General features: G+C 39.2%; 1 protein-coding gene and 1 pseudogene across 1 annotated transcript; one reads left to right on the top strand and one right to left on the bottom strand.

Annotated features, from left to right (window-relative positions):
* The first annotated feature begins 21,725 nt into the window (after positions 1 to 21,725).
* Positions 21,726 to 40,272, top strand: LOC149168040 (alcohol dehydrogenase-like; annotated as a pseudogene).
* A 172-nt stretch (positions 40,273 to 40,444) lies between these two features.
* On the bottom strand, positions 40,445 to 61,229 carry LOC149168039 (protein EXECUTER 2, chloroplastic-like). The gene is made up of 2 exons (XM_089430674.1): positions 61,218 to 61,229; positions 40,445 to 40,915 (listed from the first exon to the last, which is right to left on the bottom strand). The coding sequence occupies exons 1-2, from the start codon at positions 61,227 to 61,229 to the stop codon at positions 40,445 to 40,447; spliced, it is 483 nt and encodes a 160-aa protein (XP_089286800.1).
* Positions 61,230 to 72,089: the final 10,860 nt, after the last annotated feature.

Raw genomic sequence — 72,089 nt, 5'->3', positions numbered from 1 at the left:
TCGATCTTTTACAATCCACCTAGGAGCAGTGCTTGGTATCTTTCATTGACCAATTTTTTGGAAAACCCGGGACTAAGTTTTTCACCGCCTCGCATTCCTTTTCACCCAACACCTAGGGGTTACTATCCTTCGTTAAATATGTCAAGACAATCATCCATGTTTTCTCAATCTCCAGAAACCTTTTTATATGGCGGTCTCTCTGTTCTCTCTGGGTATCAGTCACTTACTGGTACTTTTTTGGGAGCATCTCCTCAACCTATTGAACAAGGGTTATTAACTGGAAATAATGGAACTAAGCCGTTGAGTGTAGAAGACATTCTCATGATGTCAGGTACTATTCCTAATCCTCAACCTCAAGGTGGCCAGTTACCACCTGGGGGGCAGCCTCAAAGTCCTCAATTATCGCTTGGGGGGCAACCTCAAGGTACCCAATTTGTGCGTGGGGGGCAACCTCAAGGACAGTACATACCTACGGGACAGTACGTTCCTCAAGGTCAACCCCAGACTCAATATGTACCTCAAGGTCAACCCCAGTATCAATATGTACCTCAAGGTCAACCCCAGTATCAATACGTGCCTCAAGGTTATCAACCTCAAGGTCAGTACCCAACCCAAGGTTACCAACCACCTTCTAGTCAATCATATGTCCAAGGAGCTGGAAATGTACCTTTGAATTATCAACCCTACCCTCAACCCAGTTATGGTCCTCAATATTCTCAACCTGTTATGGGTCCGTACCCTGGAATGAACTTAGTGTGGGATCCATCTCAAACTCAACAGGTCCTACAACCGAATGTACAGTTTTCATCTCAAACTGGACAACCCTTGGTTTCTGGTTCACCCCAGCAACCTGTCCAGTCTACTATTCAAACTTCTGCACCTTCTGTAGTTTCTCAGCCTGGGCCTAGTACGCCTCGTACTCTGCCTCAAACGACTGCTGCAACTGCTGCAACATCTGTTCAATCTACCCCACCTAATTCTGGAGTATCGACAGCTCCAGTTTCTATTGTTCCTGTATCAACTCCTCAAACATCTTTACCTCAGTTTGGATCCACAATACAAACTTCGTTTCAAATGCCTGTAGGACAACCTGGTCCAAGTACAGTTGTCACAAGTCAACCTCAATTTACTTATCAACCGTACCAGGGACAGTACCAATTTGGTCTTGTTGTGCAGCAACCAGTCTATCAGTATCAACCGTACCCTGGGTATACATATCAACAACCTCAACAACCCCAATACAGTTCAGTTAATCCTGGTTTTCTGGGAGGATATAATATCCCAAATGCAATTCCAATTCCTAGTTATCCTGGATATCCTCCTCCTGGGGCTGGTCTCATGACCCAGAGTTTTAGAGACCCTAATCGTCAGTTACCATTTATTGCAACTTTGGACTTGCTTGACTTGTCGCGCCTTATGAACGATCCAATTAACTATCTTCTGTTTTGGCCACCAATGCCGAATAAGTTGCCTAGTGATATTCCTAAGTTTGAAGGAAAATCAGGAGAGGACCCGTCGAACCAAGTGATGACTTAGCACCTCTGGTGTGCATCTAATTCCATTTCAGATGATTCAATCCATTTAAGGCTTTTCCAGCGCACTCTAATTGGTCTTGCGGCCAAGTGGTACATTGAGTTACTGTGAGCCACTTTTTATAATTTTAGTCAACTAGCTACTTCGTTTTTAACTCATTTTCAGTTGCCAGTCAGATATGACAATGGCACGAAATTATTAACTTCATTAAAGCAGTCAACGTCCACCTACATTTCAGATCACATTCATGAATGGAGACGTCGACGGTGTTTAGTGAAAGTTTTTATTCTGGATCAGATCTTAGCTGAATGGTTTGTAAAATCTTTGTTACTGAAGATCACTGAGGATGTAGCTAAGGCCAGAGTCATTACTGAGGAGCAAGCAATTGCTCAAGCTCAGTACCTTGACTTAGTTTATACGCAGTCATGTACATTACATCATAAAATCCCCGATCTTCCTAAACAAAATCAAATCGTTGCAACTCCTTCAGGGTCTCATGCCGCTGATGGTATGATTGGTAATACCAAAAGTAAGAAGAAATCTTCCAAGAATTCTTCTCCTATCATAAGTTTACCAGATTCCCCGACAGGAGATTCTTCCGCGGAAATTTCCACTGATATTCATGTTGTAGAGTCATCTACAGCCAAATCAAAATCCGACCGTAAGAAGAAAGGGAAGAAGAAAAATAAAAGAGATAAAAATTAGAAAGAGAAACCAAAAAAAGCGGAATCAAATGATGAGAAATGCAAACCTCGTTATCCTTGTCTCATTTGTGACGAAGAGCATTTTACAAGAGACTTCCCTCATCGTGCAGAGGTTGAGAAAATTGTCAAAGGTTCCCAAACGCCTGTTGTTTTGAAGGATCCTTTTCCAAGTCAAGACAGTAAGATGATAGGTTCTTCCTCAAATACCTCCGAAGAACCCATAATGATGATGTTCCATGTTAGGATTGCGACTCGATCGCATGATTATGGAAGTAAAAGTCTTGTTGATGGTAAGGAAGCAGAATCTTCTCATTCGAACCCATCAACCTCAGCTCCCGGTTCTGATCCGCTACAGATCGAGAAACCTAACCCAGACTTAGTAATCAAACCGCTCGCTAAGGGTATACTTCAAAAGTTAGCTTTCAATCCACATGCGAGAGCGGCTTAGAACTATAACATTGTTGAAGATTTGGCTGTTTCACCTTCAGCAATGTCGGCTTTGGAAGTGCTGCAATCATGCCCAACACAACGTAAATTACTATTGTCGGCTATAGGAGCTGTTGACGTTCAGGACTCGAACCTTATAATTTTCGATCTAGAAAATAGTACACCACGCTTACCTCATCAAATGGCTTTCCAGATCCCAGTGTTAGTAAAAAATAGACCTTGTTATAGGACTGTGATTGATGAGGGAGCCTCAACGTGTATTATGTCGATACAGTGTTTGAGATCGCTTGGTTCTCCTTCGCTAAATCAATCCCCAATGATTCTAAAGGCCTTTGATGGCCGTGGGTTTCATCCTTTTGGCATTCAATAGGATTTACCTATAGGGGTTGAAGGCAAAACTGTTAATCTAGATGTGGAGGTGGTTGATGCCCCTCTAGATTACAACCTTCTCTTGGGTCGTAGTTGGTCTTATGCTATGACAGTTGTCGTTTCATCGGTCTTTCGGCTTATAAAGTTCCCTCATAATGGAAAGATCATAACTATAGACCATCTGACTTACTTTTCATCCGACCCAGCCTCTTCTGAAAGTATTCATCATGTCGGCAAAACAACTATCCCGTAAAAGGATGTTGGAGTAGGACTAGTTAAAGATTTTGGTTTACTGGGAACTTTTCCTTTTCCTCCTATCAACGCATCGTTTTCTACTGCAACCATTCATATGATTTCGTCAGACACTATTGTTTATGATGATCCTTGGATCGTACCTTCCGAATCTGAGATAGACTCATTTGGTGATGTTATGCCTTTGAGTCCATATGAAATTGTGTATCAGATTGTGCAATCGTTTTCCGACCCATCTTCAACCAAAATTGACTTAATGAATGTGGTCCATGAGGAATCACTTTCAACATCAAACTCGGATTCAACAACGTTTTCCGAACTTGTTTACACTGATGAGCAAATTCGTGAAATCCTATGTGTCGATGATTTACCATGGGAAGATCTTCATCATAGATCTTTGTTTTTACCCGAGAGTGATCGTTTTGAAAATGATTTTTCATCTATTTTTACGACTGAATATGTCAAGGAACCTTAGAATCCAATGAAAAATCTTGATTCAGAGTTAAATTTGGGAAACATTTCTCGAACTATTCCTATTTATATTCCGGTTAAGCCTGGAATTGTTGAAAACATTCGTATAGGTGCCTCTTGTACGGAAGAAGAATTTCAAACAAATAAGACCCTATTTCAAGAATTTCACGACGTGTTTGCCTGGTCATATGAGGAATTGCCAGGAATTGACCCAGCAATTGTTGTTCATGAAATCAAAACTTACCCGGACGCTAAACCCGTCCGACAACGTTTGCGTAAAATCCACCCGCGAAAAGCTGCTGCTATTAAAGAAGAAGTTGAAAAATTACTCAAAGGAAGTTTCATTTATCCAATTCCGTTAACGGATTGGGTATCGAATATTGTTCCTGTTAACAAAAAGCAAGGGACAATAAGAATATGTATCGATTATAGGGATATTAATCGAGCCTGTCCAAAAGACAATTACCCAACTCCCTATATCGATCAAATCATTGATGATTGTGCCGGCAGTGAAATATTTTCCTTCATGGATGGTTTTTCCGAATACAATCAAATCAATATTCTACCTGTTGATCAACCAAAAACGGCTTTCATTTGTCCATGGGGGACATTTGCTTATTGCAAATTACCTTTTGGGCTCAAGAACGTCGGGCAACTTTTCGAAGGGCCATGTCTTATGCGTTTCATGACATCAAGCACATTGTGCAACCCTATCTCGATCATTTACCTGCTCATTCATTACATCGAGCTGATCATCTCATCCATTTACGAGCAATCTTTATGAGGTGTAAGCATTATCGGATTAGGTTGAATCCACACAAGTGTGTTTTCTGTATAGAAATGGGTCGGTTACTAGGGTTTGTTGTTTCAAAAGCTGGCATTCGCGTCGATCCCTCAAAGGTTGAAGCTATTTTCAAATTGCCTCCTCCTTCGAGTCTTCGCCAACTCCAAAGTTTGCAAGGGAAGGCAAACATTTTACGTCGATTCATTCCTAACTACTCCGAGATCACAAAGGGTTTTACCCGGTTGTTGAAACAGAATACTCCATTCTTTTGGGATGAGATAGCTGATAAATCTTTTGATGCACTAAAACATGCGTTGACCCATGCATCGTTATTGCATCCTCCCAACTACAACCAGGACTACTTCTTGTATCTCACCGCCTCCCATTCCACCATTGGAATGGTGTTAGTTCAGGAAGATGAATTCGGTACTGAACATGTGATATATTACCTTAGTCGAACTTTAAATCCAACTGAGCTAAAATACTCACATGTGGAGAAATTGGCATTGGCAGCTGTTCAAGTTGTCCAACGTTTTCTTCATTACATTTTACTACGTAAAACTACAGTAATTTCTTATTGCAACCCTATGATCTATATTTTAACCAAGCAATTGTTAGGGGGCAAGTACTCCAAATGGATTGTGATCCTGCAGGAGTTCGACCTGGAATTTGAAATGTCTAAGTCGAAGAAATCTTTAGTTTTTGCAGAGTTAATGTGTGACTTCCCGCGTGCTGACACGGAAACTGTGGCGGAGGAGCCCATTGCGTACGAATCCTTGTTTCTAATCAGCACTTTAGATCCATGGTATGGGGATATCATCGTTTATCTCCAGACCCAATCCTTTCGGCTAGAAATTTCAAGGTCAGAACGTCGAAAAATACGATTCCAATCCCAACAATTTAGAATTATTGGAGATATTTATCACCATGGGGTGAACTCTGTTTTTTGACGTTGTTTAACTCATGAGGAAGCTGAAAGGGTTATGAATCACTGTCACTCTGGAGTGTGTGGCGGTCATATGTCTGGGTTTTCCACAGCCCAAAAGATATTGCGCACTGGCTACTTCTGGCCATCTTTGTTTAAAGATTGTATTAACGCGGTCCAAAAATGCCACAACTGCCAAATTTTTGATCGAAAGATGCGCGCTCCACCTGCTCCTCTCCACCCTATAATTGTCGTCGGTCCGTTTGCAAAATGCGGTATCGATTTTATTACATGTAACCCTCACTCGGCCTGGGGGCATGCGTATATCATCCTTGCGGTAGATTATTTTACCAAGTGGGCCGAGGCGATGCCTACATTTGAGGCAGACGGAAAAACAACTGCGATTTTCATGTTCAATCATATAATTGCTAGGTTTGGTGTTCCACAAGCGATTATCACTGATCATGGGTGTCATTTTCGAAACGTTATGATGACTGAACTTACAGGCCAGCTTGGCTTGCGTCACGATAGTTCAACTCCATATTATCCACAAGCTAATGGTCTGGTTGAAGCCATCAACAAAGTTCTAGTCATCATGATCCGACGAATCATTGGGATTCATAGGTTGAATTGGCATAACATGCTATTTTCAGTGCTTTGGGCGTATCGAACCTCAGTAAAAACGTCAACAGGGTTCACTCCTTTCCAACTAGTATATGGTCTGGAAGTTGTGTTACCCATTGAATGCGAAATCCCGACATTGCAAATGGCCATCGAGTTACTTCCGGCCACTTCCGAAGAGGAAAAACGTTTATTATACTTGGCTCAGCTAGATGAGAATCGACGTGATGCTGCATTGGCGATCGAAACTCATGCCAAATGTATTAAAGCTCAGTATGATTGAAATGTTACCCCTCGAAATTTTTCGGAAGAAGACCTAGTCCTATTGTACGATCAAGCAAATGATAAATTAGGCGCTGGAAAATTCGTACCTATGTGGCATGGTCCTTATGTTGTCAAGCGAAAGCTGGCAAAAGGAGCCTATGAATTGGTAGACTTTGACGGGGTCTCTTTAGGTAAACCCAGAAATGGTCTTTACCTGAAGAGGTATTATGCTTAAAATCTGGGTGTATAGATTTTTAGTTAGGTTAGTTTTCTTTCTAGCTAGTGTCTTTTAGTTTAAAAAGTGTGCTTAGCTTAGAGAGTGTTTTTCGTCATTATTCCTGCTTATCTTGGTTTTGCTCTTGATATTGCAGATGTCGACGCCTCTTCAAACATACATTGGTTTTGCTGATGGTGCTTGTCGTAATACATGGAACATTTCTTCCGTAGCTTGGGTTATTTATTCGCCCTCTGACGAGTTGGTATCTATGCATGGGGTAAGCCTCGGTCAAACAACGAACAACATTGTAGAGTATAGTGCAGTGATTGAGTTATTATCTGAATCTATTTCATTTGGGATTCGAAGTTTGATAGTGAGGTTAGATTCTAAACTCATTGTATTACAACTTAATAGAGTATATGCCATTAGAAATCCAGTGTTATTGAGATTATTTTTGAGAGTGCATCTCTTGGAACGTGAATTTGATTATATTGAATATCATCATATTCCAAGATATTTAAATACATTAGCAAATGCAATTGCTTCTCGAATGTTAAGTAGACATTTGCAATAATCATCCAAATAAATTTAAAAACATTCCATAACATGTTTTACAAGATAAGCCGGTAATAGTGATATAGTATAATATAGAAGTGTGTCAAAATATACATCGTCCTCAATCATAGGTTGAAAAACACCTTATGATCGGCAAAAATGATAGTACAAAAAGCAAAATGTCATATGTGTCTACAATAGGCGATCATCCTATCACTGGTGATGTTCTCGATAAGAAACCACTGTACGGGCCACCTTACAAAGGAACCTCCTGAAAGGTCCTAGGACCCCAATCACATAGCACTGTAGTCGAAGAGGAATGTCATCTATGTCGGTCTCCGAAATGTCTCCTGTCAAACGCTCTAGGTGGCTCTCCAATTCGGTCAAGGTCTCTGCTGATTCGTCCTGTGGGGCTGGTGTCGCTGCAGCTGGTTGTTTCCTCTCGTAAGGCCGGAGAGTGGTTGGTCGCCGTGGACCTACATCTGCATTTGAAACTTTTACTATCAATTTTGGGACGAGATAAAAACAAAAAAATTAAATTAGGAAAATGTTGAAAATGATTTTACCTGAGTCATCCCATTGCTCTCCTGGTGGAAGAGCCATGTCTGGGTCACCACGAAAATCTACCCCAGCGTAAGGAAAGTCCTGAATAGCAAAAACCCGGTTTTCCAACCAATGGAAATACTCAGGAGTGAATCGAACGACCTTTGTCCCCTCATCAGGATGACGAGCCATAACTGCAACCCATCACATCAGTTTGGGCTCTCGAGGAAGTCCAGCTCCAACAGTGAGGTGCTATGGGACCAACATTGGGACCCTCTCCAGACCAAAGCTCACGACTAAAGCACCATATCCAAAGGTCTTCAGTTTTCCGTTCTTGGCTCTAATCAGTTGGCCTTTTATATTAGCCAACACAGCGTCACACCAGTTGAAGATGGTGCCTCGAAAGCAATCAACTGCCATCCGCATCTGGGATCTAGTGGCTACATGTAGTGCTGCGCTCCCGTAGATCCTGGTAACAGTAAATGCTATTACCTTGAGTTCAGGAAGGGATATGGTTTTGATATCTATCCCTTTTTCTGTAGTCTGGTTGTTACAGAACTCTAGTCGGAGGCTATCGACAGACTGGCCACCTGGCCTAGTCCCAAATAGAGTCAAGTGTTCACCTCTCTTAGGAAAACCAGTCAAAAGTGTTATAGACATTTTTGTGCCTTGCAGCTATAAGCATGAAATGTCCATAATCTAAGGGATCCAAAGTCCCTAAACATGTTGTTCCTACCCCTAGAGGAACAAGGCTAACAAACCACAGCAATTCACAAAAGTTCTCCACCAGAAACTGCTCAAAAACAAGTCAATTCAGGATCAATTCAGAGGCTCCACTAGTTGTCTGCGCTGAAATGCAAAGTCTGCACTGGCTACCTGCACTGCAACGTAGGTAGAAGCACTACTAGGGTGCGCTGAGCGGGAATTGACAAATGGCAAGTTCATTCAACAAGGTGTCAAGACCCTGGAAGCTTCCAGAATCTTACTCAATGACGCTTGCCTCAGTGAATTCGACTAGTGATGAGTAAGAGGTTCTCAATCTCCAAGTGGAAGCAAGAACCTCCAAGTGGAAGCAAGAACTAACAGAGGGAGAGGACACTGGTCAGATCTCAAGCTGACTCATCCTCTCTCCAAACATCTATATATGGATCTCTCCTCCATGAGATCTAGAGGCTGGAATTTTGTTATTGCAAAGAATTGCTGTTGGTTTGAGACTGGAATCATTGGGTGCCTAATGCTTTGAAGGAAGGTGAAGATAGGAATTTCATTTGCTGGGAAGGAGATGCTGGATTGGAGCCCTCTGGGTTGTATCTCTTCCTGAACCTTGTTATTCATCAATAAATCTATCTTGGTTTCTCCTATATACTGGTGTATCTTTGATGTATGATCGCATTAGTATGTTTAGTTTATTTCTAATCCTGAACTAGTTATGAATATGAATCTATGTTTTTGTGTAGTGTTCTCTTCTTGTGATCTTGCAGAAACCTCATGAAGTTGGGCAAGCGAGAAGGCAAGTAGCTAGGAACTCCCAAAGAGAAGAGAAACTGGATCGAGGGACAAACGGAAGACACCGGTTAGTCCATTCATCTCTCTTCATTCTTAATTCATAAAGGAAGAATACTAGAATAGCTATCTCTGTTTGTTTCTAAGGCACTGTCACACCTTAGGTGGATAGGATTGTCCTGCATAGGCATTTTTCCCCACAACAAATTGGCGACTCCACTGGGGAGATCTGTTTAGTCATTTTATTTGTGTCTCTATCATTGTTTGTTTCATAGATTCAAGAGCAGCAATCGAACTGCATCTGCTATTTTCAGATGCAAAGTAGACAGCTGCTGCTTTGATCCAATCATTGGATGTATCTATGGTCTGAACAATAGACTCACAAATGATTTGATGATCCTTTGTGATAGATCTTAGCCCTCCCTTGAAGCATCCCTTTGATTGTACCTTGCTTGTTGCTTTGATTTGGCCTGAAACTATAGATTAAATAGCAAACAGTAACCCAGAACCCTGTGAGGAACTCTCGTTTCTCCTTCAGCGCAGACTCTGTGAAGAGGTTCTGCATTTCAACGCAGGTCCCGTGAAGGCTACCTGCGCTGAATGTCAAAACCTCTGTGTTAGGGGTGCGCTGATCCAGTTAGGCCTTGTGCAGCTGGGGTTCTCTGCTCTGTTTTGCCTTGTTTTGATCTCTGATTTTTGCAGCCTGTAACCAGCATAGGTACCTGTCTGATAACTCCTTTTCTCTGCTTAAATTCCGCCTCCTTTTGTACAAAAAGACTGTGAGTGTTTTTATGTGTTTGTGGCGTCATTTACAGTTTTCCTTTGCAAGAGTGAAATAGTCATCCTGTAGCCCTTGATTCAGATCTGTTGATTGTGATCTTAGGAGAGAGTTCATTGGCTATTTATAGTTGATTATACATTTACTTTTGCTTTTGGTTTGAGTTTGTCCCTTTTAAGTGTCGAAACAAGTGTTCATTTTCGAAAGTCGTAAAGTGTTGTATTCTCTTCTACCCTTTCTGGTTTCGAAAAAGTAAACTTGTTTGTATTTGTCATTTAAAAGCAAATTCAAAGTTGTACAAAAATCTTTCTTTTTAGGCATCAATATTAAGAAAGCGGAAAACAAACACCTGCATTGTGCATTTGCATCTTGATAGTTTGCATGCTTGATTTAGGAAAAGTGCATTAGAGTGTGCTGATTGCTCTTTGAGAAAAGATGGTGTCTTTCTTTTCCCTTTGTAGGTAGGATTTTCATAGTTGAAAAGATATAAAGCTTGCTTATCATCTTTAGACTGCATTTAGGAATTGTATCATACATCTCGTGGTGATCCAGAAAGGAAAACTTCTAAAAAGATCAACCTAAAATAAATTGAATGAACTTAACAACGCTTTGTTACTTAACGCACAACATAGAGGTCTAGGCTAGAGACGTGTTCCAGCGTCGTAAAGCCTGGTGACTATCGATCTCGCTGATGGTGGGTGATTCCTCCTGAGGGATGATAGCGCCAGTACGGATTGTGCTCCCACGTACCGTCGCGTATATATCGGGAGAACCCTATAGGCATAAAACCTTTATCCTTAGGAAGTCGTGTCGGCCGCCCTACTGATCGCAATGCACTGAACACAGCATTCAGGAAGATCAACCACCCGTACCTTAAAAAGTATTCTGCGGTTTTGCGAAAAGTTTGGCACACCCTCTACCTAGAACTCCAAAGCAGTTCCTTTTGGCCTTTTTCAGACTCTATAACAGAAAAAGTCCATCCGAGCATTTGTCACTTCGGGCTCGTTAAAACATCGAAGGAGACTAGAGTCATCTTTAGCTTTTTCTCGACTCTTTAAAAGTGAAAAAGCAAATTGTGTCTAAAGCGTCGTTAAAATTTATTTTAAACGGAACAATCACCCCTTCTTCCCGCGTTGATCTTTAGGTTGAGAAAATGGAGCACACCAACCAAGGAATTCCCCTTGGTGGAAATCCTAGTCCCTTCTCCTCTTGGGGAGATGTTGGTGCGCCCCATATGGCCACATTGTCACTTCCAGGACTGACAATTGGCTTGCTGGTCTGGCTCTTCTCAACCAATGTCGCTCAGAACACCACTATTCCTGAACAGTCGAATCAACAGTTAGACCAGACCAGAGTTGCCCACCAGCCTTCTACTTCATCTAATTCTTCCTCTCCTCCTTCCTCTTCGCTTGACGGAACTGGTAAAACAAAAAACCAAGTTCCTAAGGAGAAGAAGGAAAAGAAGAAGAAAGAGAAGAAGAAGAAGGAGCCAAAAGTGACTGGGGGCAAACAAGTGTCGTCTGACAAAAATCCACACACAGCACTGACTAGGCCTAAATCGCCATGTGTCATATGCAAGGGAGACCACTTCCACAGAGATTGTCCCTGCATCCCTCGGATACTAAGGGACTGGTCTCCCCGTTTGCACAATTCGGTGGCGTCAACCTCTGATAGCCATGTTGACAGCACACCGTCAACTAGTGAAAGTGAAGCCACATGACAGAGAGGGAAAGCTAGATTTCCCTGCAAACTGTGTGAAGGCGGCCATGCCATCCACCGTTGTCCCTTCCTAGACGAGGCTAAAAGAGTTTTGGAAGATCACCCGGTTTTACCAGTGCAACTTCCTCCTGGATATCAAAAACTCCTGCCAAGTCCTTCACCAGTTGAAAACCCGGCTGGCCCACTCAGGTGGTCAGCCGAAGCACCTATCATTGAGGATGAACTGTCCAAATCCATACCTGACGAAAGTAAAAAGGTCGAGGTGGCAGTTGACCCGGTCTTGCCTTCAGAGGTTCTATCTTCGAATGATACCATCACAGGAGAGAATAAAGACGACATCGTCCAAATTCTCTTCATCAACACAGACTCCAACGAACAAGGGGGAAATTTGCCCATTCCTTTATCGCAGGAAGGAACTTCGTCAGAGTCATACCCGGCCGTCTATTCGGTCCCACCACCAAGCAACCTAGTTGTCTCGTTCGACTGGAACCAACTAGGCAGACCCCGTTTGCCAGCAAGCATACCATTCAGAATTATCGTTCAAATATACAGAATGGTAATGGCTGGCACCATCATTGATGAGGGGGCATCTGTGAGTATCCTTTCCTCTATTGCTTGGAAAGCGCTTGGTTCGCCAGCGCTTTTGCCTGAAATGAGAAATCTGACAGGCTTCGATAAAGGAACCAGTCGACCTTTAGGGATCCTCCCCAATGTGCCCATAACATTGAAAGGGAAGACCGTTCAAATGAACGTGATGGTCTTTCAAGGACCCTTGGATTATAACCTACTCCTTGGATGAGACTATATATATTGCATGGGAGCCATCGTCTCCTCACTCTTTAGAATAATGTGTTTTCCGCACGAAGGAAGAGTGGTCAAGCTCGTGGACCAGCTTTCATTTCCTGGATCACGCATCACAAATAGTCATATACCTTCCCTAAATGGTCTCTTCACGCAAGAAATGTCTCAACCCACGGTCCGTCCTCCCGAAGAGCGCGAGTAATTCGGAGGGATATGACTAGAACCTAGGGGGCATGCGTCCTGGTCTGTTTCGGCAGGAAAACTTTGGGTATAGAATAGGTTTCCGCGGGAGAATATGATTAGTCCGTACCCCGTCCGTGATTGAGACAGGGGTTGTTCTAGAATAAGATTCTTTTGTCAAAGTTATGTGAGTTGGCGGGCATCGTCGCTCACCTTTTTTATCTCGATAGACATCGCCGAAGAAGTGTTTTGTTTGAAATATTAACAGAACAATCTTTGGGTAACCTGAAAGAGGTAGGCCTCTCTCGGTAAAACAAATGTTTTGGCTGAAGTGAAGTAGAGGTAACCTTGAAACTCTGTTTTATACCTGGGGGCATGCAAACCTTTTGGAGCGCAAGCAAGGGGCGGCTATTTATTTTTTTAAATTTTTAGGTCCTCCCTTTAAACCTGTAGGTCTAACCCTTTAAACTCGTAGGATTAGTCGTTTCCGAACTTGCGTAACGAAAGGATGCGGAGCAAAGCTTTGTAAGATGAAGCTCCATAAAAATAGAATCTTAATGAGACATTCTTATCATATGACTGGGTAATCGAGCAGTTTTAGCACACAGTTCATGCTCGTTAAAAAATAAACGCAAGATTCGAGCAGTTTTAGCACATAGTTCATGCTCGTTAAAAAATAAACATAAGACTGAGCAGTGTTTTTCCGCGTTTAAGCTCGCTAAAAAATGAACTATCTTCCGGTAAATAACCACCGTGAATGTAACATTATCAGCCATTAAAGCCTTGGTCGTGTTTGTTTAGTCACCTCCACATTTCAATTGGCCGATTGTTCACCTCCATATGATTGTTTACCCATTTTGAGGAACAACTGCGAAGAGTGATTTCACTAGCCATCCTTGTGACACTGCCATGATTGGAAAATTCCAACCCGTACCTGGAATCAGCTGCTAACCCGTTTTATCACTCGTTCCTCAAAAGACGAGTCTTCTTTAAGCTCTTTTCATCTGACTCGTAAAATATGAAAAGATTGCCGAGTTTTGGCCTTCCAGCTCGTTAAAGCGACCGGAAGAGCTATCCCTCCTCTAGATTTTAATCTTTTTGGACCTGAGGGATTATTGCACAAAAAGATCGAGCGCTTGTTTTGTTCGGCTCGTTAAAACTATCGAAAACTCATCCCTTCTGTATTGTTTTATACTTTTTCGGACTTAAGGGATTAGATGATGAAAAAGGACTTCCGGAGTTGACTTTACGTACCTTTTCAGACTCTCTAAAAATGAAAAGGACCGACTTATCCTTGTCGTTAGACTTGTTAAATGCATTAAATAGCGACAAACTTGTCTTTAGACGAGAAAGAGTTTCACTATCGCTAGGCTCGTTAAAACATAGCGATGGGCTTGCCCGAAGGGCAAGTTATAGAACAAGCATATGTTATCCTCCTCAAGCTTGACAAAAATAAAGAGGTACTGGTCAGCAATGACTGGGAAAATTGGGAGAAACTCAAGAAAACTTTGATGGTAGCAAGTCGCTCTTGAACATGACACTTTTCCTCCATACCACAATCGGGTTGGGTCGTTTCATTCACCGGTCACATCACCATGGTCTCGCCATACCATCCATATTTGGGGTAATGCTACCGATCCATCGCATAAGTGTCGCCATATGTTCAAGAGAAGTCGTTCAGAGAAGTCAACCGTGTCCCATCCACTGCCGTACATTATCCTTCATCCTTTCATGACCACCACCCTGAATCATATGTCATCAGATCGTTTTCACCTCCATCAAAATCATTAGCTCCGTTCCGTGTCATTGATGTGGGATTCATTAAGGCCCTCCTTTGACGGATCGATTCTTGTCGACATCAACTCATTATCCAAGAAGTGGATCTAGGAACAACCCCTTCAATACTTTGAAGCTTGCATGCCTCAATGGCAAGTTTCTCACTTCCGGCGACAGGTATACATCAATGACCTTCGACCGAAAGTTTTTGCGTGGTGTTCGACGCCAAGTCCTTTATTCACACCACGTGAATTGTACTGCAATACCTTGAGGGTCATTATCATTATCGATGATTCCTCTCGTGCTTGTTAATGGTTTACCTCATTGACTGGTAATCAAGCGATGTCTTTCCATGTTCGACTTCAGAACATTTCTCACATGGATCGACTTGTACTTAGAGTGAAGATCAAACGAGTTTGAAGACCCGGATCTAGTTTCATCCATCCGGGCTGCGATATATATTTAGGAAAGATAAAGACATTGACATGTACATCATTGCAGCAGATAATCATCCTACCCAAAGGATGATAATTTCATCAAAATTATCAGTCTACCATCAGACGATTGTCTGTTCTATGTACAGAAAAATGAATTTATAAAGCTGAGCATGGGAATGCCCGCCTCAGCTAGATCATGAAAGCAGTATGAAAAATAATGTATTGTATTGTATTGTATTACAGGTCTCCTCCCAGCAATGAATGAACTTCGGATCCTCCTGATAAAGCATTTCACCCGATAAACGGCCTCATACTTTAGGGGGCAACTGTTATAGACATTTTTGTGCCTTACAGCTATAAGCATGAAATGTCCATAATCTAAGGGATCCAAAGTCCCTAAACATGTTGTTCCTACCCCTAGAGGAACAAAGCTAACAAACCACAGCAATTCACAAAAGTTCTCCACCATAAACTGCTCAAAAACAAGTCAATTCAGGATCAATTCAGAGGCTCCACTAGCTGTCTACGCTGAAATGCAAAGTCTGCACTGGCTACCTGCACTGCAACGTAGGTAGAAGCACTACCAGGGTGCACTGAGCGGGAATTGACAAATGGCAAGTTCATTCAACAAGGTGTCAAGACCCTGGAAGCTTCCAGAATCTTCCTCAATGACACTTGCCTCAGTGAATTCGACTAGTGATGAGTAAGAGGTTCTCAATCTCCAAGTGGAAGCAAGAACCTCCAAGTGGAAGCAAGAACTGATAGAGGGAGAGGACACTAGTTAGATCTCAAGCTAACTCATCCTCTCTCCAAACATCTATATATGGATCTCTCCTCCATGAGATCTAGAGGCTGGAATTTTGTTATTGCAAAGAATTGCTGTTGGTTTGAGACTGGAATCATTGGGTGCCTAATGCTTTGAAGGAAGGTGAAGATAGGAATTTCATTTGCTGGGAAGGAGATGCTGGATTGGAGACCTCTGGGTTGTATCTCTTCCTGAACCTTGTTATTCATCAATAAAGCTATCTTGGTTTCTCCTATATACTGGTGTATCTTTGATGTATGATCGCATTAGTATGTTTAGTTTATTTCTAATCCTGAACTAGTTATGAATATGAATCTATGTCTTTGTGTAGTGTTCTCTTCTTGTGATCTTGCAGAAACCTCTTGAAGCTAGGCGAGCGAGAAGGCAAGTAGCTGGGAACTCCCAAAGAGAAGAGAAACTGGATCGAGGGACAAACGGAAGACACCGGTTAGTCCATTCATCTCTCTTCATTCTTAATTCATAAAGGAAGAATACTAGAATAGATGTCTCTGTTTGTTGCTAAGGCACTGTCACACCTTAGGTGGATAGGATCGTCCTGCATAGGCATTTTTCCCCACAACAAAAAGGTATATGTCTGCCGGCTCCATTTCAAGCTGGTGACCACCAATGAAGAAGCACTGGTCCTGTATGCTCCACCTGTCTACCAGCCACTGCAGAAAGTCCACCTGGGCCCTCATGCCAGGTATGGCCCAGAATTTGTATAAGCCGCATGCCTTCAATGCATCAATCGAAGGTTGATGATTTATCGCGGCAAGATCTACGTCCTCATGCTCCCGTTCTCGCCAATCAAGCATGATGTATACTCTACATTCAACAAAAAAGGCGAATTAGAATATGTAAAATTGAAATTTTTGGGTGAAATTTGAGTTTGTTATGTTTAAAAAACCTTTGCACGGGGTACGCACCTTCTCTGTTAGAGACAATCCGTGGATCCACACGTTGCCTTAAGGGCAGGTGCGGACCCCCGACTTTTTTCCTTGTGCGAAAAAGTCGGGGTCCGCGGATCCCCTGTGTTATACCTGTGGACCCCCGCGCGCGGGTTTTTTGACCTAAAATCTCCTAAAAAATGAAATGAAACCCTAAAAATCAATTTGAAATGGATGAAATTAAAGAGTAGGATGATGTAGATTACCTGGAGGAGACGGCGCTCGATTCCAACGGACGGATTTTCCGCAATCTTCACGGGAAGTTTCTGACCAAAAGCTCTATTTTCTCACCCAAAACTCAAACGATAAAAATGAATTTACGAAGCCCTTTTTATAAGTTTTTTGAATAAATGAGTTGTTAATTTGTTTATGTTTCACTTTAGAAAGGTAACTTTTGCAGCATTTTTATCCATTTTAAACAGGTATGAGTAATGTTTGAGTTTTTGTTCAGGATAACGGATTTTTCAGGCGAAATCGGTCATTTTCGATGAAAAAACATTAGAGTCACCTTTAAGCTCTTTTCTGACTCCTAAAACATGAAAAGATCACCGATTTTTTCTTTTTAAACTCATTAAAATGGAACTAAAAAGACGGTCCACTTACAACTCTTTTTCTAACCGTAAAAACATGAAAAGATTGCCGGATTTTTGTCGTTTCAAATTCACTATTAGTTATAAAACAACGTGTCATTGATTGCTTTTTTACTTTTTCGGATCAAAGGCACTAATTACGAAAATTACCCCTTGGTCGTAATGATCAAGCGGTTCTCTCAAGTATTATTTTATACTTTTTCGGGCTTGGGAGACACAAATTTACGAAAAAGGTCAACCATGGAGTCTTCTTAAGTTTTTTCAGACTCTCTAAAATTGAAGAACACCGAGTTTCTCCTATACTGGACTCGTTAAAATTTAACAGTAAAGGACCTGTTCAATTACAAACAGGAATGGACCACTCCTTCTTAGGGTTCGAATTTAAACTAAGTTGTACTCATCTGAAGGATGAGCTTATAATCAAGCAAATTTTATCCTCCTCAATCTTGTCAAAAATAAAGAGGTACTTGCCAGAAATGGTGGGGGAAAAGAGAGAAAAATGAGCTTGTTTGTCATACTTTGTAATCACTCTTGAACACGACACTTTTATTCACCTGGGTTGGGAAATCCTTTGCCTAACAGTTGATCAAACCATATTGAAAGTCTTTAGCTGGTTTCTGGGTATTAACTTTGGGTCAATTGTCACCAAACCATCTGCTGTGTCGTTATGTGTTCAAGAGGTCAGTGCAAATAAGCCATTCATCTGCAAAATATCTGTCATCCATCTTGACCATCCCTGAGTCAGTCCTTGCAACTAAATTTCTTCAAACTTTATCTATGATTTTGTGTTGTGGGCTTGCCTATGACGGATCGCTTTCTATCGACTTCAGCTCATTATCTAGAAAGATGATCTAGAAATCATCAGTACCTTGGGATCTGCATGCCTCAATGGCAGGTTTCTCGCCTTCGACGATAGGTTGCATCATTGACCTTCGATCAAAGGATTCCGTGACATGTTCGACATCAACACATCTATTCACATCTCATGGATTGTACTTAGTACTTTAAGAGCCATTGACATTATTGGTGGTTTCTCTCACATTTGTTAACAATTTACATCATTGACTGGTAATCAAGTGGTTTCTACCATGTTCGACTTCAACACATTCATTCGCATGGATAGAATCGTACTGTTTCAAGAAGTAGAAATGAAGACCCTGGATCTAGTTTCCGCCATCCAGGCTGCGAGGAATTTTGTATTCATTATACTGTGGACTATTCATAAACAGATGGCTACATCCATACTATGTCTACATGTGTCTATACTTGTGATGTATTACAAGATCATTCCTATATCAGAGCAGTAGTTAGTTTTCTAGTCAGTTTTGATCTGAGTATGGGAATGCCTACCTCAACGATGATATGATCTCACATATATATTTTGCATTGAATGTTTTTACAGGTTCCAACCGGGCTCTCCACAAGATGATCCTCGAAATGATAAAGTACTTCACTCTTCCTAGATGATAAATGAAATCCTCATCTACTATAGACTTCACACTTTAGGGGGCAATTTGTTACACAAAATATTGTCACCATGACTATTTGCAGTCAATATGGGTCTATCATCATTCATACTGTCCTCCTAAGCAAGTCTTAGACCTCAACTCTTCATGTCAAGCTTTGAAAATGAGAGAAAGACCTTAAAAAATCATTAAAGCTCTGGTTCCGCACTTTCTCTCACTGTTACCTGCGGTCCCGCACCCCTTGTGTTGGAAATAATACTGAGAGGGGGGGGTGAATTAGTATTATCAGATCAGTAAAATCTTTCCAATTTCATACTCAGAAACATATACGCTACTTTAGTTAAGTGAACCCGCGTGTACACATTACTGTGTCTAAAGCAACTAGCGTATATCCAGAAATCTTATGATTCAGTTAGCTTATCTTCAGTAAATGCATCAGAACATTATTAACCACATTGATAGTAAACAGGTGCAGTATAACAGAATAGATCATAAAAGTCACACACATGAACACCATGATATAAGGTGGAAACCCAATGTGGGTGAAAACCACCTGCTACAATTCGTCTCTTTCTTCTTTAATAAGAAACTTCTTTTACAATGTACTGGTGCAGTCCTTTACCAGTACGCAGGCTACAACCTGCAGAGGGCTACAACCCTCATAGCTCTTGTACTAGTCGATCCATTTACTAGTACGTAGGTGCCAACCCTACAGAAGGCTACAACCTTCACTCGTTTTCCAGCTGCTCCTGGAAGGGAGCTACAACCCCCTGGCTCTTGTACTGGCTGATATGTTTACCAGTACGTAGGTGCCGGCCTACGATCTTCCCGGGACCACGTTTCATACATTTTCATACTGGATCCATAAGACAATCCCCATTGTAGTACAACCTGCATCATCAATCTTTGAATCACCCAATACTGAATCACTGAAACCCTGTCAAGAACACAGACAACATAACAACAACCAGATCCAACTCCATCTTCATACTTCACATTGTATACGCTACTTCGACGAACCCAACCTGCGTGTATACGCTCTTTTACCAAAGACAACCCGCGTACAGATCTGTAAATCCAAACTTAAAACTCTGCAGCTATATCAAACATCAAAACATACCCAGATCATAACAATAAACATGTGCCAATAGATCTAGTCTATTCACAGTCAAACCATATGAAGATAATCATTCCAAGCCTTAAGATCCCGTTCCATTGTTCATCATCATCCTCCACATGAGTGAAACCTTGGTTCAGATCACCAACCCATAACCAACATTTGGATCTCACACTTCCTCAAATTTTCATCACTCACACACACTCACACCTTGCTTCCTTCCCTTTGCCTAATGATCTTCTCCTTATATAGCCTTAGGCCCTTCACATTACCACAGTCCAAAACCATAGTAACACAACACCATCAACTTCAAGACTAGGGATCGACACGCCCATCGAGACACCATGGTCCAAAACCATAGGCACAACTTCCAAGGACTAACCGCCACGGACCAAAGGTACGTTTTCACATGTACACGCTTTTACTGAAGCCAACCTGCGTGTACACACTGATTTTCCTTAATGAACCTGCGTATATCTCTTTCTTGTCCTGCTGTACTGAGATCTATCCTCTGATCAAGTTTCCATCACTTGTACCTGTCTCTGGGTGAGTTGCCATCAAGGACAACACTTGTATCATAATGCCAACACCTTGTTCATATTACCTGCGGACCTAACCGCTCTGTCTCTAAAGGAGTGGGTGCGGACCCCTGTGAAAGTCAAAAAGGCGCAAGTTTATTCTAAAAAACTCACTTTGGGTTAATTCTAGATGATTCTAGAAGGAATTTTGACATGGATGGTTCGCTCTTAGGTGGTTCATGCATCCCAAAAGAGAAGGAGCTAATCCCTTGATGAGAGGAGCTATCCCTTTGAAGGAGGGCTTTATCCCTTTGAAGGTGGACCTAGTAACTTCCCTCCATTGCACTATAAATTAAGGCATTGGGCTGGTTGCTAGGGAGGTTAGAAGCTGAACATTTTTGAGGGTAAATACTGGTGGAATTGAGAATTCCTAGTTGAGCTTGAGAGGAGAGATCACATACCTTTTGGCTTCATTGGGAAGAGAGTGAAACTTGTCAAAGTAGAGGAGACTTCTTGTTGGACCCTAGGAGGAGCTTGTAAAGCATCAAGGCACAGGTTGTAAAGTTCTTCTTTGATTTGAATTAATACAATCAGATTCATTTTTCTCAACAAATATTCTTATGTCATTTGTTTCATGAATTCCTTGATCATCATGATAAGTATGCTTTATGATATTGGCTTTTCAGGTGCTATTTAATTTGTGTGCTTGTTTGTGTTTGCAGATTCACTACAAGGGAGCTCATTTGGATCAAAGGAGCGAGGCTTCCACAAACTTGCATTGGACCCAAGGTAGGCCTAAAACACTTGTTTGCCTTTGTTTATAAATTGCATACTTAGAGAAAGATAGGATTTGATTGGCTTGCTCGTCACTAGATATCATTAGATACTAGGGAGGTCGATCTTGTCCGCAAGAAGGACTCATTCCGTGTGACAGTAACAAAAGATAAAAAGTCAAGCCGAAGCTCTACAGATTATGATGAAGTTGGATGCTTCACCTATAGGAGATAATAATGTAGGTATGCAATAGATTCAAATTCACTTGGTGAACCTAACCCGACAGATACAAGATATTAACAAAATCAAAGAATTCACAGAAGAAGTATGGTGTACGAAGTGTAGATCAGAGAACCCTTCTATATAAAAATGTCCTATCTTTAGGGATTACATGTATAGTGGGGCACCAAATCCCTTAAATGTAGGATCCAGCCTTTGGTGTGACATATGTAAGGCCAAAGGCAAACATCGCTCAAAATATTGTTACCTATTACATAAATATGTGAAAAATCCAAGGAACCTATATTGCAAATTTTGTAGATCAGTAGGACATGATGAGAATAATTGTCAAGCTTATGAACTAATGATGGATCGTGATGCTGACACTTATGGAATGCAAGCAAAAGAACATGGAAATGAAGGCAGTGGACAACACGGTGGTCGAGGAGGCTACCAAGGAAGAGGTCGAGGTGTTGGAGCTGGTCGAGGACGTGGACAAATCATTTCCTACAACTACGACTGGGCAGGTCATTTTGCAAGAGATTGTTAGAACTCTACAATGACATGTAAGTACTGTAAATTCTTGGACCATGTAATTGAATAATTCCTTTTACTTATAGAAAAAATTCAAGAAAAAAGAAATCAACGACTAACATAGAATATTCAAATGATGACTGTTGAAAGGAGGATTGACAGATTAGTATTGTCACTAGAAGTGGAGTTGCGACCGAAAGTGACAAAGCACATGAGAAGAAAGAATATGAAAGTACATGGTTTAGAAAAACTGTTGAGAAATTTCATGTTTTTTATATTCAGAAGGAAAAATAAGTATTTATGGAAGAAACGAGAAGCCTTATGGATGTTGGAGCTTCGACCTTTAGTGCATAGCCAAAGCAAAGAACTAGTTGTGACGTATCATCAACTTTAGCACATAATCAAGCTTAGATACAAAATCAAGCTTCGATGCAGAACCAAGCTTCGTCACAGGATCAAGCTCCTACACAAGACCAGGATTCAAGAAATCAAGTAGGTATGTTAAAGTCTTTTATGCAGACTTGTATGAAATTATTAAAATATCAAAAGGTGTTAGAAGGGCTTCAAAGAGTTGATAGATTCCTGTGCATCCAAAGAAACTCTGCAAAGTGAGATGCGCGCAGTCAATAATTTGCATCGACGAAAAAGAACCAAAAGAGAGATGAGGCTTAGTGCATAGATAGGAGTATATGAGATAGATCAAGTTATCTTGGATCTGAGATCTAATGCAAATGTATTAACGAAATAGACATGGGATTTAATGGGTAAGCCGAAGCTACAATGGTCACCTATTCAGTTAAGGATGGAAAATAAACAAAATATATTCCCCTTAGGAAGACTACTAGGTGTAACCATGGACATTGAAGGGGTTCACACTACTACTAATTTTGAAGTAATAGAGATCGTTGATGACAGTAACCCCTATCTTGTATTACTTGGACTTGATTGGGCATTTGAAAATATGGCTATAATTAATTTGAAGAAGAGAAAAATGATATTTGAAGGGAATAATATGAGAGTAATTGTTCCCTTAGATCCATCAGAAGAGGCAAGATATACAGAACCGGTTAGAGAAGTATATTGTGCATATGATATAGATAATATCCATCAAATGACATCAAAGGAACAAGATTGGGTTAACACTATTGCAAAAGGTAAGTTGACTTGGGAGAATGATAATTGTTGTACTTCAGACTCAGAAGAAGAGTTGGAAAACTGGCAGAATAGGTTGCATGAAATATCCATAAGGCGATCTGCAAGAATTACTAAATCAGTTCATTGTATGATATATGAGGTATGTAACCTACCTTCTTATAATGGCTTGGGTGATGTAAATAATTTTCTTGATGATTATGAAGAATGAGTTTGAGAGAATAAAAGGTTGTTAGCCTTGGATATAGCCTTGAAATCTACCCTTGCTAGATGGTGGAATGCACACAAGAAGAATTTAGAACGCTGGAAGGAATGTCGAAGATTGATGTGGAAAAGGTTTGGACAGATAGATACATAGATAGAGATAAAATATGATGGTGAAAATAATCTTAGGAAGTATATCTAGCTATGCATTACAACATGGAAGGTGATTCCATAGCAAGAATGGGTACATGGATTCATTCATACATTAAGGACAATCCCTGAGAACTGGTACTTAGAAATAGAGCTTCAACATGGTATATTAAATTGGGCAGACATGGTTGATGTCTTCATATTAACATTCAACTTTGAGGATGATTTACAATACATAGATTTGGCCCTTCAGACAATTAAGAAGATATTTGATAATGCAACCCCATTGACATGGTAACAACCTGATTGGGATGTGCAGATAGAAAATGCACTATAATGTTATAACCTTACTATAGAAGAGGAAGAAGATCCTCACAACATTGACATAGTAGAATCAGAAGAACACCGCGAGGTAAATGGACCTGAGTTAGAGATACCAGATATAATAAAGCCACTGAAGACCAAGAAGGTGAATATAGGATTAGAGAAGGAACCTAAGTTTGCAACAATAGGAGACTATTGGGATGAAGAGACAATCAGTAAAGTTACAAAGTTACATCATGAATATCAGGAATTGTTCCCCACTAAGTTTTCAGAGATGAAGGCTATCTTTTCATTAATAGAAGGACAATTATATAAGATGGGACCATATCAAATATTGCACATATATGTTCCTGAACATGAAATACAAATTATTCTAGCACAAGCTCATGGTGGGGAAACTGGTGGACACTATGTAGGAAAATCCACTCCACTAAATATTTTGAGAGCAGGATTGTGGTGGCCTACACTACATAAATATGTGAAGAAGTATTGTATAGCATGTGATAGGTGTCAGAGAACATGAAAACCTTCAAGAAGAGATGAGATGCCATTGGTACCACAAGTTACATTGCAAGCCTTTGATAAGTGGTCTATTGATTTTGTTGGACCCATCAACCCACCTGGAAAGAGGACTGGTGTGAGTTACATAATTACAACAATTGATTACTTGACAAGATGGGCTGAAGCACAACTAGTGAGGGACTGTAGTGCATAGGCTGCTGCAAAGTTTATTTTTTTGCTATATATTATCTAGATTTGGATGTCCAAATATTTTGATGATGACCAAGGTTCACACTTCCTAAATAAGGCTATTGAAGCATTGACTGAGGAGTTCCAAGTTTATCATTAGAAGACTACCCCTTATCACCCTCAGGCCAATGGAACAATAGAAGCATTCAATAATATTTTGGAGAATGCACTGCCTAAGGTATGCAATGTGAATAGAGATGATTGGGACCTTAGAATTTCAGTAGTTTTATGGGCTTATATGATCACATGTAAAAAGTTGACAGGTCATACATACTTCAAGTTAGCTTATGGGCAATAATTTGTGATTCCCATGGAACACATTGTGCCTAGCTTGATAATTGAAACTTTTATAGATATGGAAGACCCTGACATAATAAGGAAATAATGTCGCAGTTGATTGCTCTGGAGGAAGACCCATTTATAGCAAGATTTCATCAGCACGTACAAAAAGCAAGAGAAAAAGCCTGACATGACAGACATGTTAAGCAGAAGAAGTTCCATGTAGGGGACCTTGTTCTCCTCTATGACAGTAAGTTTGTAAAATTTCTAGGAAAATTCAAGATGCAGTGGTTGGGCCCATATGTTATCAAGCATATTATTGAGGGAGGTACAATTCAATTAGCAAAGTTAAATGGAGAATTGATCCAAGGAAGAGTAAATGGCAGTAGGTTGAAGCTGTACAGGGACAACCCTGTCCCTATAGCCTCACTCTAAAAAAGGAAAGGAGAAAAGTCTTAGCGCCACCAACAGTTGAAAGTGGGCACTGGGCTATAAACTACACTACAGAGAGCTTCGACGTAGGAAGTTACTTCACTACAATCTAGATTATATCGTAGTTACAACGTAAGAAGCATTGTTCGCTACAATATGGATGTGTCAAAGTTCATCAAAAAAACAAAAATATGACCGTTAAAAGAGAAAGTTAATGTTAAAACACGTGGAAAGTTGCATTTGTGAGGACAAATTGGCAAGATCTAGGGATAGATATGCAATTAATAAACACAATCTGAGCTAATGATGAGGTCAAAAACTCGAAATCGCTATAAAAAGTTGTGTCCTACCAAGATTTAACACTTTGTTGAATTGAGAGTTCAAGTGCTGCTATTGTGAAGAAATTACAAAGAATTTTTGCATGAACATCTCATCAATTGAAGAATTCATTCATATATTCAACGAAAAGGTCTTAGCCGGAGTCATGGAAGTAGCACCTAAAGTAGTAGATGGTACGCTCGCAGCATCAGTTGAGATACCCGCAATGGCCAACATCTTTGCAGTAGTGGCAAACTGTGGGAATTTTTGGATGAGAGTTTACAGATTTGGACTTCACTGCAAGAATATCCAAATGTGTTGAAATTAAAGGAAGAGATTCAGCAAAAGCAACAACAATGGGAAGAAATTCAGGCATCTACAAAGACCTCACCAATCTCGCGGAAGCTCACCAAAATCAGAGGGAAATGCCCTCTAGAAGAAGATTAAGGAACTGAAGAAGGAAGAAGAGGTTTTAACAAAGAGGACTCAGCCATGGTAGGATGAGTCCCTCCAACTATCGCATGCAGTAGATGAGAACCTCCAAGAGCTTCGACAAAGGGAGACAACGATGGTGTAGAAGGTTGCACAACATGTGATGGAAGCATTATTGGAAGAGGTGTGCAACAAAGAAAAGCAGTTCAAGAGACTCTACAACAGTTCAACAATACTTACAATAGTGTTGCAGCAAAAATTAGAGGCAAAGAAGCTGAGTGACTTGGGACGAGTCACATATGAGTGTTGGGGGCCTGTAGGCCGCAACCCAACTTGGCCTAGTTTTTGGCAAAAACTCTGCAATTTGTGGGGCGGAGTGTAGTGGAGTGCGTAGCGGAGTGCGAAGTGGACCGCACATCGAGGCAATTGGAATATACCGTACGGTATAAGGGTGTCAGAATGGGTCGAAGCCCCTCCTTTTTGTAAAATAATGTGATAATGCAAAGGATCAATGGTTTTAGCTGCTTGTTTGAAGGAGTCCATGGCATTTGGACCATGGTATTGTAACGATGTAACCCTTCATGTAATAATATATATAGGGTCAAATAATAAGAAGAAAAGTTGATTGTCGAGATCCAGATTTGTGTTATGTTTGAAATTTTTTGATCTATTGTTTGGTAAAAGAAGGCGAGGCTCTGCAGTTGAGTGTGCATAGGCCTAAGTCTGCGGCTGAGTGAGTAAATTACCTGCAACTTAGAGCGCAAGTTAAGAATTGTTTGTTGTACAAGATTTCTTATTATAAGAAACAGTTCTTGTGGACGTAGCCCCACATTGGGGTGAACCATGGTAAAATTGGCGTCTTCATGTGTATATTTTCATATTATATGTTGTAGCATATTAATTTTTATAGTTGCACTTTATTTCAGCACAGTAATGATTTATGGCTTTATGTGATATGTTTAAGTGATTAAATGAATGTGTTGAAGTGATGCATGAATGTTAAGAATAAAAGATAATATAAAACACCACATTGCATCATCCTTCAAAGCTACAGAAACCTGGTTATGCATCCTCCCATAGTCACTTTAAGTGAGACTGGGATCTGCTTGCAGGTTGTTGCCAAGAGGGCCAGTGATTGAGGGTTTTGTTGGTGCATAGTATAGATCGAACCTAGGTTAGCCCAAACCAAACCAACAAGTCTTTTGTTATAACATCTATATCCCTTACTTTTTGATGAATATCCCAAAAATATTCCCTCATTTGATCAAGCATCAAACTTTCTTATCTTTTCATAATTATTTTTGTTATAGCACTTACTCCCAAATAATTTAAAATGTTTGATTGAAGTTGGCTTACCATGCCATAGTTCAAAAGGTGTCTTATCACAATTTACTCTAATATGTGTTGTATTGAGAATATGTATTGTTGTATGTATTGCTTCTGCCCAATAGGTTTGAGGAATGTTTCTTTCTTGCACCATGGCTCTGGAAATTTGTTGAATAGATCTATTTTATCTCTCTGCAACTCCATTATGCTGAGGTCTATCTACAATAGTATATTGTGGTTTTATGCCAAATTCATTACACATGTCTGCACACTCATATGAGGTAAATTCACCTTATCTATCTAACCTTATGCACTTTATCTTGCACCCTCTTTAATTTTTTTCCAATGCCTTGAATTATTTGAACTTTACAAATTCTTCTGACTTATTTATGAGAAAAACCACCCAAGTCAATCTCGAATAGTCATTAATTACCAACATGAAATATTTTTCTCCTCCTGGTGCTTCTGTTCTAGAAGGCCCACATAAATCCATATGAACTAGCTGCAAAGGATTACTACTTGATAGTTTATCTTTGACTTTGAATGATGCTCATGTTTGTCTATCCATTTGACATGATTTACAAATAGTGTTTTGAGGCTACTTTAATGTTGGTAGATATCTGTTTTCTCTCTTCTTACCGAGTCTGATGATGTGATCAAAATTGAGATGCCCCAATCTCATAAACCATAGCCAGGATTCATCTTGTTTGTTGATGTAGTATTCTTCATTCTCTTCCTTCAAGATATATAAATTATTCTCTGCCTGAATTCCTTTCGTCAAAATATTCCCTATAGATTTTTACCTCATTTCATAGCCTTGAGATCTACAGAGAATATCACAACATTTGTAACACATCTGACTTACACTAAATAAATTATGTTTTAAACCATCTACAAATGGTATATCTTGAGCCTTTCCTCTTCTGTTGTTCAAATTGACTATACCCTTACCCTTTCCTCTAATTCTTCCTGCTTCATCATTTTCAAATGTGACATTTCCAGTTTTATTTTCATCCAGGGAAACTAACTCACTTTTATCTCCTGTCATATGTCTATAGAAGTCAATGTCCATGTCCCATTTATTTTTTTGACCTTGAGCATGCAGAACTAGGTCACACTTATCAAGTTTCTTTTCTTCTACATTCTTTCTCCATTGCATGCATCCATTCGTTCTATAATTATTCTGGGATGTTAATCAATTGTCTTTAAGCTAACATTCATATGACTTGTGCCCAAAGTTGTGACAATAGAAACATTCAGTGATATCAAGGAGAGGAGCAAGTGAATTTTTGTCTAGATTCATGATTGTTTTAATGTTTGTGAATCCATTCTTTTTTTTGTTAGAATTTCCAAAATCAATTCTTTTGACATAAGATCTACAATCTATGGCTTTATGTCCAAATTTTTTAAAACAATAACAATATCCATAAAAAAAAATGTGTACGTGGTATTTGATGTTGTTTGAGAATATAACCATCTTGACATTTGATAATCCTGTCTCCTGAATAAGTGTGGTTTATGATAGATTATTCTTTGATTATCTATTCCTTTTGCCTTTTTCACTTTTCCAAAAATGTTTCTTTGCAGATGTTCATTTGATGTTGAGGTGTTTCTCAATTTTTCTTCTCAGATTGATGTGAGTTGTCATTCTCTCCCCTAGCAATGTTTACAAAGTGATTGTCCTTTTATCCTCCGCCATGGATTTACTGGATTCTCCTTCATAGCCTAACCTAATCTTTATGAGTGGATAACTTTGAGCATTTAGTATCACATCTAGTTTTTCAAACCCTTTTATCTGTTGAATATTCATGTTTAGATTCGTTTGAGCCTTCTCTAGCTTCTTCTTCAGACTTACCACCTTTTCTTCCAATCTTTCACACTCTTGACTTTTCTCATTTATTCGTTGCATCAAAATTTCTTCCACCTTCGTTTCTTCTTCAAGTTAAACCTTCAACGTAATAATGTCTTCTGAATTTGATTCTTCTTTTACATATTTCAATAGGGTCTCTATCTTCTTTCTATTCTTTAGTTTAAGCCTTTCTATTTCATCTAGGGCACTGATAAACTCCCCCTCAAGGTTTGCCTCACCTTCCTCTTCTTCTTCATATCCCTAACAATCATTTTCAAGTTCTTCCAAGGCCATCAACATGAATTCATTGGTTCCACCTTCACTAGAGGATCCATTGGAACTTTTAGATACACTGCTATCTTCTTGAGTGTAGAAACTTTTTCTTTCAAATTTTCTTTCTTTCTGCATTTTATTAGACTCATTCTTTTCTTTACCTTTAAGCTAAGTTTATTCTTTCTTATAAGGACATTTTGAAGCATAATTCCCCACTTTTCCACTTTTAAAACACTTAAATGGAAGTTTTCCTTTGTACTTACCTGTGCCTTTCTTCAACCTTCTGACAAATTTTTCTTCTTCTTCATCAGAACCTGAGCATGAACATTCCTTTTCTTCTATGGACTTGTCTGCCTTGAAAGTTGCCTCTCTAGTGGCTACCTTCCCTTTTGGAATTATCATCTCATATGTTGTCAAAGAGCCAAGTAGTTGATCCCTATTCAAAGTATCAAATTTTGTTGTCTCTTATATATTTGAAACCTTAGGATTGAATTTAGAAGGTAATGACCTCAATATTTTAAGACCTATTACACTTTCTTTTATTGTTTCTCCTAGACCCATCATGATATTTACGACTTCGTCAACTCTTAAAAAGAATTTAGATATATCTTTATCTTCATTTATTTTTAAGGTCTCAAGTTGGGTTCTATACACTTGTAATTTGGCCATATTTACCTTTTTATCTCCTTCATGAATATTTTCTAATTTAACCCATATATATTTGGTTGTCTCACTACTTTGATAAAGTATGACTCACATAAACCACTCAGAAGTGCATTCATAGCTTTTTCATTAGCTATAAAATTCAGTTTGGCATCTTTGTCACTAGTTGTTTCCTTTGGTTCTTCATACCCTATCATCACAACAACCCAAACTTCTACTCCTAGAGACATTAAATATGTCTTCATTCTCACTTTCCAGAAGGAATAGTTTGTACCAATAAATAGAGGGTCTTTATTTCTTGAGCATCCTTCTTGAATGTCAATTTTACTCACTTAAGACATCCTTCCAGTTGTTAGACTGCTACTGAAGGAACTTGGCTTTGATGCCAATTGATATTTATGATTGGAAATTACTTTGGGGGGGTTGAATCAGTAATTTAAAATCTTTACTTTTGTTCAACTTAATTTTATTCTTATACAACTAATGGTTTATGTATGTGTTATATTATTATTGAATTCCTTTTGCAAGTGTAACATAAATAGATTTGTAGATATATTTATCAAGAATTCAAGAACATTCACACAACATTCAAGAACCAACACATGAAGACACCATATATAAGTGGAAACCCCGGAGGGAGAAAACCATGAATTTAAGGCTGAAAGTGATGTGAAGGAAAGCTACTACTCCTTACTACATCATAATTTTGTAGGCTCCAACCTACAAGAGGATCCTACCTCAAAAGAATCTCCTACTCCCACTAATTCTCTGTGGGATACAACCCATAGGAGGCTCCTACCTCAACAGGCTACAACTTGTTCTTTATCATGCTACAACACAAAAAGGGACATAAATCTCTCAATCACAACATCAAGTCACAAATTTTGGTTACCTTATATACAATTATGTTGTCAAGTTTACTATTGCACTACTTCTTCTTTTCAACTTTGTGCATCTTCTGCAGCTGCTCATCAATCTTCTTATGTAGATTACTTCACTTCAAAAAGTGTTATGTTTCCATTCCACATTGTATATTTTATAAGCAAGCCATATTGGTTGTTTGTATTCTTTGTAGGAATATGAAATGAAACATTGTCTTTTGGACTTCCAAAAACTACTCATAAGCTTATCTCTTTATTTTCAGTTCTGAAAGAAAAATTGTAATATAAAATAGAGCTGAAATAAAGCATCTCAATCAATAATGATTACAAAGATACAAATCTAAATTGTATTATCTACATTTTTCTTTACAATGAAATCATATATTTTCCAACTTTTATGTCAATAATTTATGTTCCACTTGACCATATTCAACCTTCACATTGATTATCATAGCCTTTGCACTTCACATCACTTTCAGCCTTTTACATTCAAGCAGAAATTATCATCAATGAAACATTCAACATGAATGATAACCAATTCAAAATTCAACATTTATCATGAATTATCACCATTGTGGTTAATGACATCAATGGCAATATTACCAACACAACTAAACAATAATCATCAACACATCACAAGAGAAATACAAAAAATATTTTTAGGTGGAAACCCTTCCAAGAGAAAAACCACCAAATGATTTTCTAATAATTTGTGAGTACAAAAATTTCTCAGCTTCAACTGAAATGGAATCTCCAACTTCCTATTACTCTAGAAAAACATTCAATTTATCAGGGAGCTCCAACTCCTGAAAGAATTATCCTACACCTTGGTCAACTGGAAGGACGCTCCAACACCCTAGTTTTATCAGCTTCAACTGAAAGGATTCTCCAACACCTTGCAAACTCCAACTTACCCTAACACCACCCTGACACCCTGAAGTATTTTCAGGCTCCAACCTGAAGGATATTTCACTATCTTGCCTTGCACCACCCAACCACCCATAAAATAAATAAATAAATAAAAAAATAAAAAATAAAAAAAATGGATTGTGTGCTCCTGTACCAGGGAAAATGACCCACTTATACGGATATTCAATAAAGTTTCTTTGTTGTTGATATATGTTCCAGATGTACAATGATGTGCCAAAGTTCAAAAATGCTCCTTGTCTATTGCCAAATCTTACTTCAATAATAAATCAAACATAATTGAATCATCAACAATCGATACTTCATACCTCAAGACTGTTGATGTATACCTTATGTGTACAATCAACTACCTAATGCCTGATAATACTTTTCAATCAAATCACAGCTAAAGTATGTTGAAATAGAGAGTGCCATTGTTGTACTTGAAGATTCTGTTTTATATGATGTCAAGTGTGCCACTAATTGGCAAGGATTTTCCTGAAGATCTCTATCGTTGATCTAACCATTTTTTATTTACCTTTTCTACCCTTATCTTGTTGTCAATGATGTGCCTCGAAATACAACACTCTAATGCTTCTCTAGTAGTCATTCACACCTTTCTACTACTATAGATGAGGCCCTCTTTATCTTTCAATGACTGATAAGATAAGGCTTTTATGTTTTCAAAGTGACATGAAACTGATCAAGGTTCGTAGGGCTACTGCGGCCCAAATATTATGATAAACATGACCCTAAGAGACATTTGGAAACACTCTTAAATAGACTTCAAATTAATTGTGAAGGTTTCCTACATAAATGCATCAAATACAGAGAATAACCCAATGAAACCCTTATTTATACAAACCAATCTTCAGAATACAAAGATACAATCCTCAATTCATGCAAAGCTGCTACAAAAGTGAGATAAAAATAATCCATAGAGATTTAGATCAACTCCAAAATGATTTGTTTCAGTTCCTTGATGACTCAACCTTAGAGTAATGTTATTAGACCTCACTGCAATATGTTTTAGGTAGCTTGGACTAGGGCTTAAATTTTACCCCAGGTCGCTGTGAAATTGATGCCAAAAATGCCTTACAGATGTCAAAAAAGAGGGTCCTCAAATTGTCAACAAATTTCCTCAAACCTGTGCAAATATGCCTTTGAAATTTTGCCAACGTTACTCCTATTCAAGATCAAAGTAAAGCTTCAGGACCTTTGCATTGTTTCAAAATTATTGCCTCATATGAGTCTCAAGGACGATCTTTAGATGAAGGTCTCACACAGTCACAAGAACCTTAAACTCAACCACAACCATATCTAGAATTGCTCCAGAAAAAGGGGGCCAAAATATCTCTAATAACCCTCAAATGAAAGCCTTGAAGAGGGGTTGAAATACCTCAAATCACCCTAAGATGGAATTCCTCAAAAGGGGCTGAAATACTTTATATAAATCTGCCTCAAATGTGAGTCCTTAAAGGGTTGAAAATGCCACAGAATTGATCCAAATTTGTCACCAAGATACCCAAGAAAAAAACCAGACCCAAAAGAGAAATTGATCTAAACTCTTACTCCAAACTCGATCTCCTCTCTAGCTTGGTGTGACTACACAAGGCCATAAACCATCATAGATATGTTTCACATTGAATGCATGCTATATTTCTAAATGGGAGGGTAGATGAGTCCCTTATATAGGGATCATGGAGGCTTCTAGGAGGGCGATTACTTGATAAAAAAAAGGAGGGAAGTTGACCTCAAAATAATTTGAATTCTTGAAGGTTAACTTGACTAATTAATTTGCACTTGACCATATTTTATTTTGCAAGTGAAATTGATTAGGATAGGCCCATCATTTATTTAAATTAATTTTTGAAATAAAAATGCCACAAATAAACCAATCTATACAATGCTTGATACATCCACGGGGGTGTCACTGACAAACCAATATTATATCACGTGCGTTCATATTGGGGCATTAAAAATGGAAAATTCACAAAATAATATATTGGGGTTATAATGAAGGCCTAAAGGGTTTTAATATACCGTACAACAATATATATATCCTAAGATATTTTTTATACAAATTTTTGGCCAAGCGGAGGGAAAAATATCAGGCTACACGCACGAGCGAAGGGAAAAATATCGGGCTACATGCACTTGGCTCACACTCGGCTACACGAAGGGGCGGAGGGAAACAGTTGGAAATGATTCATTTTGGAGTCGAGGTAGATTCGAACCACTCTGAAACCCTAGGAAAATAATCAGGCTACACACACTCGGGCGGAGGGAAAGATTTGGAAATGATTCATTTTGGAGTCGAGGTGGAGTCGAGCCTCTCTGCAACCACTCTACAATCCTAAGCCTTTTTGCTTTTGAACCCTAAGAGGAGTTGTGTTTCTGAGTTTGAACCAGATAGGACCACTCCTCAAATCCTTGCCCTACCTCTTGCTTGTTCGAACTTGTGTCCAACTACCCTACTTCTCTATAACAAACACATCAACTGCATCATAGTAGTGGGCTTCTCCAACTGCAGTGAGCACATGAGCGAGACCTACCAACAGATACCTGGTAAGCAGGTAGGAGCGCTTGGATGGAAGGATACTACTAAGAAAGGAAGGCAAGGTAGGCTTTTGTCACTGTCGATCGATCCAGAAAATCAAGATGAGGTGGGGATGATCAATGAAATGGATACTCAGTTATAGAAAGAGATACAGAAGGAGAAGTGTTGCCATACCGGGTGGGTAGTGAGATTCATCGAGTTTAGTTTTGTATGACCGCCTTTCCAGCTTGAGTGAGACCTACTGCTTTCATTCGAATCTCTAAGCATGTTTTCTTGCTTATACAACCAAGCTACCTTATTTTCACCCACCTAGTTGCTCTCTCGTTCTCATTCCGGAGGGAGTCCATAACCTAAAATTAATGTGTTATGTCCATGTTTTGTCTAGATATGGTAACCTCCAGGATCAAGGATTTAAAAAATGATGGGTTCTACGAACACCCAACACAAATAGAAGAAGAGGTGAGGAGTCAGCTTGTGGAGTGAAACAAGTAGTATTAGCAGTTGATTTAGAGGAGTTGGCTTGTGGAGTGCAACAGGTGGTATTAGCAGTTGATTCAGAGGAGTCGGCTTGTGGAGTGCAACAACCGGTATTAGCAGTTGATTCAGAGGAGTCAACAAATCTCTATAATATACAAGTACATCCTTAAATAATTCTCTTGGCTCCTTCACAAACATGCTGACAATTTCGCCTTCTTTTAAGAAAAAATGATAACTTGAGACTTCAGAATTTTAGCTTCTTCAATCTAGATTTTGACTTTGCAAAACATTCTCAGAACTTTCTTCATGTAGCTTGAACTTCAAAAGTTTGGTAACATTTGACAATGGTCTCAAAATAGGACTGATGCCCAACATAGACCTTCAACTAATGCATAGGACTGGATTTTTTGGAGATTATCCTTCTAGGGCTTATGCACAGAACCATACACAAATTTTGAACTATAGACAAAGGGTTTTACTCCTTTATAGGATTGATATAGTTGCTAATAGGAGGGCCTTAAGTGCCTTGCAAAACTAGAACAATCCATTCTTAATAATTTCACTGATCAATAATGTACATACCAAAGTCTATGTAGATGTTCATAAATTCGGTGATTTGGAAGATTTAGACCTAGGGGGAACCTTTTTGTTTTTTGCTCCAATGTGAAGAGGTGTGGCTTCTATTATGCTGCTAGATAATTCCTTTGACTCTTCACAAATATTGTCCTTATGCCTTTGCTCTAATAAAGAAGGTTTGCAGTCTTGATTGTAGAGATAAGAGGACTCCGTTGATTTCTGCTTTTCATTGTTCAAGACTTGGGGAAATTGGTGTACGGAAAAGAAATACTTGTGTTCCTCTAGAGCAACAAATTCATCATTGAGGATTTCATAACTTGTGTAATGTTGATACTCATTATAACTTGTGTGAATGAATGCTACCTCTTGGGTACGAATCTATAGTATTGATTTTAGTGTCATGGTTGAGTGTATTGGTTGATGGGAGATATTGTTGATGATTCCACTTTGAGTTTAGAGACCCAACCTTTATGACAAGCTTCATATGTGGAATCTTGAGTTTTATAAGAAGGCTAAATAATTAGTCTTCATAGAACATCTGAAAATGAAATCTAAAATGTTCACCAATGCACTCATGTTCCTGTAATTTTGGTCTAGGGGTCAACCCTAACTCTTGAGCATTGCAGGAGTGTTACATTACTCCTTAAGCTCACCCAAGAATTCTATCAATCTTCCTCAGAATTCATTCTTGAGTTAAGCATAGATCTGGGAAAAAGAGCTATGGCAATGTATTGTGGATTGGCTGGAATAGTGAAATATTTGATCTCTACCTTATGGAATCCTCATACCCTATCTAACGAGAATCTTGAAGGTTTTTGTTCTACTTTGGAGTCTTGGAGTGCAGAATTTAGATATGACCATTTATATGCTTATGGGCCAACTCCTCAATGTTTATACTTGCTTGGATGAGGAATTATTATTATGAATTATCTTCAGTAAAATAGACCTTGGAAATATGAAATTGACATCCATAGGCCATATTTGGGTTAGCTTGAAAATATTAAATCAGCGTACCTAATTAAGATTGGTAGTATATATATGTGTGTATTTATGTATGTATTCAAATTGGGATGAAAATCCAAGTCCAATCATTATTGGGACAACATGTATGTTCACCTCTCATGTATATATAGGTATTTTTCTCTGACAAAATACGGACACACGCAGCCTAGAAAACTGCAGTTGATGGGCATGAGTTGGAGTGCAGGTTGGTCATGGAAGATTGGATGTATCCTCATCCAAGGCTTGCAAGCATAATTATGTATGTATCCTTAAACTAAGGGAGAGAATCCCATTACAACGATAATGTAATGGGTGTTAGCACCAAGAACTTCATGGATGAAATGAAAAATTTGTACACAAGCTTGAGGGCTTGTAAGTATTTCTTTGGTCTTACTATGGTCTTGCTACAAGTTGGCTATGCATGTACTTACATAGCTAAATAGGCCATCATATCATGGAACTTCTCACTCAAAAAGGAATAAGAGTCACACCAGACCTCTTTCTCCTTGTCATAGTATCTAATAGAGACTATTCTGTGATGGTTTCGAAGGCTTTTCATGGGCTTTTCTTTTGGTAAAAATTGGGCATCACCGTGGCATCACCCAGACCTGGAAATGAATTTGCATTGTGGGAGTCTACTTCCAATGCTCTTATGCCTAAAGAAAGTGTTAGCCATCTAAGCCAGCGGATTCAAAAACTAGATACAAGTTGTAATGGCGAAGATTGTCTCTTGCCTCAGAAAAGTACTCATGGCGAAGTTATCACTTGCCTAGGTATAGTTTTGCATATGCATAAATTATGTAGTTAGATTCTATTCCTAGAGGTTTCAGTTCAGAATTAGCAACATTAAGAGATGCATAGATGCAATAGCATGGGAAGCTAAGCGGCCACTGGTTATTGAAGAAATTCAAGTAGATCCACCATAGGCTATGGAAGTCCGTATCAAAATCACCCACACATCCCTCTGTCATACTGACATTACATTCTGGAATGGTAGGGTAATCAGTAACGTGGTTTCAAGCTTGTTATGCTATATATTTTCCATGAAGGTTGTGGAGCTTGTTATGTGATGCAGGAGCATGAGGCTTGGAGGAAAAAAGCTTCAAACTTATTCCAAAAATACAAAAAAATCTACAAGCAAAGGAGTGGGATCCTTTAGCCATCAATTTACAGCTTTCTAGATAGGATTGTGAGCTAGAAAGTAGTGATTGAATGATTTTGTAATTAATTAGAATAGTTTGATTTAGTTGAGAGTCTAGAGGAGAATATTTCTCAGATTTGATTTTAGTTTAAAATAGACAGATTTGATCCATTGTTTAATGATCTTACAGTTAGAGTGGAGTTGTATTTATGTAAGTTTCGAAGGATGTACAATGGATTTGGACCGATTGGATTTTTGAACTGATTGGAATTGATTTGGCTTGTCTGGCCCTATATGAATAAAAAATTGTAGAAACTTAAGCTCTATGTATTTTCATTGTAAATTGGTCAATCTCGGAGGTGTGCATTTCTCTGTAATCCTCTGTTTTTCATCGATTCTTGGTTCGGCTCGAATTGTTAAACGCACTTTAAATTCATGTTCGGTTTGGTAAATTATTTTTAGTGTGATTGTTTAAGTCTTTGTCGCTATATTTATAACTGTGGACAGTTGAAAGAATTAAATTCTTAAATCAAGTGACGTACCACAGTCATCCTACACCATTGATTTCATTGACTAACCTGTGCGCTAGTTGAATCTCGCAAGCCGTAGATCTCTCGGCCTTGTCATCTGGTGGATTTTAGATTGAAAAAGTCAACGGGTGTTAAGAAAGAGGTCAAACTTTAACTTTATTAGATTGGCGGTTTATAATTACCATTGGGTTCAGAATTTGGTTAAGGGTCGTGCAGTTTGTGTGCCCAAAATCGCTTTTGGTCGTCAGATCAATTGGGGGTTAGATCTACGACGGGGAACCTCTGAGCAACTTTATTGATCAGATGAATAGTTGACCATCGGATCGTGATTAACTGCAACTGTTGGATCGCAGAACTATATCGCATCATTGTATATTATTGCATCGGGGAAAATGCTGCGGAGGTGTTAAGCTCGGTCTGTTGTGACTGTTGAGAAGCGATGCGTTGATAGTGTATTTTATGCGCTTTCGCATGTTTTCCATTTTAAACAACACCGATAGTGGTTTTATGTGTATTGTTCCATTTCTATTGTAAAGACAACGTCGATAGTGTATAGAGCCCCTCTGTTATGAAATTGTGCCCGATAACGAAGGTTTGGGCTATTAATGTAAAGGATTTGATTATAGCGGCTACAAAGGGGAAAATTTATAAAACAGTCAATCTAGTAATAGATGACTGATACTCCTCTCGAGAAAGAAGAAGGGATTCCGCTAGAATTAGAGGAGATTGTATCAGGTTTTGAGCACTTTTCTTTAACGCCTGCACCCTAGCCACCATTATTCTTGTTATTGGTAGTCATTGCTAGACATAACTATTTTACTTCAAACAGCTTATGTATGTCTGCAGGATGAAAACATGCAAACTTTTCCTCGCATACTTGGACACGAGGGTGCTGGGTAAACCTTTGTTAGTTACAGTTAATATGAGTCTGATTATATGTTTTTTGAACAAATTATGAAATAAGAGCATACAATTTATGGTTGCAGGATAGTAGAGAGCATGGGAGAAGGCGTGACAGATATTAAGGTTGGAGACCATGTAATTCCCTTGTTCACAGGAGAGTGTGGAGATTGTGTGTTCTGTAAATCTAAGAAGACTAATCTGTGTGATAAATTCAAAATCGATCTCACAAGAAAAGTGATGAGAAACGATGGAAAGACACGTTTCTCAATCAAGGGATTTCCCATTTACCATTTCATGTCCACTTCTACATTTAGCGAATACATAATTGTTGACTATGCTTGCATTGCCAAAATCAATCCAGAGGCTCCATTGGACAAAGCATGCTTGTTTGGTTGTGGAATAGCCACTGGTATATTTACTGTGACTTTTTTTATGCATCTAAGCCTCAATATTGGAGCTACAATATTCAACTTACAATTAGAATGAGCAATATCTCTTTTGATTGTTCAGGTGTTGGAGCTGTTTTCAACACAACTGACATCCAAAGTGGATCAACTGTGGCCATTTTTGGCCTCAGTACCGTTGGCCTTGCTGTCAGTAATATCATCCTGACACTAGTTCAGTTTTATGTGATATTCTCTACAAACGATTTCAGATTTCATGATATTCTCTAAAGTGTACTCATGATGTTTTCATGGGCACTCTGTAGGTCGCAACGGGTGCAAGAATGAGAGGTGCCTCCAAGATAATTGGTATTGACACAAATTCAAGCAAGTTCATCAAAGGTAAAATGGATTCTCCTATGAAGATCAGACAACCATACATTTTCTGAGTCCTAATTATGTAGAACCAACTAAACTAAATATCATCATAACTAAGACCAGGGAATTAAGTAGAAACTCACCAATTAACTTCATTTCCAATGCAACGAAAGCCTTGGGCATGACTGAATGCATTAATCCAAAAGACCATGAAAAGCCCATTCAAGAGGTAAGTTAAATTCTTTTTTGCTTAATAAAATGTTCATAGATTTATCTCTGGTTCACGATAAGGAGAAATTTATATTTATGTCAGGTAATAGCAGAGAAGACACAAGGAGGTGTGGATTATAGCTTCGAATGCATTGGAAATACAAGTGTTTTGTATCAGTCTTTCTTGGCTACTCGGGAGGTAAAACAACTAGTCTTTTTCCCTTTTTTAATAGTGATGTAGATTGATGGAGAATCGTTATCAGCTGCAACTATTACATTAGGAACAATTATTCCATAAATATCATTAACATACAGTTAAAATAAATATCAGTAATGGACAGTTACAAAAAATTGAAACTTTAATTTTATATAATTAGAAAACAAATTGTTAACCAAACCATTCGAACTAAAATCTCTTAGAATCTGTCTCAATTCTATATAATTGAAAAATAAATGGTTTCCCAAACCACTCTCACTAATTTGAAAACCCTTCTCTTTACCAAGTCATCTCATTCAAAGTTTCATCATCCTTCTCTTTATTGACATCCTGGATTAACTGCTCAAAAACCCCTGAGATTATATCTGTGTTTTCCTGTTCTAGAGTCACAACTTTCAACACCTTGAATTTTAGGCTAGGCATCCCAGCCTTAAGATATTTAAGAACCCATCTCAATCCCTCATCTCCCACATCTGCATCATAATTTTTCTGTGTCAGTATCTGAGTCTTCAGTAGCTTTAGGTGATACTGAAAAGGAAGCATCTGTAGATTGTCCATTCCGCTGCAAGTAGACGTGAAGTAGACCACCTGCTCCTTGTATTTCTGATCACTGTCTTTTGTTACGAAAATTTCAAACAAAGGAACATCTGGAGCTCCTACAGCTAGATGCCTTGCATTGTAACCCTTGGTAACAAATCTCTCATGTTGAGAATCAATATGGATGGTTCTGCCATATGGATCATTTGCACCCTATGCCAAACCAGCCCACCATCCAATGTCATGTTTAATCATTCCTTGTAAACGGAGAGTACATGATCATGTGATGACACCAATATAGGATCTGAAGCGCATGAATAGTTCCCTGAAACGGAATTTGCCCAATTTGAAGAAGTGGAATATTTCTCAATAATGTGTAATGCCTGGATTTAGCCTCCTATTTCCTCTTAATATGGATAAAATCTTCCTTTCACCATATAATTTCTTTGCAACACCTCGAATATGGTTTAGAAGCCCAAAATTATGGAAACAACAGATCCCACCCAACACAAGAGTTTGATTGGGTTGCAGTTAACAGGATAAACTAAACCATGAGAGGTAGAAAGAAGCGATCGTTTCCTTGATGATCTATGTTGTGATTTGGAGTGTGGCCGAGAAGTAGTAGACTTGGGAGATAATTGGAGATTTTTAAGCCATCATAATAATAATAATCCTGTATAAAATCTTGAGAGCAAGTGCAACCTTAAACACCAATTTTTTTTTTCCCATATAAATAAATTTTAACAAAAATCTATATGTGATAATAGGTCTGAGGTAAGGTTTCAGGGCCACAGATGCAACATTTCATGGAGGACTGTTTGAAGGATGAGAGGTCTATTGTAGGGCCTTCTCTTCAAGTTGCAGGTGCACAGAGACTAGCGTAGGTGGAGAAAAGGGTGTTAACCCTTGAACAAAGTTTGGAGCTCTTGTTGTAGCAAAATTGTGGGATGTAGGGTGCCTTGTGTAGGTTTCCAAAGACTAAAACAATGAGTGGGAAGGCTATAGGGGCCTATTTTACAGCTACAACGAACTAAATTAGAGTTGTCATGATCTATTAGCTCATAATTATGTTTTCAACTTCTGCTTGAATTAGAGGCAACTAAGTTGGACTAAATCTTGCGTTTTATAGGCAACTAAGTTAGACTAGAGTTGATCAAAACCTTTTTAGCATGGAATTTTGTTTCAAACTTCTGTTTGTATTAGATACAACAAAGTTTGATCAAATGTTGCATATTTCTGTTGTCTCAGAGTAAGTTCAGAGGTTCGAAAGAAAATTGTGTGCCTTCTCTTCAACTGATTCTGCCATAGCTATTTATTGCAACTTATTGTGACATATTGGTAAAATGATCATTATTCTAATAAATAATTTGTTTTTAGAATCGATAGCTGCTACGAAATTATCTTTGGACATGTCAATAGTTTAACAATTTCATGTAGCAAAATCAGGGACAACTGGTTTAGCTTTGAAGATTCTATAATATATGTCATGGAAGGTGATGTGAGTCCTACTGGTCCTGCCCAACTTGAGCTTCCAAGGTAATAAGAAGATTCCTGCACTTGTGCTTTTAGAAGTCCTCAAACCTCGTTGGCCTTTTATAACCTCTGGTCTACAAGTTTTCCATAGAAGCTTTGGGATATTTGTAATCATGGTTGTATATAGAAAAAATGGTTGTTCTCTATTCTAATCTTGACACTGAGAAGACAATATTAATTGAAGTGCTATACAATAATATTAACTAAAGTGTTTATATAAACAACTGGCTTAATCCCTTGGGAAAGAATAGTGAAAGGATCATTTTCAATTTTTGGCAAAGCTTTTCTCCTATCATTTCCTCCTTGGACATTTAAGCTCGTCTTGTGAGCACCTGTATTCATGTAATTGTTATATAAAATCTTGGAAGTCTGATCCCATGCTTCTCAACTGGTTTTCGAATTTGAAAGTCCCATATCATGCTTTTCAACTGATTTTGGAATTATAGATGTTTTCTCTAGTAGAATTGTATACATGGATGTTCTTTGGCAGGTCTTTTTTGTAAATTTTCTCTTGCATAGGTTGCTTCGTTATAGGGTGATAAGGATCTTGGTTCTTGGTGTTCAAGACACTACTTTAATATTGTTTAGCTTAAATTTTCAAGTGATTCTTTGATTATATAAATTCCAGGGTCATTTATATTTCAAGGAAGTGATATTAGTTCTTAATATTGTTTCTAGGGTCGTTTCTATTTCCTATATGATGTTAGTTCCAATGTAATCGCTCATTATTTAAAATATACCTTAAGGAGAAATCCATTATATCTAGCTTGAGTGGGCCTAATGGTTAAGAGCATGTGTTTCCTCCTAAGAGGTCACAGGTTCAAAACCAGAGGGGGTAGAGTATGTATACCTTCATTGACTTAGTGGTCAAATCATTGTGTGGAGGTGGGTCCTGTTGAGCATTAGAAAAGGTATGTGATTGCCACTTATTTTGTTATCTTTTTCCTTTAATTCATAACTTCTTTACATTATGAAATGAGAATATTATGAATGATTATGATAAAGTTTAAGAGATTTGTGAGTAACGTGGAATAACTAATTATTACCTTTTTCTATGCAGAAAATGAAGAAAATGGAAGATCACCATTTCAAAGGAAAAGACAAGGCGAAACCAACTGTTGTCCCTTTGACAGGGAACTACATCCAGACGAGGCAATCCAGATTAGAGCGCATAAGCCAGGAAAAGGAAGAAGAAATACCAAATCAGCGCAAGATGACAAAGAGATAACTGAAAGATAATGATATGGTGAATCCCTCAGGATCCTTTGATCTTGAGGGATCGCTACCTTAAGAATATCTGTATCTTTGATATTTCCACCTGGCCGCTATAAAAAGGGACAACGTTGCTAGCCCAAGGGGGATTATTGTTGTTTTCATAGAATTTTCTATCGCGAACAAAACTCTGATCATCGACTCTCTTTAAAGAGTGATTACTATAACTCTATTTTCATGATTAATATATAAACTTCGTTGTTGTTCCATCCTTGATTCTAAAGTAACTACAGTAGTGCGTCCCTGGATGCTAAGGGCCCGGCCCTAGTGGATCACTTGCTTCCTGTACCATTATTTTCCAATTCCAAGTCGTGTGTGGTTTGATTTATTTTACTTGCTTCATTCAGCAATCTGTTGTTCCGTATCATTTCATGTACTGGCTCTGTCATATTTCATTCATATTTGAATAATAAGGTTATCTTCTGCAACTAAAATGTTATGATGTCCATTCTAAAATCGTATCGCGTTGTTGTTCCCTTACAGATTGGCAATACTGTGTAACATTGTTGTTCCTTTATAGATTAACATTATTGTTCGGTGTTGTGCATTTACAGATCGGTATTATTGTTTATTTAGCTACGGTTTACCTTTAAGTGTGATTGTTGTTCATTTGGACTGTCGTTGCATTGTAACCGCAATTGTTGTTTCTTTATCACAGTGGTTAAATTTTTATTATGCTAAAGGCTCATATTATTGATTCCATCATTATAACTTCGCTGTGTGTTAATATTTGATTTAGTTTGTTGTGCGTTTACCTTCGATTATGTTGTTGTTCAACATTTCGTAGACTTACTTTAGTTTGTTGTTCCATTCTTGGTTTTTTGTTCCAACCATTTCTGAGTTAAAAGATTACTGCTTAATTCCTTTAGATTACTATTGTTGTTTAATTCATTTCGATAAGTTAAAGCTTGCTATTCAATCTTTTCAATAGATCAGTTGCTATTCCCTTTTCTATTAATTGCATTATCATTTCAAGTAATTGCTTTGGTGTGAACAGAATGGTCTGCAACTGTAATGAACATTGACTATTGCCGTCTGGTTCCCAGATTGGATATCTTCTCTCTGATTGCTTTTCATTTGCATCAGTTTAGAAACGGAAGAGTTATCGTTATTGCACCCTTGACTGATGAAGTGTTGTAGTTTCTTAAATAAATGATTTAGTTACAAAGCATTTACATTTCTTTCCATTACATTTAGAGTTTGTTTCCAGCATTTATTTACTCTCGTAAAAGCACTATACTATTAGCATTGCTCTTAACAAGTGACTGCCTCAGACTGAGTACACTCTTTGAGATAACAAATCGTACCTGGATTGACAATTAATGTAGGGTAAATAGAGGTGAAAAAGATCCTATTTACTACCATTGCTGGGGAAGAGTATAGCCATTTGTTTCTTTTGAGAGTAGTGTAAGTACCTGCTACGAAAGAGTTGGGTTTTAAAAATGGAAGGTAAGAACCTGCGTACGGAGCATGTAACAACCCTGATCCCCTGCCCGCTTTCCTACAGATTTGCTGTTGCTTTGGCTAGAAATCAGCATTTGATTTGTGTGCATGACTAAGCAGAAAAAACCTGAAAAGAATCCAAAACCACTACCCAAGCCTGATAAAGCTAAGGGGCCGGTGACCCTTGACCGACCGACCTTCATAGACGAAATCCTTAAAAAAGCAGAATCTCAGCCTTCAGTAGGACCTAGAAAAGTTACTTTTAGACAACCTACTAGTTCCCTTGAGGCCACAAGATCACCATCTGTAGCCTTTGCTGAGGTGCACAGCCAAACTGAGGAGCAAGAATTTCAAGAAAATGAGAATTCTAGTCCAAAATCATTGCAAGAAGGGAACCTTAGTAATCTTTTTGGGGGAAGAGGAGAAAGAGGGGAAACTGAAGAGCCAAAATCTCCTCTTGGAATAGTTCAACCATTAAGCAGCCCAGATAAGGGAAGTGCTGTAAAAATTATCCAGAACGAAGCTGAAAAACCGGAAGAGTTAGAATCCCCCCAAACATTAATTCAACAAGGAACTCTCATCATCCCAGACCAAGGAAGTTTTGTTAAGGCCACTCCTGTTAAGGTTATTCCTGCTCCTTCTAGCAAGCCTAGTAATACCCTCCTAGCAAACCCCCAAAACCTCTACACTGCAATATCCCATTGTAGATACTGCAGTTAATGCACCTATGAAGGCCATTCCTCTCCAGCACATCCCTACATTCCATGGCCTAACATCGAAAGATCTAGATGCATTTTTATTTGAATTCGATGTGCTATGCAGAGGATATGACTATACCACCGATCCCCAAAAGCTGAAATTATTTCCATCTACATTGAAAGGGGTTGCTTTACGATGGTTTATGGGGTTGGGTGGAGGTGTTATAAATGACTGGGATCAGATGAAAGGTGCTTTCCTGAAGAAATATCAAGATTATTGTAGGTCTAGAGAGTTAAAAGATGAAATATTTCAGATGGTAGCTAGACCTAATGAGACATTAGAAGAATATGTTGAATGTTTTCAGTATAATCTTCAAAGATCTCCTTATGCATCATTACCCTTACCTGACAATGTATTAAAAACAACACTAATTAAAGGCATGAAGGAACAATGGGTTGAAACACTAAATATTATGGGAAAAGGAGATATTTATCAAGAAAATTTTGCTGACATTATTAATTTATGTATCAGGAGCTCGCGAGGCAGCACAAGGCTAAAACCAGCAGAACATGACAAGTTTACAAGGGACAACAAGATCTCTGGAGGAGTAACTCGCGCAGAAATTGGAAATTTATTGGAGAATTTCAAAACTGATATATTGGGGACTTTGACAATGCAACTCAATATTATGAAAGCAAAATAGAAATAAGCAGAAGCATACCAAAATCTGGCAATATTCTATCCCAGATGTAGAAAGAAACACATCCACAAAGAGTGCCCATTAGATGCAGTTCAATTTTGCGCTATTTGTACAAAAGACCACTCTACAGAGAACTGCCCCTCACTTCCTAGTCTGAAAGCGGTATACAAAGAAGCAGAAGAAGAACCAGAACTGGTGTACCTACTTAATCAGCACCGTTAATGGTAGCCACAACAATCAAGTATGTTCCCTGATCTAGCTTCTTCTTTCCAGCTTCCGCAATATCATGCTCAACAATATAATACAAAGTGGAAAAATCAACCTCCCTTCTCAAATTGGTCACAACAACCAGTTCCTTCATCATCTCCATGGCCGAACCAAACAAGTCAATCTAATTGGCCTAATTTTCCCTATGCTCCACCATATTGGAAAAATAATGCATATCCAACACAATGGTCCCCTCCCACTTCGCAAAGTCAAGCCTCGCAGACAAACTGGCAAAGACCGATGAATTAGCCAGTAGGAACCATTCCACTCCCTCAACCTACACTGCTAGCACTACAACAAAACCCCCAGTCCAACTTCAGACCACAACTCCCAGCCCAACCCAACCCAAACCCAAATAACAGACCGATTCAATCTATTCAAATAATCGATACACCAGAACTAGAAATTGATCTAAGGGAGTGCAACGACCTTCAATTAAGATCTGGGCATATTATAGAAACCGAGGGAGATAAACAAGCCCAAGTTGAAAATCAGTTACCTGTAGAACAACCATTACAAGAAGAAGATGTGATCAAACAACAGACTCATAATCAAACAACCACATCTTCTCCCCCATTCCCAAAACAATTAATCATACCACGCCCTATAGAACATCCTGACTTTGATATTCTAGGAGAACTAAAAGATTTGTACATAAAAATCTCACTCCTCCAAGCTATCCAAGATATCCCAATATATGTAAAAACCATTACAAAACTCTGTATAAAAAAACAAAGGAGGAGAATAACAAATAACCCAATAGTCCAAGTAGTCGGCACCCTATCTGATCTTTTATCAGGGAGAGAAGCACCTGTCAAATATGAAGACCCAGGAAATCTAATAGGGACAATGCAAATCAATGGACAAACCTTTTCAAATGCCTTAGTTGATTTAGGGGCTACAATTAATATTTTAACAACCACCACTTGTCAAAAACTGGGCATTACATCAGTAGAACCAACCTCCACCTTATTAGAACTGGCTGACTGATCAGTGGTTAGGCTAGAAGGTACACTACATGATGTCATGGTAGCTGTTGATTCCTGGGAATATCCTACTGGCTTTCAGATAATAAACCCCAAAAACCGACTTGATGGACACCTGTTGATTTTAGGCAGACCTTGGCTTGCGACTGCTGATGCTTACGTTGGCTGCTGACAAGGCAGTATGACCATAACTAGAGGGAGTAACATCAAGAACCTAACCTTATACCCTCCATCCCAGCCAAGTGTAACAATAATAAAAACTAACAAACATCATATATCATACCTTACCGAAAACATTAGATCCCCATTAACTATAGAAGATGCCCTCGATTTCAAAGATCAAACAGAGGATGATGTTATTAAACACTTTATTAACCAAGCTGAATCCAGATCCCACGTACAATTTCACATGATAGAGGCAGCATTTGAAAATGAACTAGAAGAAGATCCTCTCAAAGACACCCATGATCAAACAATACCCACTACCTCTGTTTCAAACAGAAAAACTATAGAGATTGAACCAAGAAAAACTTTAAACATCAATAATAACCTGGCTCCTAAACAAGAAGAGAAGCTGATCCAACTACTGAGAAAATATAAGGAAGCTTTTGCATGGGATTATCCGGACATGAAAGGAATAGAACCCCAGCTTTGTACACACCACATTTATACAGAAAAAGATGCGAGACTTGTTCGCCAACCCCAACGAAGACTCAACCCTCACCTGAAAGATAGTGAAAGCTGAATTACAAAAAAATTTGGATGTAAACTTTATCTATCCAATCTCCGATAGAAAATGGGTCTCTCCACTAGTAGTGGTACCAAAGAAGAATGGAAAGTGGAGGATTTGTGTAGATTATAGAGAATTAAACAAAGCCACCCAGAAATACCATTTCCCCCTTTCATTCATTGATCAGGTATTAGACACATTAGCAGGAAAGAAATTTTTTTCTTTCTTGGATGGCTTAAGTGGATACAACCATATTCAGATTGTCCGTGAAGACCAGGGAAAAACCACTTTTACATGTCCTTAGGGAAAGTTTGCCTATAGAGTCTTACCCTTTGGCCTATGCAATGCCCTTTCCACATTTCAAAGGGCTATCCTCAACATCTTTTCAGATTTAATAAATGAAGGGTTGGAAGTATATATGGATGATTTCACACCATACGGAGATGATTTCGACGTAGCACTAGACACATTGGAAAAGGTGTTGCAACGATGTATTGCCACCAGTGTTGTGGGGAAAAATGCCTATGCAGGACAATCCTATCCACCTAAGGTGTGATAGTGCCTTAGCAACAAACAGAAACAACTACTCTAGTATTCTTCCTTTATGAATTAAGAATGAAGAGAGATAGATGGACTAACCAGTGTCTTCCGTTTGTCCCTCGATCCGGTTTCTCTTCTCTTTGGGAGTTCCCAGCTACTTGCCTTCTCGCTCGCCCAACTTCAAGAGGTTTCTGCAAGATCACAAGAAGAGAACACTACACAAAGACATAGATTCATATTCATAACTAGTTCAGGATTAGAAATAAACTAAACATACTAATGCAATCATACATCAAAGATACACCAGTATATAGGAGAAACCAAGATAGCTTTATTGATGAATAACAAGGTTCAGGAAGAGATACAACCCAGAGGGCTCCAATCCAGCATCTCCTTCCCAGCAAATGAAATTCCTATCTTCACCTTCCCTCAAAGCATTAAGCACCCAATGATTCCAATCTCAAACTAACAGCAATTCTTTGCAATCACAAAATTCCAGCCTCCAGATCTCATGGAGGAGAGATCCATATATATATGTTTGGAGAGAGGATGAATCAGCTTGAGATCTGACTAGTGTCCTCTCCCTCTGTCAGTTCTTGCTTCCACTTGGAGGTTCTTGCTTCCACTTGGAGATTGGGAACCTCTTACTCATCACTAGTCGAATTCACTGAGGCAAGTGTCATTGAGGAAGATTCTGGAAGCTTCCAGGGTCTTGACACCTTGTTTAATGAACTTGCCATTTGTCAATTCTCATTCAGCGCACCCTGGTAGTTCTTCTACCTGCGTTGCAGTGCAGGTAGCTAGTGCAGACTTTTCATTTCAGCGCAGACAGCTAGTGGAGCCTCTGAATTGATCCTGAATTGACTTGTTTTTGAGCAGTTTCTGGTGGAGAACTTTTGTGAATTGCTGTGGTTTGTTAGCCTTGTTCCTCTAGGGGTAGGAACAACATGTTTAGGGACTTTGGATCCCTTAGATTATGGACATTTCATGCTTATAGCTGTAAGGCACAAAAATGTCTATAACAGTTGCCCCCTAAAGTATGAGGCCGTTTATCGGGTGAGATGCTTTATCAGGAGGATCTGAAGTTCATTCATTGTTGGGAGGAGACCTGTAATACAATACAATACAATACATTATTTTTCATACTGCTTTCATGATCTAGCGGAGGCGGGCATTCCCATGCTCAGCTTTATAAATTCATTTTTCTGTACATAGAACAGGCAATTGTCTGATGGTAGACTGATAATTTTGATGAAATTATCATCCTTTGGGTAGGATGATTATCTGCTGCAATGATGTACATGTCAATGTCTTTATCTTTCCTGAATATATATCGCAGCCCGGATGGAAGAAACTAGATCCGGGGTCTTCAAACTCGTTCGATCTTCACTCTAAGTACAAGTCGATCCATGTGAGAAATGTTTTGAAGTCGAACATGGAAAGACATCACTTGATTACCGGTCAATGAGGTAAACCGTTAACAAGCACGAGAGGAATCACCGATAATGATAATGACCCTCAAGGTACTGCAGTACAATTCACATGGTGTGAATAAAGGACTTGGCGTCGAACACCACGCAAAATCTTTCGGTCGAAGGTCATTGATGTATACCTGTCGCCGGAAGTGAGAAACTTTCCATTGAGGCATGCAAGCTTCAAAGTACTGAAGGGGTTGTTCCTAGATCAACTTCTTGGATAATGAGTTGAGGTCGACAAGAAGCGATCCGTCAAAGGAGGGCCTTAATGAATCCCACATCAGTGACACGGAACGGAGTAAATGATTTTGATGGAGGTGAAAACGATCTGATGACATATGATTCAGGGTGGCGGTCATGAAAGGATGAAGGATAATGTATGGCAGTGGATGGGACACGTTTGACTTCTCTAAACGACTTCTCTTGAACATATGGCGACACTTATGTGATGGATCGGTAGCATTACCCCAAATATGGATGGTATGGCGAGACCATGGTGATGTGACCGGTGAATGAAACAACCCAACCCGACTGTGGTACGGAAGAAAAGTGTCATGTTCAAGAGCGACTTGCTACCATCAAAGTTTTCTTGAGTTTCTCCCAATTTTTCCCCAGTCATTGCTGACCAGTACCTCTTTATTTTTGTCAAGCTTGAGGAGGATAACATATGCTTGTTCTATAACTTGCCCTTCGGGCAAGCCCATCTCTATGTTTTAACAAGCCTAGCGATAGTGAAACTCGTTCTCGTATAAAGACAAGTTTGTCACTATTTAATGCTTTTAACGAGTCTAGCGACAAAGATAACTCGGTCCTTTTCATTTTTAGATAGTCTGAAAAGGTACATAAAGTTAACTCCAAAAGTCCTTTTTCGTCATCTAATCCCTTAAGTCCGAAAAAGTATAAAACAATACAGAAGGGATGAGTTTTTCGATAGTTTTAACGAGCCGAACAAAACAAGCGCTCGATCTTTTTGTGCAATAATCCCTCAGGTCCAAAAACATTAAAATCTAGAGGAGGGATAGCTCTTCCGGTCGCTTTAACGAGCTGGAAGGCCAAAACTCGGAAATCTTTTCATATTTCACGAGTCAAATGAAAAGAGCTTAAAGAAGACTCGTCTTTTGAGGAATGAGTGATAAAATGGGTTAGCAGCTAATTCCAGGTACGGGTTGGAATTTTCCAATCACGGCAGTGTCACAAGGATGGCTAGTGAAATCACTCTTCGCAGATGTTCCTCAAAATGGGTAAACAATCATATGGAGGTGAACGATCGGCCAATGGAAAAGTGGAGGTGACGGGCAAACACGACCAAGGCTTTACTGGCTGATGATATTACATTCACGGTGGTTATTTACCGGAATAGTTCATTTTTTAACGAGCTTAAACGCGGGTGGAAACATTTGCTCGATCTTATGTTTATTTTTTAACGAGCATGAACTATGCGCTAAAAATGCTCGGTTCTTGCGTTTATTTTTTAACGAGCATGAACTGTGTGCTAAAACTGCTCGATAAATCCAGTCATATGATAAGAATGTCTCATTGAAGATGCTATTTTTTATGGAGCTTAGATCTTACAAAGCTTTGCTCCGGATCCTTTCGTTATGCAAGTTTGGAAACGACTAATCCTACGATTTTAAAGGGTTAGACCTACAGGTTTAAAGGGAGGACCTAAAATTTTAAAAAAATAAATAGCCGCCCCTTGCTTGCACTCCAAAAGGTTTGCATGCCCCCAGGCATAAAGTACGATTTCAAGGTTACCCCTTCTTTAGTCCAATAAAACATTTGTTTTACCGGGAGAGACCTACCTCTTTTAGGTTACCCAAAGACTGCTCCATTCGCAGCCACGAATAAAACACTTCCTCGGCGATGTCTATCGAAATAGACAACGGTGAGTGACGATGCCCGCCAACTCACATAACTTTGACAAAAGAATCTTATTCTAGAATAACCCCTCTTCCTAGACGGACGGGGTACAGACTAGTCATATTCTCCAGCGGAAACCTACCTTATACCCAAAGTTTTCCTGCCGAAGCAGACCAGGACGCATGCCCCCTGGGTTCCAGTCATATCCTCCCGGATTACTCGCGCTCATCAGGAGGACGGACCGTGGGTTGAGACATTTCTTGCGTGAAGAGACCATTTAGGAATGGTATATGACTATTTGCGATGCGTGATCCGGGAAATGAAAGCTGGTCCACGAGCTTGGCCACTCTTCCTTCATGCGGAAAACACATTACTCTAAAGAGTGAGGAAACGATGGCTCCCATGCAATATATATAGTCTCGTCCAAGGAGTAGGTTATAATCCAAGGGTCCTTGAACGACCATCACATTCATTTCAACGGTCTTCCCTTTTAATGTGATTGGCACATTGGGGAGAATCCCTAAAGGTCGACTGGTTCCTTTATCAAAGCCTATCAGATTTCTCATTTCAGGCAAAAGCGCTGGCGAACAAAGCGCTTTCCAAGCAATAGAGGAAAGGATATTCACAGATGCCCCCTCATCAATGATAGTGCCAGCCATTACCATTTTGTATATTTGAACGATAATTCTGAATGGTATGCTTGCTGGCAAACGGGGTCTGCCTAGTTGGTTCCAGTCAAACGAGACAACTAGGTTGCTTGGTGGTGGGACCGAATAGGCGGCCGGGTATGACTCTGACGAAGTTCCTTACTGCAATAAAGGAATGGGCAAATTGCCCCCTTGTTCGTCGGAGTCTGTGTTGATGGAGAGAATTTGGACGGTGTCGTCTTTATTCTCCTCTGTGATGGTATCATTCGAAGATAGAGCCTCTGAAGGCAAAACTGGGTCAACTGCCGCCTCAACCTTTTGAATTTCGTCGGGTATGGATTCAGACGGTTCATCCTCAATGATAGGTGGTTCGGCTGATCACCTGAGCGGGCCAGCCGGGTTCTCAACTGGTGAAGGACTTGGTAGGAGTTTTTGATATCCAGGAGGAAGTTGCACTGGTAAAACCGGGCGATCTTCCAAAACTCTTTTAGCCTCGTCTAAGGGACAACGGTGGATGGCATGGTCGCCTTCACACAGTTTGCAGGGAAATCTAGCTTTCCCTCTCTGTCATGTGACTTCACTTTCACTAGTTGACGGTGAGCTGTCAACATGGCTATCAGAGGTTGACGCCACCGAATTGTGCAAATGGGGAGACCAGTCCCTTAGTATCCGAGGGATGCAGGGACAATCTCTGTGGAAGTGGTCTCCCTTGCATATGACACATGGCGATTTAGGCCTAGTCAGTGCTGTGTGTGGATTTTTGTCAGACGCCACTTGTTTGCCCCCAGTCGCTTTTGGCTCCTTCTTCTTCTTCTCTTTCTTCTTCTTTTCCTTCTTCTCCTTAGGAACTTGGTTTTTTGTTTTACCAGTTCCGTCAAGCGAAGAGGAAGGAGGACAGGGAGAATTAGATGAAGTAGAAGGCTGGTGGGTAACTCTGGTCTGGTCTAACTGTTGATTCGACTGTTCAGGAATAGTGGTGTTCTGAACGACATTGGTTGAAAAGAGCCAGACCGGCAGGCCAATTGTCAGTCCTGGAAGCAACAATGTGGCCCTATGGGGCGCACCAACATCTCCCCAAGAGGAGAAGGGACTAGGATTTCCACCAAGGGGAATTCCTTGGTTGGTGTGTTCCATTTTCTCAACCTAAAGATCAACGCAGGAATAGGGGTGATTGTTCCGCTTAAAATAAAGTTTAACGACGCTTTAGACACAACTTGCTTTTTCACTTTTAAAGAGTTGAGAAAAAGCTAAAGATGACTCTAGTCTCCTTCGATGTTTTAACGAGCCCGAAGTGACAAATGCTCGGATGGACTTTTTCTGTTATAGAGTCTGAAAAAAGGTCAAAAGGAACTGCTCTGGAGTTCTAGGTAGAGGGTGTGCCAAACTTTTCGCAAAACCGCAAAATACTTTTTAAGGTACGGGCGGTTGATCTTCCTGAATGCTGTGTTCAGTGCATTGCGATCAGTAGGGCGGCCGACATGGCTTCCTAAGGATAAAGGTTTTATGCCTATAGGGGTCTCCCAATATATACGTGACGGTACGTGGGAGCACAATCCGTACTGGCGCTATCGTCCCTCAGGAGGAATCACCCACCATCAACGAGATCGACAGTCACCAGGTTTTACGACGCCGGAACACGTCTCTAGCCTAGACCTCTATGTTGTGCGTTATGTTGCAAAGCGTTGTTAAGTTCATTCAATTTATTTTAGGTTGATCTTTTTAGAAGTTTGCCTTTTGAGGTTCACCACGAGATGTATGATACAGTTCCTAAATGCAGTCTAAAGATGATAAGCAAGCTTTTTTATATCTTTTCAACCATGAAAATCCTAGCTACAAAGGGAAAAGAAAGACACCATCTTTTCTCAAAGAGAAATCATCACACTTTAATGCACTTTTCCTAAATCAAACATGCAAACTATCAAGATGCAAATGCACAATGCAGGTGTTTGTTTTCTGCTTTCTTAGTATTGATGCCTTCAAAGAAAGCTTTTTGTACAACTTTGAATTTGCTTTTAAATGACAAATACAAACAAGTTTACTTTTTCGAAATCAGAGAGGGTAGAAGAGATTACAACACTTAACGATTTCCGAAATGAATACTTGTTTCGACACTTAAAAGAGACAAACTCAAACCAAAAGCAAAAATGAATGTATAACCAACTGCAAACAGCCAATGAACTCTCTCCTAAGATCACAATCAACAGATCTGAATCAAGGGCTACAGGATGACTATTTCACTCTTGCAAAGGAAAACTGTAAATGACGCCACAAACACATAAAAAAACTCACAGTATTTTTGTACAAAAGGAGGCGGAATTTAAGCAGAGAAAAGGAGTTATCAGACAGGTACCTATGCTGGTTACAGGCTGCAAAAATCAGAGATCAAAACAAGGCAAAGCAGAGCAGAGAACCCCAGCTGCACAAGGCCTAACTAGATCAGCGCACCCTCAAAAAAGAGGTTTTGACATTCAGCGCAGGTAGCCTTCACGGGACCTGCGTTGAAATGTAGAACCTCTTCATAGGGTCTGCGCTGAAGGAGAAACGAGAGTTTCTCACTGGGTTCTGGGTCACAGTTTGCTATTTAATCCACAGTTTCAGGCCAAATCAAAGCAACAAGCAAGGTACAATCAAAGGGATGCTTTGAGGAAGGGCCAAGATCTATCACAAAGGATCATCAAATCATTTGCGAATCCATTGTTCAGATCATAGACAAATCCAGTGATTGGATCAAAGCAGCAGCTGTCTACTTTGCATCTGAGAATAGCAGATGCAGTTCGATTGTTGTTGTTGAGTCTATGAAACAAACAATGATAGAGACACAAATAAAATGACTAAACAGATCTCCCCAGTGGAGTCGCCAATTTTTTGTGGGGAAAAATGCCTATGCAGGACGATCCTATCCACCTAAGGTGTGACAGTGCCTTAGCAACAAACAGAAACAGCTACTCTAGTATTCTTCCTTTATGAATTAAGAATGAAGAGAGATAGATGGACTAACCGGTGTCTTCCGTTTGTCCCTCGATCCGGTTTCTCTTCTCTTTGGGAGTTCCCAGCTACTTGCCTTCCCGCTCGCCCAGCTTCAAGGGGTTTCTGCAAGATCACAAGAAGAGAACACTACACAAAGACATAGATTCATATTCATAACTAGTTCAGGATTAGAAATAAACTAAACATACTAATGCAATCATACATCAAAGATACACCAGTATATAGGAGAAACCAAGATAGCTTTATTGATGATTAACAAGGTTCAGGAAGAGATACAACCCAGAGGGCTCCAATCCAGCATCTCCTTCCCAGCAAATGAAATTCCTATCTTCACCTTCCCTCAAAGCATTAAGCACCCAATGATTCCAATCTCAAACCAACAGCAATTCTTTGCAATCACAAAATTCCAGCCTCCAGATCTCATGGAGGAGAGATCCATATATAGATGTTTGGAGGGAGGATGAGTCAGCTTGAGATCTGACTAGTGTCCTCTGCCTCTGTCAGTTCTTGCTTCCACTTGGAGGTTCTTGCTTCCACTTGGAGATTGGGAACCTCTTACTCATCACTAGTTGAATTCACTGAGGCAAGTGTCATTGAGGAAGATTCTGGAAGCTTCCAGGGTCTTGACACCTTGTTGAATGAACTTGCCATTTGTCAATTCTCGTTCAGCGCACCCTGGTAGTGCTTCTACCTGCGTTGCAGTGCAGGTAGCCAGTGCAGACTTTGCATTTCAGCGCAGACAGCTAGTGGAGCCTCTGAATTGATCCTGAATTGACTTGTTTTTGAGCAGTTTCTGGTGGAGAACTTCTGTGAATTACTGTGGTTTGTTAGCCTTGTTCCTCTAGGGGTAGGAACAACATGTTTAGGGACTTTGGATCCCTTAGATTATGGACATTTCATGCTTATAGCTGTAAGGCACAAAAATGTCTATAACAACCAGGCTCTGCTTGAGCCATAAAAAGTGCTATATGATGATGACTGAAGGACTCATCCTAGGTCATTATATCTCAGCAGCTGGAATACAGGTAGACCCGACCAAAATTAAGATAATTTTGTTAATACCTATGACTACTACACAGACAGAGGTACACAGTTTTCTTGGATTTTTTGGTTATTATAGGATATTTATAGAACATTTTTCTCAAATAGCTGCACCTCTATACACACTAACAGGGAATGTTGATTTTGTCTGGACAGGTAAATGTGACCGTGCTTTTGAAGATCTAAAAAAGCTTGTGTCAATAGCCCCAGTGCTCAGAGGTCCAAATTGGGACCTACCATTCAAATTTCATCAGATGCTTCAGACAGAGCTATTGGAGTAGTCCTTGGGCAGGAAGAAGACAAAAAACCATATGCAATCTATTATATTAGCAAGAATTTGTCTCCTGCTAAGCTAAACTATACTGTTACTGAAAAATAATTTTTAGCTGTAATTCATGCTAAAAATAAATTGAGGCATTATATCACTAGATATCCTGTTGTTTTATATACATATCACTCTGCCATAAAATATTTAGCAAATAAACCTAGTACAAACCACTGAGTAACAAGATGGTTGATTTTATTGCAGGAATTCGAGAATAAAATAAAATATCGACCTGGGAAAGAGAATCTTGTAGCTAACTTTCTCTCACGAATGCCAAAGGCAGTAGACACAGCAGCAGTTGAAGATCAATTTCTAGATGAACATTTATTCGTTGTTACTGTCAAAACACCCTGGTATGCTGATGTTGCGAATTATTTAGCAGTAGGTAAATTACCAAAGCATCTGACAACAATGAACAAAAATAGATTGTGCATCGTAGTACCTGCTTTTCTTGGATTAGGGGCTACCTATTCCATACAGCGGCAGATATGAAAATCAGAAGATGCGTCCGTGAAGATGAAATATTTGACATTCTGAAAGCCTGTCATGATGGACCATGTGGCGGACATTTCGTAGATTGAAGAACTAGTCACAAAGTTCTACAAACAGGGTATTACTAGCCCACAATCTTCAAAGACACAAAGAAATTTTTTCAAGCTTGTGACAGTTGCCAAAGAGTAGGACGCCCTGGACAGTCCGACAAAATGCCTTTGAACCCACAACTACTCATTGAACCATTTGAGCGTTGGACGCTCGATTTTGTTGGTCTGATCAACCCATCATCAAACCAGAAAACATATATTTTGGTAGCAACAGAATATGTGACCAAATGGGTTGAAGCAACGGCGATTCCAAGAGCTACAGAGGATTCCGTCATTCATTTCCTGTTCCAAATATTTGTGCGATATGGCCTCCCAAGAGACATAATTACGGACAGAGGACCACAGTTTGCTGGTAATAAAATTGCTGCAACATTAAAAAAATATCATACTCAACACAAGATTACCACTCCATATCACCCACAGGAAAATGGCCAAGTAGAGAGTACGAATAAAGTAATAGAAGCAATATTAACAAAAACCATTGCATCACACAGATGTGATTAGGCTACAAGATTGTCGAAAGCCTTGTGGGCATACCAAACAACATGGAGAAACACCACCAGTTATTCACCATATCAGCTAGTATTTGGAAAGGAACCCATCTTTCCAATAGAGTTAGAAATACAAATGTTGAGAACAACACAAGAAGTTGGTCTAGATTTAAATGAGGCCCAGATTAATAGACTATAGAAAATCAACGAACTAGATGAAATCAAGCTCTCCACTCTTCAACATACTACATTAATCCAACAACAGAGATAAAAATGGCACGATGCCCTCATCAAAAGAAAGTCTTCCATGAAGGAGATTGGGCACTCCTATATGATTCCAAGTTTCAGGATTTTCCGGGGAAACTTCAAACTAGCTGGATGGTACCGTATGAAATCCAAAAGTGCATGATAATGGCACCATTAATTTAACTACCATTGACAGATTTGGACATACCTTTAAAGAAAATGACCATCGAGTTCGACTGTACTGCAAACTGCTTACTCGGGAATCCTTCTACTAGCAAATTCGGAAAGACTCTGACATGCAGATTCTGGATGAGGAAGAAGACTCTTCCTCGCCTTTGGTTCACTAAGTAATTTGATTATTTTCAAAATTTTGTACATAACTGTTGTTGTTATGTTTGTGTAAATTATTTTCTATACAATTTTCTGCATTTCCACACTTTTTTTACATTTTGTTGTTCCTTTTCAAAGGAACAACATTCTCACCGCTTTGTTGTTCCTTTTCGAAGGAACAACACTGTTGCATTTTGTTGTTCCTTTCAGAAGGAACAGCAGTTCACCGCCTTGCTGTTACATTCTGAAGGAACAACACTTCCGCCTTTTTGATGTTCCTTTCCAAAGGAACAACATTTTCACCATTTTGTTGTTCCTTTCCAAAGGAACATAACTTTCATATTTTGCTATTCCTTTCCGAAGGAACAACATTTTCGTCGTTTGCTGTTCCTTTCTGAAGGAACAACACTTTTGCATTTTGTTGTTCCTTTCTGAAGGAACAACATTTCTGCCTTTTTGATGTTCCTTTCCGAAGGAACAACACTTTCACGTTTTGCTATTCCTTTATGAAGGAATAGCACTTCCACATTTTGTTGTTCCTTTCCGAAGGAACAACACTTTCGTTTTTTTGTTGTTCCTTTTCGAAGGAACAACACTTTCGTTTTTTCTGTTCCTTTCCAAAGTAACAGCACTTTCATTTTTCTGTTGTTCATTTCCGAAGGAACAACACTTTCGCTTTTGCTATTCCTTTCCGAAGGAACAAAATTTCCGCATATTTTGTTTGTGTTTGCTTTATTTGTTGTTCCGATTAAGGAACAGATGTTGTTACTCTCAAGGAACAACAACTTCAAGCATGTTTTTTTCCTTTTTGCTTGTAGCTTTTGTATCAAAATATTCTTTTGCTGTCCCTCTAAAGAAACAGTAGTTGTTCCATCTCGAGAACAACACTTTTGGAGTGCATTTTTTCTTTTTGTGTGTATGTGTGAGGATTCTTGTAGGCGATGGTCATTTAAGGCACAACTATACATTTATGCAAGAATACAAAAACTAGAGGATACTGAAATCAGAAAATCAAAGAAAAATTGTCATCTTTAGAAGAAATTACTTTGAATTGATAAGAGAAAAGAGGAAAGGACACAACTATTTATATCACCTTGCTGTCATTATTTCCACTAATACCAATATGATTGATTTTTTTTTATCATGATGGTTCTTTCTAAATCCCCATAATTCTCTTTGATCATTATTATTGAATAAGAATAAGGGCATATTTTTCTCTATTGAGATGTTCAGACTTCTTCCACCATCCCTACTCTTAAGGAGTGTTGAGCCACCCTCTGTATATAAATAGGAAAAGTGTTATATAAAAGAGAAGAAGAAAAAGAAAAAATGTATATCTATATGATTACTAACATGATTTGTTAGATGAAGGATAGGGGGTCTCATCAAGAGCCAGCCTACCATGATCATAAGGAAGAAAGTGAAGTGGCATTCCCACTATGGCCACCACACCAGGGATATCATCCAAGAGGCACATCAGAAAAAAGTCCTTGGAACAGGAGGTCTCATCATGAGCCAGCCTATCCACCTTTCACTCCTTCCTGGTGAATGGCATTGTAATTCATCTGGTTACCAAGCCAGCACAATGGCCTCCATTCTGACATTGCATAACACTTTCTGAGGAATACACAAAGGATTATAGTTCCAAGGGTGAAATAAACAACTCTGTCAAGGTTATGGACACCTGTGGGCAACGGAGCTCTGTTGATGGTATTGAAGTCATATTTCTTATACACCATAGTCATCATAAAACCCTTCTTCTTATATCTTTATAAATAGTTTCAAATGAGATTATGTATATAACCCTTCCAAACCTTTGATACATGAAAATCATTTACAAATCAATCATGACGGTAAAAGTCGATAATGACCGCATAAGAACTTTTATTCATGTCAGCTGTCTTATCCTCTATTTTTTGCATCATATCACGACATTTCCATAATTATTGGCGATTCTATAATACGCCTCGATTTCAGTAATCCCCATATTTTTGTAAACATGTCATAAATATATATGTTTTTCCTTTATTCCATTGTACGATGGCAGTTCAGCAAGCTTCTCCTTTATTTGACGGCCGAGGACGGCCTATCACATTACAGGGGGGCGCGGGTGATCTCATAATTCACTGGCATACGTGTCAGCTCGTTATTCAGAGGCATTATAACTCGGGAATAGCAAGCCTAACAGTATTTTGTTTCCAAATATGCATGTCTTGTTGTTCTGACACCATTTCCATGTTTTACTCTGCAAAAATTAGCAGTAAGTTAGAAATTTGAATAGCTTCTTGTTCCATCATCTTCTTTGTGTTTTCTTAATAGTAAGCTAAAAATTTGAACAACCTGTTGTTCCATCGTCGTCTCTGTGTTTTTACAGTGTGCTAAGCATGGGAGGAAGATCAATTTGCGGTGATCCATAGGTGTTAATGGTCTCTGATGCTACACGAGAAATCCTAGCAAGGGCAGGACGGATAGCTTACCTTAACCGTCTACAGCAATCCAACGAGACAGTGGCAATCGAGTTTCTGCAGAACTTGCAAGGAAATTACTCCATGGTGAGAGAGAGACAGATAGCAGTCACAGATGACATAATTGCTGAAGTTTTGGGACTGCCAGCCGCTGGACCTATGTGGACTCTAAAAAAGGTGAGACTACGAAACGCCATCACCATCTTCCAGGATGAAGGGCAGAACCTTACTATCAAAGGGAAAGGAGTCCTGCTAGCAACCCTGGGTGAGTCGTGGGCATAATTAGTGAGAATTATCCAAAGCTACATCACTTGCGATGGCAGAAAAGACGTGGTAAGACCACGCCATCTCAAACTTTTAGCCGTGTTAAAGCAAAAATGTGTTGTGAATTTGCCTGCGTTCTTAAATTGTTTATTACATGATGTTGCCAAAAGCATGAGGGAATCTCACCATGTAGAGTCAGTAGTAAGCCACCATGGGTTACTTTGACTGATAGTCAGTTACAGTCTTGTCCAATAGCAGAGTAGTTGGGAAATTTTCTCGATAGATGGGGGACTGACTTTGCTAGCCCCAAAATGAAAACATATCGCCAGCACATCAAGCAGACCATTGAAACGAAGACAATCAGTTAGATTGGCGAGGAGCAGAGGAATGTTGGGAGATTACCAGGGAAACATTAGCCAGACTGTGGAAATACATGATTCAGAAGATGAACAACCCCCACAATTGGAAGGAGGGGAGAATGAAGAAAACAAGGAAGAAGAATCGGAGGAGGAGACTGAACAATCCGATCAGGAAGAAGGGGAAGAAACAAGGCAGTGTAGTGAAATTCCACCGCAAAACCCTCTGCAAAAAGATGGATTGGCCCAAATTTTGGCCAATATGGGCGAGTATGTCCAACCTCATAGCCCACTCAACCCCCATACCGAAGAAGAACCGTAGGAGAACTCTGCTCATAATAAAAGCGCATCTGAGGAAATGTGTGATGAAGAGGAAGAAGAAGAGGATCACTCTGCTCATGATAAGAGTGTATCTGGAGAAAAGAATGACAAGGATGAGGAAGAGGAACAATCTGTTCCTAGTTAGAATACACCCAAATAATTGCATGATGAAGAAGAGGTAGAGGAAGAAGCTTCCCAGGAGACAGCAGAACAAACCAGGGTTTCTATCCCTGAAAAACTCAATCAGCAGAACACTAAAGAAGTGTTCCAAGAAGGAAACATGGAAATTGTACAAGACGAAGGTACAATGCCTGAGGTACAAAGCCCAGGCCTGACAAAACAAACGGTTGTTCCTTCTAATAAAGAAGAAGAAATTAAAAGATTGTGGAAGGAACAACAAAGATTGCTTAATGTAATGAAGCAACTTCGACAACAAATAAGAGTCTTAAAAATGGGGAAGAACTCAAAAGGAAACTCTGGGGAAAAGCGTGAAACCACCCATGCAAAACCCCATAAGAAAAAGACCAAGAGGACTCAAGTTCAACCTATTATTCAGAATAGCAAGGAACAACATTTGGTTGTTGCAAATGCAGAAGCACAAACAGACAACGCACCGGCATGTGATAAGGAAATTCAGACAGAGGCATTGTCCTCTAGTGAGAAGGGAACTCAGACCATAAAGACTAGATGTCGCAATAAGGATATCCAAGTAGATTTCCGGCCCAAAATTATCATGATGGATAATGACCCGAGGATAGTAACTCTACGAAAAGATTTGGCACAAGCCCAGCAAACAATAGAGAAACTCACAGAGGAAACCGTTCCTCAAGAAAAATACCAGAAGTTAAAACATCAGCGGAAGAACATCAATGCATCAGAAAGCCAGGCCTTTGAAAGATGGCGAAAGGCAGAGGAAAGAGTCAAAAAGGTAACCCATAGACTAGACATAGTCATAAATCAAATGGATACCTTATGTTCTTTATACTAGCGTTTAGGGCACCCACCAAAAACTATGCTTTGTTTTTTATGGAAAGATATTTACAACTGAAAATTAAGGTTGTCAAGGCAAGAGTACCTATAGAGATAAAAACCATTGATGATTTCATAAACTGTTGTAAGCATTAGGGGGTGAAAGTTAAACGATTGTTATGTGAATTTTATTTGCACAATCTTGTTTTAGATGGAGAAACAGAACAGAACCCTAGCCCTTTTGTGGGTGATGTCAAAATTTAGGCATTTATTTCTTTTGGTGTTAATCAGATAAAGTGGCTTAAAGCCTACAATGTCTTTCAAAGACAAGAGAATTGATTAGATCTATGGGTGAGGGGTGAACTTAGAGACCCATTACAATTATGGAAAAAACATAGGAGCCTAATGAGAACTCAAGGTGTGATCCGGACATTGGGACCCATTCACACATAAGTCATTCGGCAAGGGGTAGAATACTTCTTTACCATCAAAGACCTTGCCATAGCAATAGCCAAATTCCGATATCAAACTTCTAACCGGAATATCCAAAACAGATAACCATTCAATTATGAGAATTTTAAGCTAGCTGCTGACCGCTTGGGTATCTATGGTGACCTCATTTTGAGAGAAGGACCGTCTTGGTTAGGTTGTAGGTTCTGAAGTCCAGTCATTTGGTATCCTACACCAGGATATAGAGCCTTATATGAATTTTTTGAAGGTCAGATAGGGCATATTTTTGAATTCTTAGCTAGGAATCATGGTTGTGGACCACTGACTGAGAACCCTTCTCCAACCTATTCCCTAAGTGCCTTGCATGTCAATTACAATGTTCTCATGAGGGCATGAAAAAGGGTAAGCAGGGGGGTGTGTTGAGCATTAGAAAAGGTATGTGATTGCCACTTATTTTGTTATCTTTTTCCTTTAATTCATAACTTCTTTACATTATGAAATGAGCATATGATGAAGGATTATGATAAAGTTTAAGAGATTTGTGAGTAACGTGGAATAACTAATTATTACCTTTTTCTATGCAGAAAATGAAGAAAATGGAAGATCACCATTTCAAAGGAAAAGACAAGGCGAAACCAACTATTGTCCCTTTGACAGGGAACCGCATCTAGATGAGGCAATCCAAATCAGAGCGCATAAGCCAGGAAAAGGAAGAATAAATACCAAATTAGTGCAAGAGGACAAAGAGATAACTGAAAGATAATGATATGGCAAATCCCTCAAGATCCTTTGATCCCGAGGGATCGCTACCTTAAGAATATCTGTATCTTTGATATTTCTACCTGGCTACTATAAAAAGGGACAGCGTTGCTAGCCCAAGGGGGATTAGTGTTGTTTTCATAGAATTTGCTATAGCAAACAAAACTTTGATCATCGACTCTCTTTAAAGAGCGATTACTGTAACTCTGTTTTCATGATTAATATATAAACTTCGTTGTTGTTCCGTCCTTGATTCTGGAGTAACTGCAGCAGTGCGTCCCTGGAGGCTAAGGGCCCAGCCCTAGTGGATCACTTGCTTCCTGTACCATTATTTTCCAATTCCAAGTCGTGTGTGGTTTGATTTCTTTTACTTGCTTCATTCAGTAATCTGTTGTTCCTTATCATTTCATGTACTGGCTCTGTCATATTTCATTCATATTTGAATAGTAAGGTTATCTTCTGCAACTAAAATGTTATGTTGTCCATTCTGAAATTGTATCACGTTGTTGTTCCCTTACAGATTGGCATTACTGTGTAACATTGCTGTTATTTTACAAATTAACATTACTGTTCAGTGTTGTGCATTTATAGATTAGTATTATTGTTTATTTATCTACGGTTTACTTTTAAGTGTGATTGTTGTTCATTTGTACTGTCGTTGCATTGTAACTGCAATTGTTGTTTCTTTATCACAGTGGTTAATATTTATTATGCTAAAGGCTCAGATTACTGATTCCATCATTATAACTTCGTTGTGTGTTAATATTTGATTTAGTTTGTTGTGCGTTTACCTTCGATTCAATTGTTGTTCAACATTTCATAGACTTACTTTAGTTTGTTGTTCCATTCTTGGTTTGTTGTTCCAACCATTTCTAAGTTAAAAGATTGTTGCTTAATTCCTTTAGATTACGATTGTTGTTTAATTCATTTCAATAAGTTAAAGCTTGTTGTTCAATATTTTCAATAGAATAGTTGTTGTCCCTTTTCTGTTAATTGCATTATCATTTCAAGTAATTGCTTTGGTGTGAACAAAACGGTCTACAACTGTAGTGAACATTGACTATTGCCGTCTGGTTCCTAGATTGGAGATCTTCTCTCTGATTGCTTTTCATTTGCATCAGTTTACAAAGGGAAGAGTTATCATTACTGCACCCTTGAATGATGAAGTGATGTAGTTTCTTAAATAAATGATTTAGTTACAAAGCATTTCCATTTTTTTCCATTACATTTAGAGTTTGTTTCCAGCATTTATTTACTCTTGTAAAAGCACTATACTACTAGCATTGCTCTTAATAAGTGATCGCCTCAAACTGAGTACACTCTTTGAGATAACAAATCGTACTTGGATTGACAATTAATGTAGGGTAAATAGAGGTGAAAAAGACCCTGTTTACTGCTTGACAGGTCCCTTGTCGCACAAGTAATGGGGTCTCATACACCAATGTCGTGCCTGGCTTGGTTGTGACCTTAAAATTGGATAATCAAAATATCCTCTAGAAATTTTAGAATTGTATTTCAAAGGTATGAGAGTGCAAGGAAGCCTTGCCTTTAGTGAGGTGCATGATAAGGTAATGCTTGCCGTCAACATGTAGAAAATCTTGTAAGCATTTGGAGGTTTAATTTGGAATACATCATTTTTTTGAGCTAGCCAAATGGAGTGGATCACCTCTACAACCAAAATATGGTCTTATGTTCTAGTTGTAGTCCATTCATTTAATGCCTATGTGTTATCTCCAATCCATTGTTGCATTTTACATAGTCTATGAGTGATAGCCCATATCTCATTAGTGAGATGACAGTGAATCAAAAGGTGATTTCATGCTTTCGTGTTATTCCCTTAAGATTGCATGTGTTGGGACTTGTCCATCCTCTTCTTCTAAGCATGTATAGGTTGGGATTGCACCCTTGATTTGAGATTTGGCGCCCCATCCTTGGTTGTAGATAGTTTTCTTGCATCTAGAGGGTCTAGACTTGTGCTTGAACACCTTATTTGGTACAAACCTATTCATGAAGATTCATCAATTGGTTTTTCATCATCATATAGATCAATTTATATGTTATTTTATATACATGCACATAATCAATCTTCCTAAAACATGGTTGATCATTGTGTGTCTTAGACCATTAAATTCCACAAATCATAGTTAGATGTGCTTGAGTGTGGGTTAAGTAATTACATTGTGGGAGAACTAATATGCATTTACAATGTATATCAAAAGAAGAAAGGTGCATTGTAGAATGCATGTGGGGTCATAAGAGAGGCATCATGTCACTATACAAAGGATATAAAAATAAAAGGGTATAAAAAATGTGAACAAAAAAATGGATACATACAATATTTAGTGAAAATAAGGGTTTTTTAAATTGGGAAGGTGTATTGGATTTATATTGGTAGGGGGTTAAATAATGTGATTTTTAGAGGTATTTTCCAATATGTAGTCAAATTAAGGGTATTGTTTAGTATGCCAAGAATGCATGTGCTATGTCATAAGTTTAGTGAGTGAATCCCCTTTGGGTTTCCTTGAGGATATAACATCCAAGGAAGGAAAGGCACGAACACTCTAGAGAAGCTGCAAAGTCAAAATTGCAAGGTCAAAGTTACAGGATGAGTTGTAGTAGTGTAGCTGGCAGGAACAATTTGCAATATTGAAGTTGTTTGGTGTAGAACCAAGGAAGGACTTGAGGAAGGGTTGACTTGGTACTAGGAGAAGGACTGATCTAGGGTTTGGGTCTTTGTATCTCATTTGAATCTAATTCTAAGAAGAGAAGATTTTCTGAGTTTTCACCTTGGATGGGTTTTACCCTCGATGAGAGCTTAATATACGTCTCCTCTATTGTTGAAGCCTATGTTCTTGATATTTGTTTGATGAAAAATATAACTAAAGAACACAAGAAAGCTAATAAGTTCATTAGAAAATATTAAGGTTAAGGAAAATAAGATTAATAAGTTTCCATTATACATTTTCCAACATGGTATAATAGTTAAGGTGAACAAGGAAGGAAGCTGGAAGGACATTGGAAGGATTCTCTTATCAAGGGGAAGGGAAAAAGGAAAATATCAAGAAAATAATAAACAACAAAACTTCAAGAAGGATTGAGGACTCATTAGTAGAAGACCTAGTCGTAGGGTTTCTACAAGAAGACCAAGACTACATCAAGCTTGCATATGAGGAAGATCTAAGAGAAAGACTTCAATAAGAGTGTCGAAGAAGATCTATTTGAAAGGCATCTTTGAAGAAGGCATCAGGATCTTGGAAGTTGTTATTGGAGGCATCCTAGGAAATATATTTCAAAGACATTGTTGAAGACTCTTCAAAAATCTTGAAGACATCAAGAGAAGGTTGAATTATCATCAAGGATAATATTGATCTCAAGTAAGTAACATATTATTACATCATGCTTGAATCTTTAAGTCATATGGGTTCTTTCTAAAAGGATGTAGAATTTCCCACTGTAGATCAACAAATTATGCAATATACTAAAGCAAAATACAAGATCTACTTCTACAACAAACTTGTGGAAGCTTAATCAATTATGAGCAAGATCAAATAAAACACATATAACTGAGAATGAGAAATAAATCACACATGAACACAGAAGAATACTCTGGAGAAAGCCTTAGCTAAAAACCCCGATCTCTGTATTATCATACAAGTAGAAATATGTTCAGATTACACAAAGCTTTAGCTCATAAGCTATCCAGCTCTCAGTACAATTCCTCTGCTGCTCATATATAGTGAAAGGATTCTCACAAACCTTCTCATCTACCCTCCAAGCCTCCTATTTCCTTGTGCAGTTTCTCCTGGGGCCCAATGCTGCCACCTGTGTGAATTCACCTCTCACACAACTCACCAAACTCAAAAGTAACTGCACAATCCTGAAGGAGATAATTCCTTCTGCATGGATGAGTTTCCTATATAGGAAAATTACTCCAACTGATAGTACATTGTCCCTTCCTTTAATCTCAACTGGGTCTCTGTCCAAACTGACATGCATGAGTTTGTTTTTTGAATATGACTACTCCTATATTGATACAAAAATATGGTTACAGAGAGGCAGAGGCCTCAAGAGTTCTAGCCGATGAGACGGCATGCTTACAAAAATCACTTAAGAAATTGACTAGAAGACCAGCATAATGACTTGCTTTGAGACTTAAGATAACTGAAAATAGTAACGAAGTACCGAGACAAAATGAAAGGAACAGTGCAGCCGCTACCAAGACAATGACCCATTAACATATTTAACAAAAACAGGAGTAAGCCGCCCACGCAGGGGAAACTGACAAATCCGAAATTGAAAAATACCTGATTCTGAGAGCTGAAAACATGAAAAGGTCGTGAATCCGGAAGGGAGTGAGAAACTTCTTTCAGCAATTGAACAAAAATCATAAGGTGTAGACCTGCTCAGTCTTCATGCGATGTTGGAGGCAATTCTTCAACAATGCGACATCCAAATTGGTCTGGGTCTTCACACTCAGAGGATCGACCCTCTTTTCCTGAAGGACCCCCACTTGCAGGAGCGCTCAGACCATCTTGGAAGGTCAAATCCAGAGTTGCAGAGCCGCCTTGGGTATTTCTCTGAGTATTCACATTCTGTGAGGTATCAATCTGGTCTTCCATCCTTGGTACCAAAGGATGTCCTGGACTGTCAGCCTCCAAACCCGCAGAAGCCTCGCACAACTCGATAGTAACAGATGCGATGAAGGAGGAGTTGTCAAGGGTGCATGGGAAGCGAAAGCGAGCTGTATGAGAATTGGGATGGAGAGAGCGCTCTTCGGAGAAGAATTTACCTCAACCTCTGCCGCGTCCGCTTCTAGTCTCAGGCTATCTTTCAAAACGAAAATCCGAAGCCTCTGATGAAGGGTCCGAGGTTGTGGAGGAAGGCTGGCGGGAGACGCGGCCTCTAGAGCTGCCTCTTCTGCTAATCATCCTTGTGCGCATTCTTGGCATCTTGAATAAATTTGGGGGAACCGAACAGACAGTCGTGGATGGGACTGAGAGGGGGCGACCGAGGGAGTTGTAATGAGGAGTGTTTGAAGCATGAAAGCCCATAGGAATGTTGTCGCCTTGATTCTAAGACCGCCAATACCCTGGACTGTCTTCCACCTTGCTGAACCAACAAGTGCAGAAGGGAGGAGCGGGAAGGAATAACAAGCAGAGCATCATTACCGATATACTAACACACCTGCAAGAGGGAGTGAGCTGCATTATTGCAGCATTTATGTTTACGGACTGTGACATTAAATCAATTCTTGTGTGATGCCGGCTGGCACTTGTGATGAGCCACGTGTGCTTCCTTCACTCCGCCAGCATACTGATCTCTCGGCTATGCACCCGCATCCGGGGGACATGCATGAGTTATTTATGAGAGAATATTCAGTTATCTGGAGAACACTAGTTGCATGCATGCATGCATTAACTGACTGAACTCACAATTAGTTCCTCCAGCTGTTTGGAACTAATTTAACTGGACTTAACTCAGTTAACTAAGCTAACTAATTACAACTAAAATACAACTCATCCTTATCTCCTTAATTAAGGGATAACTTCCTCAATCAAAGGAATAAATGTTGCATGTCTTCACATAGACTTCATGTTTGATTTTCTCCAATTAATTAACTCAAGATGAATTAATTAATTATTTTTCAAACAGCTAGTGAGACTAAATTCAAATTTTAATTCTCAATTTTAATTCAGGGACTAATTAAAATTGGAATCTATCCCGAAATGCTATTTTTAGCATTTCTATTTTTTGTTATTTCCAACAGAGTTGGAATATATCTTGAAATGCTATTTATAAAAATGTTATTTTAGCATTTCTTGTTGCCATTTTTAACACTCCTTCTCAACAAGAAAGACATTCAACTTGAACCCGATCCTGAACCTTTGGAATGTTCTGCATGCAACACTTCTCCCTAGTGTTGTTGCTCCAGCAACTCTAGAAACAAAAGAATATCCAACTTGAATCAGAATGATGCCTTTGTCATCAAAGTCTCTGACTGCTATTGCCTCTATCGACTGAAAACTCTGCACCTCTGTGATTTTCAGTATCTGACTGCTCTAGCCTCTGTCACTTTGATCTCTAACTGCATCAATCAAAATGATTCCTCCCGCTGCATCCGTGTTGCTGCTGGTCCTTTCTCCGAACATTGCATCCGCACTGCACCTCCTCTCATCATGTTGCATTGTGATGCCCACTGTTGAACTGCAACTCAGTTACTGAGAAGTAAGTAACTGATCTCCCAACTGACCTCCCTATTGGGCTAGAAACACCCTCTGATGTTGAAGCTTCCTCTGCCGCTCCATCTGCATCCATCTCTACCCACTCAGCTAGTCCTGTTACTCCTCGTCGGGGCTCCCGTAGCAAGGTCTAATCAAAGAGGTTGGGTACCTCAAGGATCCTACCCCTATTTTAGCCTTCTTGGGACTATCACTTCACATCGCCCCACCTCACACCTGGAGGTATGGATGCATGTGCCCACTTGGCTCGAAATTTCCCCCTACTGGAGGTATCTGCATGTGTGGATGCCTCCACTCAGTCTCCTCTCTGATTCTCCAGTTGTGGCTGCTCCACAACCTCCTGAAGTTGCTTCACCAATTTTGGCTCCTCCACAATTGTCTGAGACTTCTTTTGGCTCTGCATGTTGAGAGGTAATTTACTCTCCCTCTCAACCACCAAATCTCTAACATTTTCCTTGCTCCTCAAGGCTTTGCATGCATCTTGAACCTCTAGAGCATATTGGTCCTTAGGTAGCACACCAATCTATTTCATCTTTCCCGCCATCACGAAATTTTTTGGAAAAAGAGCTAATTTTAAATCAACGATATCTCGCTCATCCGAACTCCGATTCAGCCGATTTTATTTTTTGAATTTGGGTCTTTTTCTGCAAGGAATCCAGATTTGCTATTTGTTTCTAAAAATTTTGCACAAACATTTTCATATCTGCTCTGAAAACTCGCAGTCCAAATTTTATTTTATTTTATTTTAATTAATTTTATTTTATACTTTGAATTATCTTCTTCATATACTGTTCACTGCTTCGATCACCGTTGCTTCGATGCCATGTAGAAATTGCCACTGTAGATCACCTGATAATGCAATATACTAAGCAAAATACAAGATCTACTTCTACAACAAACTTGTGGAAGCTTAATCGATTATGAGCAAGATCAAACAGAACACATATAACTGAGAATGAGAAATCAATCACACATGAACGCAAAAGAATACTTTGGAGAAAGCCTCAGCTAAAAACTCTGATCTTTGTATTAACATACAAGTGGAAATATGTCTGGATTACACAAAGCTTTAGCTCACAAGCTATCCAGCTCTTAGTATAATCCCTTTGCTTCTCATAGACAGTCAAAGGCTTATCACAAACCTTCTCCTCTGCCCTCCAAGCCTCATATTTCCTTGCGCAATTTCTCCTGGGGTCCAATGCTGCCACCTGTGTGAATTCACATCTCACACAACTCACCAAACTCTGAAGTAATTGCGCAATCCTGAAGGAGATAATTCCTTATGCATGGATGAGTTTCCTATACAGGAAAATTCCTCCAATTGATAGTACATTGTCCCTTCCTTTAATCTCAACTGGGTCTCTGTCTGAACTGACATGCATGAGTTAT

This window comes from Pinus tabuliformis, chromosome 5_1 (assembly GCF_031772625.1).
Source record: "Pinus tabuliformis cultivar Carrire ecotype Pingquan chromosome 5_1, CPIR1, whole genome shotgun sequence".
NCBI lineage: Eukaryota > Viridiplantae > Streptophyta > Pinopsida > Pinales > Pinaceae > Pinus > Pinus tabuliformis.
The sequence above is the reverse complement of the archived record's forward strand: the minus strand, read 5'-3'. Positions and strand labels throughout refer to the sequence as shown.